Here is a 72,089-nt window from a genome sequence, read left to right on the forward strand (position 1 = left end):
TCACAATATTAAGAAACCAATAACTACTAATATGGAATCTTAAGGTCTATATGGAAACAATCATACCAAAACTGAAATGATCAAGGCTCTTATTTGGGACATATTCGTACACCAGGAGCTTCTCCCCTTCTGCTAAGCAAAATCCCAAAAGCCTCACGAAATTTCTATGCTGAAGTTTAGCTATGAACAAAACCTCATTCTTGAATTCTTGTGCACCTTGGCCAGAACTTCTAGATAACCTCTTTAGTGCTATTTCTTGTCCATTTGACAGTATACCCTAGGAAAAAAAGTTCATCAACAAAGAAACTTTATTACAACAATGGATACATATATATACAATTACAATAGAGAAACTTTTCCGTACAACAATTACTTGATTATTGCTATTTGTCTAACTTTTGAAAAAATATTCACCTTATAGACACTGCCGAATCCACCTTCAGCTATTTTATTCTCCTCTGAAAAACTATTTGTTGCCAAGTGAAGTGTTGCCAGATCAGATTGTAAGGAGTCGAGGGTGGCGAAATCCTCACCTACATAACAACGTAGAGATAAGAATTATGAACAAGGCGATTAATTAAAGAACAATAATTTCGTAAGTTAAATCAATTTTTTAGTAACTTATAAATTATAATATCTTCTTACCACTTCCAACAGGTACAACATTATAGTTTTTAGATCTCTTCTTTACAAAACAGATTGCCAGAGCAACTATGATAGTTGCTACCACCACCACCGGCAAAAGAATAGCAACGATCACCGTTGTCGATACTTTGTTTTTACCTGAATTACAGGAAAAAAAGAAATGGATTAGAGGGTAACTTGTAGGTTGTTGCCATGACATATTTCGATCATAATTAGCAGGCGCTGTTGTCTTTTACAAAACTTCACTATATGGACCATCCACCTTTCTTAAATACTTCCTCGATTCCTAAATATTGCTACATTGATTAAATTGACATTGTTCACCAACTAACAATAAAGCTATTTTCTTGCTATCTATCTATACAAATATATTAAAAGGCGTGCATAAACAAGAAACTGTGCCACGTGGCGCTCTCCCTAGGGAGTTTTAGTTCATATAATTCATGTCAATAAAAAAATTTAGAAATTGTGTAGTATATGATTTGATCCCGAGACCTCAAGTACATATACTAAAGTGTTAACCACTAGACTAAGTTGTATTTAATGTTATTATCATAAAGTATTATATTAATAAATGAAATTTTTTCTTACCCGGGGCATAGCTCGAGCCTAATAACTAGTTATATAAAGAAAAAGATAGTCAAGTGAAATCTCGTTAGAATTATTTCAATGTACACTTTCAAAAACATGATTTGTCATTTTATTGTATCATGCTTACTTATTACATTTCAAAAGAAATTAAGTACCCAATCCATTTATTTTTTAATAGGTAACAAGAAATTCTATGTGATGCCCTCACCGAAGGCCGAAACCCCACCCCCTTGAATTCCTATGTAACTGCTTGGTCTAGGAACTGAACCCTAGCTAGACTTGACTAGACACGATGGAAAACCTCATCACTTGAGCCAACCCCAATTCTTAAATAATCAATCTATATGTTTTAGATGATAGTTATGATGTACATCAATATGTATACTATTTTATGATCCAACCTTCATATATACATTGTATGTGTGAAAGAGATTTAAATTTGTGAGTACCATAGCATAAAATAAGAATATAAAACCAATCTAGGCCCTTAGATCATCATAAATGGATGCTCAAGATCATTCCCATGTCATTGATGACATCTTTATATAAACTAACCTCAATTCATATACTTTTGAAGGAAGAAATTAAACGCCTTGCCAGCTTTTACTAGATGTAAAAGATGCGGGTTTGATTGTGGTGGCTGAAGGAAATGCACAACCACAAAGTGAACGAGCAACAGTCCATCATCAATTGGTGGACAATGATCACTTGGCGGTTAGTGTAGTCTCAATCACTCCTGAATACAAAGACTTTGCTCTCCCATTAACTAACCCGTCGACGGATACAAATGTCTTGACCGACGCTCGTGGTGGTTATGTGCTCCGGCCATCGGCATGGGTGAGGTTTTCAGATAAGGTAAAATGAACCAACTAAAGTATTCAATCGTATTGATCTATTTAATTCAAATCTATTAAGTATTAACTAAGTATGTTGAATTTTTCTCGGTTTCAATCAATAGGATTTGGAGAGAATAAAGAAGCCCAACGAAAGCAAGGCGGACTCACCTCCTCTACAAAAGGCGAAAGAAAAGGAGGGTTCAAGCAAGCCAAAGAAGGCGATTTCGGGGGAAGAAACACAAGTCTCCAAAGGTTCAAGTCCCAAACAAAACCCTCCTAAACCTACTTGGATCGAGTCTTCAACGCTTCAAGGTCTCACTAAGGCATGCTCGTGGCTACATGCAAATATGCGTGATATGCCGGATGATACACCTTTGGAGGTTAAGTTGGGTGCCATGGAATTCAACTACCACGAGGAATCGTTGACATGGGTGTCCAAGGATGATGTGGAAGAGTTCCTCTGCGGAGATATGTTGAATGTTTCGTTAATTCAAGCATTCATGAGGTATAACATCGGTACTTATGAAACGTATGAACTTTCTTTGCAATATCTAATAATACATCGATGTTATGTATATGATTTTGCTTTGAATTGAAGATTACTCCAAGAGTCTCCTTCTGGATGCGGTCAGTTTGGGTGGTTATGTCCAGATTTTGTCCGAGCTGACAACTGTTTGCAAAACCCAGGTGAGGTTAAGGAGTATATTAGCCTATGTATCCAAACAGCTCAACGTTCACAATATAATTTCATATTTTCCCCTTGTTTTGAAGAGTATAGTTCTTAACCTTATCCATTTTTAGCACTTAATAATTATTATACAATACAAGTATGTACTCACAATATAATTTCACTTGATTTTGTGATTTTTAGTGCCTATTGGTCGCTTCTTGTGATTTCTCCTACAAACAACGCAGTATATCATTTTGATTCTGCAGCTCAACATACACCACGATCCTTAATCCTCAAATCATGCATAAATAGGCAACACATTTCACTAATTTCTTCCTTTGTCGGCTTCTCACATGAAATTAAAATAACTACAGCTACTTGAAGAAGGTTGGGAGAACAGGAAGAGTTCCTCAGTGGAAAGCAATGAAGGTAATTCATATTAATTTTTAATATAATTCTATAATTAGTGTGCTCAACAACCCGGGGGAACCGAGTGTGGCTACTATCTGTTGAGGTTCATGTTCGATATAGCCTCATGTTGCAACGACGTCGAGGATATTGACAAGGTATTATATATGACAACCCATTTTCGCCTTTCTCGACCTTTTTTGGCCTTTGAAGTTCAATTTACATATACAATACAATGTTAGGACATATATAGTACTAATAGCAACATATATAACCATTAGAGTAAGGAACCACCATTTCTCATGCTTTAAAACCCAATTTGGGTAAATGAAGGTCATTTCGGGTCGATTTTTTACTTCTTAGCTCAACTTTAATTTCTTTAACCGCCCGCACTTAGTCTCATTATTATATTGACTTCTTATGTGTGTTTCGTTATGGATGTTTTTATAAGGTGTTCATCAAGGGCAAGCCAAGGGAAGATTCTTTCACCGCCTCCGAGATAACGAGGTTCGGCATTTGCTTACACGCTACCCTACCGACAATTGCATGTGAGGATGATGTCGAGGATTTGAGCTTTTTTGTTAGGATTATGTTACTAGCTACACTCATTTCATATGTATATTTTTTTATTTTGGTACTTATTTATAACTTCATTTGTAGTACATTATGAATATTATATTATATATAATAATATCATTTTGAGTACTTTATACGACACGTTCGTGAGATATTTTCTAATTAAGGCAGGTTTAGATATAAGCTTTATATAAATATAATATATATATATATATATTATAAAAACCTGATGCGATTTTGGAGAAATTTGCATCAAATTGTACACCTAGAGGTCCAAAACCTTGGCGCCAAGACCATAATCTGATGCGGTTTTTGGTGAAACCGCATCAGATTTTAGTCTAATCTGATGCGGCTTTCCCTTAAAACCGCATCAGATTATCCATTTCTGATGCGGTTTTGGATCACATCAAATTGATTTACACACCTGCTGCGAGTCCATCTATTACGGACCAAAACCGCATCCGAAAGCCCACATTTGATCGCATCCCCTTGGGTATTTCCACTAGTGAAAACAACCTCCTTACCCTCCTTCCTAGCCTCACAAATCAAGCCTTTCTTTCGAGCTTTGGCAACTCTTTCCTTGGTGACGGGATTGACAGAGTACACACACTCTATAGTTGCCGAGGCAACCTTAATTCACAACAAGGCCATGATTGTGTGAAGGAAGCATCACAGGAGATCATAACCCGATGTCCAACTCAGATAGAATCGATGCAATGGTTCAAAGAATACATGGGTCGTTATGCAAACCGAACTATTTTCTCCTTCGAAGCAGAAATCCCTTTTAATTGGGGTTTTAATGGCGTATTAAAAGACGACTCTAGTCCATATTTAGCTCAAATTGTGGCGAAGAATATAGATGGTTTGTTAGAGGAAGCGGCCTACCACAAAGCTACGGGAGGTTACGCTTTAGGCCAAGTCAATATTGCACCACTTGGCCATGTACATATCCTCGTGCAATGCACTCCTGATATTCTAGGCAGTCGATGTGAGAAATGCTCAAGATCAACATTAAAGCCTATGGCTGAATATGGTAATATGTCAACCTTAATATGCAATGCCACCTCCGCAATGATCGTTCATCGGTTGTGCTCAATGGAGCTAAATATTCCCCAATTTCTCGATCTAATTCATTGTTGCCACCGCCGCCAACACCACCACCAGCTACGGGTAAATTGCTATTTTAATAAATGTTTCTCTCCGTATATTAATAAGTCTAGATAAATAGCTAAGTAGTTCTCCATGTAACAGTATTGGCATTTGGCAACATTATATGTTCTCCATCCTTGTAGAGTTATTCTACAACTCTAGAGGATCCAAACACAGGTCGAAAGTATAAAAATTCCTATATAAAAAATTATTATACAAAAAAAATTCATTTCAAAATCTAACCAAACTAAAAAAATCTTACATAATTATTTGTTTCTTAAATATCTATCATTATTTATTACGCCAAAATAAATACTTGTTGCATTATATATTTTTAAATGAAATCTTGATACTCTTAATCTATGTATTATGATATAAGTTATAAAAATCCTTTAATATATTTGTTTTTATGAAATAAAGATTTGCAGGTGGATCCAATGCTAGATTGATGATAAAATCGTACTGGGACTTGTTCATCAGATTATTGGGCATATGATGGTAAGCTTTTCGATGGAGCCCTTTGTTTCTGGCAAAGGCTACACATACACTCGGTGGATGTGGGCCAAACATACACAGGTAATGTGGCAGCTTTTTATTAGTGTTTGGGTTTAGGCCTCAAATATGTGTTTTAAGAAGTTCCATTTGAATTTAAAATGAAAATTTCATTTCAAATTTCAAATCAGATTTGTATTTTTAAGGCACAATTAATGCTCCTAATTTACCAACTACCCCCATTCTCTCTCTTATTTTTTTTGATAGTAATTTTTTTGGGTTTGTCTTTCTCTCTTCTAATATTTTCATGTTATTCATGTTCTTCATGTTATGGAATTCAATTATTTTTCTACAATGTATATTTATTTCGAATGTTTGAAGAATCTAATTTTGTGATTACTTTTCTCTACACTGTGAATTTTCGTTTTGTATTATATTTATAATTTATTTAAGGATATTGTTTCTTAATGTTTTATTTTAAAAATTGTTTGTTTTTACGTAAATTCATATGAATTATATACTTTTCGAGAGATAATTTTTTGTTTTAAATGATTTGTTCTTAGTCATTTTTTCAAAGACCTGTTTTATTAATTTTTCTTTGTTTATATTTGTAGTAATCCATTGTTCAAAACAAAAAAAAAAAGAATTTTAATTTTTTCTTCACACTATACTTATATTACCTTCATCTTCACCATTTTCTACTATGAATCCTCTGTTTTATTCATATGTTTCGACAACTTCATCTTATTCATAATGTTATTGATTAGAAACAAAATATGGACATTGGATTAATCATAATGATGACACAGTAACAGATTAATGAAAAATTAATGTAATAGCCCTATTTTAAGAGTGTTTATTTAAAAGATAATTATAATTATTAAGTTAATTATGTTTCGGATACTTTTATTTTATTTGAGTTAAGTTGAATTATATTGACGTGTTGGTTATGTATTTATTTATTTAATTGTATGAGATTATAATTATTATTTTATGTTTTTGGTTTGTGCAATTAGTTGAGCGGTTTTTCACAAATTTGAAAAAAAAATCAAAGTCGGTTTCCTCGTTAATTTCTTTTCCCCTTTGTCCGTTTGTTTGAATGAAATAAAACCAAAGAAATTGCATAATCTTCCTTCTCTCTCCCCATGTCTCTCAAAATCCCAAAACCCCAAACACATCCCTCATTCTCTATCCCCGTGTTCCCTCTCAAACCCCAACATGTGGAAACCGAAAACCCAGACCCTCACCAACGTTTCTCCCAGGCTCGCCGGAGTTGCTGTTGGCGCTTCCCCGTTCTTTTCCTATCCTCTTCACAGCTACGCGTGCGGTGCTACTCGCGAGCCACCGCGGTACTATTGTCGGTTTTTGCCATTAGTCTGGCGGTGCTGCTTGTGTTCCGCCATGAGATTGTTGTTGTGTCGTTGTTGGTGATTGTTGTTGTTGGGCTCTAGTGGCTCGACGCCTTTCTTCTCCCTCCTGTGTCATTGTTCTGTTTTCCATCCCCTATTCATTTTCTGTTGTCGCAGTGCTGCTCGCATGCCACCTTGGTGTTGCCGTTGTTGTTCGTTATTGGCGCCGCCATGATATGGTCCTACCAGCCGCCTTGATGCTGTAATTGATGTCCTTTGCCGCTGCTTCCCCGGAGTTTTTCTCCTCCTCTATGCTCGTGGTTGGTGGTGGTAAGTTATACTGATGTTGGATTTCCGATAAGGAGTCGTATCTTGTCATTGGATTCCTGATAAGGAATCATATTTTGGCAATTGGATTCCCGATAAGGAATCATGTCATGGAGTGTTGTCATGTTATTTTAATTCCTGGTAAGCAATTGGTTGTAAAGGTATAAGAAAATGATAAATATGGTGTTTAAGAATCTAAGTTGGATTTCTGATAAGAAATCGATTAAAGGGAACAAGTCATATAACCTATATCAGAGTTGGTTAACTTAGATTTCTCATAAGTAATTATGATGCCTTGAAGCCTAAGTAAATATATATATATATATATATGAAATATGTCTCTTATATGATTACGTGGAAGTTGCTTTCTAATATTTATTGTTATGTGAATGATGGTGTACTATAAATGAAATAAATAGATAAGGATATAATAAGCATGTAGTCAACATGAGTTGATGTGATGCATGTTGTGACAGTGTTACTATGTTGACTATTGAGTCGTTTTCAAGTAAAAGCCACCAAAGCATGTGTTAAACTTATTTATGGGTTAGTACTCAGCTTTGCTAATGTGTATGTTGTTTTATCATTTTTTGTGGCCTGTCACTTGGTGGGTGGCAGTATCTTAAATATTTCAGGTTTAAGTCGTGAGTTAATCTTCTCCAAGTTGAAGTTGATACAAGATGGTGTAGTATTGTATATGTTAATGAAGTGAGGATGCTCCACTTGTAATGGGTAATCGTTTATTTTCTATAGTATTTTTCCCCATTAAAGAATCGTTAGCTAGTGTTCCTTATTAGCTGTTGGTTGTTGCTCCGCGAAAGCGTTGAGGTTGTTGGATTTGAAAATATTTTATAAATTGAATTTGTAATAGGTTCTTATAATTTCTCGCTTTAGAGTTGCCCTATTTTTATAGGAAACTTTGTCGGATTTTCTATAGGAAATTATTGGAACAGAGCTTGAGAATCATGGCATTCTTGTAATAGTTACTTTCAACTGAATAGAATTGGCAATTGAGTCCCACACACTCTGATGTAGTTCGGTGAGTATGATGGTAATAGTCCGGGTTATCTCGACTAGAGTCTTTTTCGCTGTGCTTAATCCACTGTAAGCTTGTCGAGAAAATTCGGGCTTTTACAAGTGGTATCAGAGCTTGAGTAGTTTTTGGATACATTGTGATCTCCATATCATATTGTAAGGGTTGAAAAATAGGTTTAATGGATTGACTAAAGAGTTAGGTATAAATGATCAAGTCGTTTAAGTGTTTGCGCTTATGCATGTGCTATATGGATCCATTTATATGAATATGTGTTACTTGTGTGTATATTTGCTAATGTGTGTAATATTATCTTGTTATGACTTGATTGTCGCTGATATTATTTACTTAAAATTGTGTATTTCGTGAAAAATTATATGATTTGCTTAGGTGAATGGTTTTCAAACAAGATCTCTGCAAATGAGATGATTTAAATTTAATGCAAACAATTTTGCCCCTTTTGTTCTTTGCTCCTTGATATTGCGAATCAACTCGAAGTAGAGATTTCTTTGCTCCTGGATTTCGCAAATCAAGTTGAAGTAGAGAACCAAAAGATGATGGTAAAATGGAGGCTGGACGCCTAATGTCTTGTGAGTTTGAGATTTTGGTTTTATTCAAATAATTGTTTGCAACTTTCGAGGATGAAACTTATGATAAGGGTGGTAGTATGTAATAGCCCTATTTTTAAGAGCATTTATTTAAAAGCTAATTATAATTATTAAGTTAATTATATTTCGGATACTTTTATTTTATTTGAGATAGAGTTGAATTATATTAACGTGTTGGTTATGTATTTATTTATTTAATTGTATGAGATTATTATTATTATTATTTTATATTTTGGGTTTATGCAATTAGATGAGCGGTATTTCACAAATTTGAAAAAAAAAAACCAAAGTCGGTTTCCTCGTTAATTTCTTTTCCCCTTTATCAGTTTGTTCCAATAATCTTCCTTCTCTCTCCCCGTGTCTCTCAAAATCCCAAAACCCCAAACCCATCCCTCATTTTCTCTCCCCATGTTCCCTCTCAAACCCCAACTTGTGGAAATCGAAAACCCAAACCCTCACCAATGTTTCTCTCAGGCTCGCCGGAGTTGCCGTCGGCGCTTCCCTTTTCTTTTCCTTTCCTCTTCGCTGCTATGCGTGCAGTGCTACTCGTGAGCCACCGCTGTTTTCGCCATTAGTGCGGCGGTGCTGCTTGTGTTCTACGTTGTTGTGTCGTTGTTGCTGGGCTACCGTGGCTCGACGCCACTCTTCTCCATCCTCTGCCGCTGTTCTGTTTTCCCTCCCTTTTTCATATTTTGTTGCCGCGATGTTGCCGTTGGTTGTTGGCGCCGCCACGATATGGTGCTACCAGCCACCTTGCTGTTGTTGTTGATGTCCTTTGTCGCTTCTTCGCCGGTATTTTTCTTCCCCTATGTGCTCGTGGTTGGTGGTGGTGCCGCCACTGGACAACCCTGTTGTTGGTACTAATCCTTTTTAACTTCCATTTAAAATCTGATTAATTCTCTTTACACCTAGATTAGTGATTATGAATTTGATGGTTGATTGTGAGATTGAGTATGTTGAATTGTATATACTTGGTGAAATACCTTGTTGATGCTTGTGTTGGTTAGCTTGTGAGTTATGAACTTAATGGTTTTTGGTGGATTGGTTGATTATATGGGTATGCAAATGATGATGTTGAGTCAATTATTGTGAATTGAAGATTCAAATTTGATTGTGTCGTCTTTGTTTATTTGTGTTGTTGAATATGTTAGTTGTAATTGGAATCCCAAATTGAGTAAGTTTTGGAGATAAATGATCATCTTAGGTGTTGTTTCATTGGTTTGGAGAATGATGCCAACTTTAAGTTCTTAACTTTGTTTGACGAAATCTTTAGTTGAATGAGATTAGTGGTTAAAGTATAATCAACTGTATATTGTTCCAATTTAGTTATTAGTAAGTTAATTTATCGAGTTAACGTAGGAGGATAAAAATATACACGAAGTATAGATATTAAAATGGTAGTTAAAGTGGTGTTTGTAATCATATTGTGAGTTTCTTTCTATAACACAATTAGTAAGGTAAATTAGCGATCTTGCAACTTTTAAATAGTTATTATTCATTAAAAAGGGATTTATTATTATGTTATTATTTTAGTGAAGTAAGTAAGAAATAGAATTACTTATGGACTAGAATAATGCTACTCTATGTGGAAAACAGATTCGAGACTATGTGATTATAAAGCATCTTTTGTTATTCTAAATGTGGATTGACGGTTTATATTCATTAAAACAAGTGAGCATGTGGGTCTAAATTAGTATGTTTTACAAAAGTTGCTAATTACTCTAAAGACATCGTCGCAATCGCAATATTGAGTTGTTGATTAGATTAGAATTATGTTATAGAGTTGGTGTGTGAATTTTGATATGATGTATTAGTGTAGTCTTGTGTAGTAATGATACGTCTCTTGTTCTTAAGACAAACATTGATTGATGGAATGATAAATGTTGTTAACCCAAACATGACATATGTAGAGTAAAGTAAGAATCATAGTTATAGTTTATTTGGTGGTTGTGAAGGTCCAGATTATATGTGAATAAAGGTGGCAAGCTTACAATATGTTTTTTTCACAACTAGAATGATCTTTTTTTAGAAGTGGTTGAGTATAACTATGTGAAGATGGGTTTAAAATAGTCTTAGTAGATGGTTTAAATAGTTCAACCTAATTAATAAGCTCAAATGAAAGTTGGAGAAAGGTTTAACTAATTATTAGTATTAATAATATGGAGTAATATGATAAAGTTACATTGTTTATGGATATTCACAAAGCCAAGTTAATACATGAGATTACTTAAGTAAGTGTAAGTTTGTGTATTACTTTAGCGTTTGGTTCACATGATTTTGGTATGAGGTATGGGTTTAGAATGAGCAAAACCCATACCTAGTGTTTCTTTTATTATTTGATAGATTCAAATCCCATACCTCAAACCCATAAGGTATGGGGTTTAGAAACCCAACGGGGGAGGTGGGTTTGGATCATACCAATACCTCTAGGTATTAAATAGAAAAAAAAAAATTCATTCCCAAATAAAAACCAAACACATGGTCTCAGGTATCAAGTTCCAAACCTATACCACCTTAATACATGGAAGAATTATGACATATGATTTATAGTTTTTTAAGGTCAAGTCACCTAGTAAGGTTGGTTAAGAAAAAATTGTTAAGAATTACTAATATTATTGGATGAGTTATATGAATGATGATTGAGTTATAAATGATAATCGAATGGAATCTAAAAGGGTAAAATAGCCTCGTGTGAGTCGACGGATGAGGTAAAACGAATAGTGCCCCATGGACTGTATAATGGAACTGCTCTATGGCGCGATAATCGAGCGATATATATATCAGGTAATGTGAAACTTGTGGATGGCTGATGAAATCGGCAAAAAAAGAATGTACTCCGGACTAGTCCCGGTTATTGGCCAAAAGTAAAGCGAATGGTTGGGTGACGACCCCCACTGTCGGAGTGCAAGTTTTGTCTCCTCTGTTGCGTTCTCTTTCCCCCTTGTTAAAAGAAACTTATCTCAAGTTGTGAAACTTATATCGATATTGAATTTCCGGTAAGGAATTGTATCGTGATAAGTTGTTTCGATATTGGATTCACGATAAGGAATCATATCAGGTAAGCAATGAATGTTTATTCAGTATATGAATATGAATATCGATATTAGTTTCTTGATAAGGAGGCATATCATGGTAAGTTATACTGATGTTGGATTTCCGATAAGGAGTCGTATCTTATCATTAAATTCCTGATAAGGAATCATATTTTGGTAATTGGATTCCCGATAAGGAATCATGTCATGGAGTGTTGTCATGTTATTTTAATTCTGGGTAAGGAATTGGTTGTAAAGGTATAAAAAATGATTAATATGGTGTTTGCGAATCTAAGTTGGATTTCTGATAAGAAATCGATTAAAGGGAACAAGTCATATAACCTATATCAGATTTGGTTAATTTAGATTCCTCATAAGTAATTTGATGCCTTGAAGGCTAAGTAAATATATATATGAAATATGTCTCTTATATGATTGCGTGGAAGTTGCTTTCTAATATTTGTTGTTATGTGAATGATGGTGTAATATAAATGAATTAATCAGAGAAGGATATAATAAGCATGTGGTCAACATGAGTTGATGTGATGCATTTTGTGATAGTTTGACTATGTTGACTGTTTATATAAATATTTTATAAATTAAATTTGTAACAGGTTCATATAATTTCTCGCTTTAGAGTTATCCTACTTTCAGAGGAAATTTTGCCGGATTTTTTATAAGAAATTATTGGAACGGAGCCTGAGAATCAGCGCATTGCTGTAATAGTTAATTTGAATTGAATAAAATTGAGAATTGAGTCCCACACTCTCCGATGTAGTTCGGTGAGTGTGATGGTAATAGTTCGGGTTATATCGACTAGAGTCTCTTTCAATGTGCTTAATCCTTTGTCAGCTAGTCGAGAAAATTCGGGCTTTTACAATTAAACTTCTTGTTTAGTGTCAAAAATCAAACTTTCCAATTCATGAAAGGTTTAGAGTCCATTAAAATTTGAACCATAAATTTTAAACATTTGTACGTTTGTGATTGTTTTAGTAACACGATACATTAAAGTAGTAACATAACCTATATTATAGTTTACAGATAACGGTGGTATTTAATACTAAGTATTTAATTTATCCACTTGTCATCACGGTTGAATATTCCGCCAACTTGGTTGCACCTGCAAACTTGAAAGCGCATTTATGGTTGTCAGGTCTCGAGTTAGAATCTCATACTTAGCTATTACTTCCACATTCCCTTCTGTCCCCCATTTTTTAATTTATTTTTTAATTTTTGAGTAGCACTTTTAGTATTTGTATGTAACAATATTAACAATTGTGGTGCGTTATAATAAATAATAAACAAAATATTTAAACTATTAAGTGTTATTATAAAAATGTCATAAATTTTTTGCTTAACTTCCATTTGTGTTCGTTAATTTTGATAAAATGGTGTACTTACTAGTAAGACTTAAGTGAGAATGTTACTACAAATGTTAAAAAAAAATTATTTTCATGGGGATTAAAATTTGGGATGCATGGGATTCGAGCTCAAGACTTAATAGTCATAAATGTGTTTTCATTATTGTTGTAGTAGCCAAGATTATAGATATTCACCATGTCAAGAAATAGAGACATTAAATAATTATTCTATACACTATCGTTTTTTTGCAAACTACATGATAAGTTTGGATTACTATTAAAATGATTATTGTTACTAAAGAAATTGTAAAATTATAGTCATTTGAAACTGTTTTGTTATTAATATCATTGATTTTTTTTTTAAACAATATGTTATACTTTTAATTTTTATTATCATATAATGAAGTTCAAACATCTCATGGACTCGAAACTTGATGTTTGATTCTAAACTAGTAAAGACTAAAGTGTTACTACAATTTTTTAAAAAACAATCATTATAATGTGGATTAAAATTTGGGATGCATGGGATTCGAACTCAAGACCTAACAACCATAAATGCATTATCATCACCGTTGTAGTAACCAAGGTTGCGGGAAATTCACCATGTCAAGAAGTGGGGACATTAAGTAATTATACTATACACCGTCTTTTTTGCAAATTACGATATAGGTTTGTATTAATATTAAAATGTTTACAGGTACTAAAAAATTGCAAAGTTATAGTCGTTTGAAGCCAGACAGACGCTTTTAGTGTTGTTGTTAAAGAAAAAAAATATTTAAAAAGATCAGTTGAATTAGTAGCAAAATATGTTCAAACGTATTTTAAGTTGATAGATTTATAGTAACATGATGCATTTAATTGGTAAACAAAATCTATATTACAGTTTGCAAATAACGATTGTGTATACTATAATTATTTGATGTATCAACTTGTTAGCATGGTGAATATACTATCCCCTTGGTTATAATAGCAATACTGAAAGCGTCTGCCAGGCTTCTAGGTCTCAAGTTCGAATCCCATGCTGCTTCTCATTAGCTTAATACCCCAATTTTATTTTTTTATTTATTTTGTAGTAGCACTTTAGTCTTTTTATATTTTGTAGTGGCACTTTAGTCTTTTAAAACAGCAAGTTGTAATAACATGTTTGTAGTTTTTACTTAAGAGATAATAATTATTTTTTTTCCTCCACAAGCCCTGCTCCAACATAACTAATCCTGACTATAGCTCCTGACTTTTGTGTATAAGCTTGACTACTCAACGACATTGCACTACAAAATTTAATCACTTTATACAGGACATTTCTAGTTATTATAAAAACTTGCGAGCAATTTCTCTGCAAGCTAAGCAACACATAATTTATAATTTGTTTCCTAACTCCATAGGATCAATCCTTCTACTCATACTCTTATTCTGATTGTCATCATTTTCTCTATGATCATATCGCATATAGCCTTTGCATATGCACCTTTGCAACACATGATAAGATCATTTGCAAAACGCATGTGTGTAAATTTTACCACTTTGCACCTTAGCTTGTATGGAAATGAAATCAATCCAATTCACTCAATTTGTATAGTATCCTTGAATGATATTCCATGAACTCCACAAATAATAAAGGAGACATAGGATCTCCTTGTCTGAGCCCTCTAGAAGATTTAAAGTATCCTTCCATACTTCCATTAAGCAATAAAGACAACATGACAGTGGTCACACATGTAATGACTAATTTAACAAACTGTGCAGGAATCCCAAGCTAAACTACCATTTCTTGTAGACAATTTACTCTATTATAAGCCTTGTGGAGGTCTATCTTTAGCAGACAACTTGGAATAACCTTTTTCCTTCTATACTACTTAGCCATATCCTTAATTACCATAATGTTGTGCACAATAAACCTCCCATGCACAAAACCTCCTTGATTCTCACATATGATATCAGGTAATACTTGACTAAGTCTGCCAAAGAGAACCTTGATAATACACTTGTAAAGCGTATAGCAACAAGAAATAGGCCTGAATTCTGTTACAGTAATAGGACACCTAGTTTTAGTAATCAAAGTAAGGATGTGTTATTCAACACTTTCAGTAAATTCCCACTCTGCAAAGTATCTAACACAACATCAATTATGTCATGTAACACAACATCAAGGCCAAACTCAATATTGGAGATACAAGTGTCTCCCGGGATATGGTTAACCGAGAGTTCGTGCAAATAATTAAAAAGAAAGAAGTCAAGATGGCATTGAAAAAACTGGGATTAAAGAGGGAAGTGTGGCCCGGCCCGATGACAATCCTATTGAGGTCTGAAAATGCTATGGCGAGAAAAAGGGTCAAATGGTTACCAACTCTTTTCAACAAAGATTTAGGAAAGTAATAGGATGCTATGAGAGTGGAGAAAAAGTATTATCATCCCCCTTGTACAAAAACAAGGGTGATGTAAAATTGTGCCAACTATTAAGGGATCAAACTAATGAGAAATAACATGAAACTTTTGGAGTAAGTTATTGAGCAAAGATTAAGGAGAAGTGTGAAGATTTCAGCTAATTGTTTAGATTTATGCTCGAGAGATCGACCATGGAGGTCATTATTCTTATAATACCACCAATGGATAAATATCAAGATAAGAAGAAGGATTTACATATGTTTAGCGTATGATAAGGTACCGAAGGACATTCTTTAGTGATCTTTAAGAAGGAAAGGAATTCCGCTGAAATATAATGAATATATATCATTAAGTACATGTATGTAGGAGTTAGCACGAGTATGCGAACTAGTGTTTAGAGGACCAAAGAGATCCCTATGATGATTAGAGTAAATCAAGATTCCTGCAGTTAGCCCGATTCTTATTTCCTATAGTTATGGCCGAATTGACGAGTTTAATTCAATACTATATACCTTGGTTCATGATGTTTACATATGATATTGTGGTGATTGATGAAACAAAAGAATGAGCTGAAAGTAAGTTGAAATGATGGAGACAAACTTTGGAATATCGCGGCTTTAGGTTGAGTAGAAACAAGACAGAATATTTGGAGTATGTAAGTGATAAGTATCTATTTATACACATTTTTACCCTATGATATAATACTTTTAGTGTCGTTTGTTGAGTTATATGAGTTAAATATTATACTTTTAAAATATTTCGGTTTAATCACTTGATAATTATTCTTAGTGTTTAAAAGATGAATTTATGTGTTTATTAATTATTTAGTGATAACCTATTTGAATAGAGTTTGAAAAGATGCACTCAATTCGAGTATTAATAATTCTGCAGTGCTGATATAGTATTTTAGTCATATCTCCCTCATACAGAGTCAAAACGAGAAGATTCAAGTGGCTACGAAAATCTGAGATCGAAACCTACGACTTATTAGAAGAAAGCAAGAGCTAATTTAGCTGTTTACTGGGTTGAAATTATGTTACACACCTGCAACCCATATATCTTAAGTATATTTATAAGTTGAAACATAAATGGGGTAGGCACACTTGCTTCCAACCACAAAAACAAGAATTCACGCAGCAAAGTTAAAAAGAAAAGGATACAAAAGGCAAAAAAAAAAAGGGATTTAGGGGCACCCTAAGCCGGGGAGAGAAGGAGTAAGAAGAAAATGGGAGCAGCACGAGAGAGACCCGAAGTCTGTGGAAGAAATACAATGAAGAAAGTAGTGGAAGACGAGAGAAATTCATCCCTAGTTGGTTTTCTTTACTCTGATCTGTCTATTTTCTTTGTTTCCATGTCTAATTTAGAGTAGTTTTACACTAGTAGGAACATGTAATTGACTATTTGATATATGGGTTTATGAGATTACTTTTTTGTTTGTGCGATTAGTTTCTTCTTTTGGGTATTTATAAAAGGATTATTATCTGGCTTTTGATACATGTTTATTGATTTAGTTTGATCACCTAAACTGTTTCATGTTTCCATTGCTAGATTAATTGTAGTTTTAATTAGGTTGTAGCTTTCTGGTCTAAATATAATTGCTAGAATCTTGTGTAATAATTGAATTCAATTGGTTGCAGCTTATTGGCATGTTTGAGTTCAGTTGGTTGTGGTTTCCAATGCTGTCAAGTTAGATAATTTGATACATGCTTTCATGGTTGGATTAATTTAGCTTGATAAGGATTAAATTTTGGTGCTTTCACGAGATTTAGCGAGTCAAAAAGATAAAGCTAGTAATCTACTTGCTTTCAAGGGATTATATAGTTAACCAATCTATCCTAGGCTAGTCGAATGAGTTAATGATTATACCCAATATTTGTAGAGAGTTACATGTCTCCTATTAGTTTCTTAGTTATATTTTAAAACCGAATTTATTTCCTCCAATTTATATATTCATATTTTAGTTCAACACTTTTAGTATAGAAGTGATATCCAAACCCCCACCCCATATTTATATACTAATAGTGATTTATATAAGTATACTATTAGTTTAAGATAATAACGCAATCTCTGTGGGTTCGACCCTTACTTTCCCTATCTATTTGTTAGATAAGTGAGTGATTGATAAATTTAATTTTGTTGGGAAAACGACACGCATCCAATTTTGGCGCCGTTACTGGGGACTGTATAATTTATTATTTTAGACTATTGTTTTAGTATTATTTTATCTAGTTAGTTGTTTAGTTCTAGATTTTTGTTGCTTGATCTAATATTTATTTTTATATATTCTGTGCGACTATTAGCTAGTGAAATGGCAGGATAAGGTGAAAAGAGCTTGAAAGAACATATGTTTAATGCATATCAGACACCCATGAGTGTTACCCCCCCCCTAGAGAAACCATTCAAACTTGATCCAGGTTTTATTGAAATTCTCCCTAAATTTATGGTCATCATAAGGAAGATCCTCATAGACATTTACAAGAATTTTCTCTTGCTTGCTCTACTTTGTCGTTAAATGGCAAAGATGATGATGGTATTAAACTTCGTATTCTCCTTTTTGCTTTACATGATTTAGCTAAAGATTGGTTACTTTATCTTTCTGTTGGATCTATTACCTCTTTGGATAGCCTTCAGAGAGTTTTTCTTAAAAAATACCGACCTGCTAATATAACTAGATTAATAAGGAGACAAATATGTAGTATTGAGCAAGATAAAAATAAGCAATTACATGAGTATTAGAAAAGATTTAATAAACTTTGCATTTCATGTCCACAACATCAACTCAGTGAGAAAGTCCTAATTGAATGTTTTTACGATGGTTTGTTAGATGGTTAGAAGCGTTTAATAGATATCGCTAATGGTGAAACATTGGTGAATAAAACTCGCGGTGAAGCGAGAGAGTTATAACTACTATGGCCCTTAACAATGAACAATATGGGACGAAAAAATGATTCTGAAGTGAAAATCCAAAGGCAACTAAAGGAGCAAACTGAACAAATTGCTGAATTTAAAATTGTAGTTACTAATATTAGTAATAAAGTTTCTAGTTTTAGTACTCAACATGAATCTTTGTAAAATTTAGTAAAACAACTAGCTCTCCAAATAGGAAAAGTTCACTCTCATTAATTTAATAGACAACAACAAACTGAAAATCACCTTCACCATCTCGATAACCAAATAAAACAAATATGTACTACTCTTAGCAATATAGAAAGTAATTTGGATGGACAAGTTCTTGAAAAGCCTATACCTCACTTGATAGTTCAAAACTAAAGCCATAACTTTGAGAAGTGGTAAATAACTTGAAAATCGAGGTAAGGCGGAAAAATAAATCGAGGTGAATCATGACACCATAGAAAAGCCTAGTGAAAAATTAAAAGGTGACAAAGTTGGGCAGATTAGTGATATTAGTAATGACATTGAAGTTCGAAATGTGGACAATGAAGTAGTAAAGATGAGAAAAGAAAAAAGAAAAACCTACCATGGTTCTTTTTCAAATAAACCTGATCCTAGGGAGATAGTGCCATTTCCCTCACATTTTGCTAACTCTAGGAAAGAAGAATTAGACAATGACGTCTTAAGGACACTTAGGAAGGTTTAATAAACATATCTCTCTTAGATGCAATCAATAAAATGCCTAAATACGCTAAATTATTAAAAGACTTATGCACTAACAAAAGGAAAATTCAGAGTGGTGAAAAAGTATATATGGGGGGGGGGGAGAACGTGTATGTCGTTATTCAAAAGAAAATACCTCCTAATTAAGTGTAACGATCCTGGGATGTTTTCTATACCTTGCAAGATAGGAAACCATGCTTATGAGGTGTATGCTTGACTTAGGAGCCTCTATTAGCGTAATGCCTAAATCAATAAATAAATCTTTCAACTTGGGGCCCATCTCTTAAACGAACGTAGTGATTCAGTTAGTCGATAGATCACAGGCATATCCCTTAGGATTCTTAGAGGACGTTTTAGGTCAAGTAAATGAGTCAGTTTTTTCTGTTGAATTCTATATTCTTGATATGGGTGATACGCTTGAATCTATTGATGTGCCATTGTTGATTCTTAGAGGACGTTCCTTTTTTTGTTTTCTCGATGGATATTCAGGATACATTCAAGTTCCCATTGCCCTTAAGGACTAATAAAAGACTACCTTTCCTTGCCCTTTTGGCACATTTGCATTTAGAAAAATGCCTTCTGGACTTTGTGATGCACCAGGTACATTTAAACGTTGTATGATGAGCATATTTTCTGATTTGCTTGATAATTCTATAGAAGTCTTTATGGATGATTTTCCAGTTTTTGGTGATGATTTTGACTTGTGCCTTCACAATTTATCTCTTGCTTTGAAAAGATGTGTCGAGACTAATCTTATGTTAAATTTTGAAAAATTGCCATTTTATGGTGGAAAAAGGAGTAATATTAGGCCATATTGCTAGTTTAAAGGACTCGAAGTCGATGAAGGTAAAATTGATGTCATAAGTTCACTTCCTTACCCCACTCGTGTGTGGGAAATTAGATCATTTTTAGGGTATGCTGGTTTTTATAGGCGTTTCATTGGTCACTTTTCAACTATTGCATCTCCATTATGTGCTTTACTTGCTAAAGATGCACCTTTTGTTTTTACTGATAAGTGCAAAATTGCTTTTGATACTTTGAAAGAGAAGCTCACTTGTGCTCCTGTTATTAGACCACCTAAGTGGTCTTTACCTTTTGAAATAATGTGTGATGCTAGTGATAAGGCGGTAGGTGCAATACTCGGACAACAGGTGGATAAGGAACCATATGTCATTTATTATGCTTCTAAATCTCTTGATCCTGCCTAATGTAATTACACCGTTACTGAAAAAGAAATGTACGCAGTTATTTTTGCTCTTGAAAAGTTTAGACCTTATTTGTTGGGGACTCACTTGATTGTGTATACTGATCATTCTACTTTGAAATATCTTCTAACAGAGAAAGAGTTTAAACCGAGATTAATGAGATGGATGATTTTATTACAATAATTCGACTTAAAAATTAGTGATAAAAAAGGAGCAGAAAATCATGTTGATGATAATTTATGTAGGATCACGCATGATAAGGGAGTAGTAATTTCTCCATCTGATTCATTCCTTGACGAGTGTTTATATGCATTACATGATACAATGCCTTGGTATGCTGATATTGTTAATTATTTAGTGTTAAAGGAGTTGCCTAATGATTTGTCTAAAGCCCAGAAAAATAAAATTAAACATGATTCACGATTCTATATTTGGGATGAGCCTTATTTATATAAAGTATGTGCTGACGACATCGTTCGAAAATGCGTACCTGATCATGAAATTAAAACTATTCCTGAATTTTGTCATACATTTGAATGTGGTGGGCATTTTGGTCTCAAAAGAACTGCTTATAAGTTTTCACGATGTGGATTCTTTTGGCCTTCTTTACATAAAGATGCTTATTTATTTGTGAAATCTTGTGATCGATGTCAAAGAACTGGAAGTATTTATAAGAGAGACCAAATGCCTCTTAAATCTGTTTTTTGTGTTTGATATCTTTGAAGTGTGGGGCATTGATTTTATGGGACCATTTCCCGCTTTTTCCGATAAACTTTATATTCTCTTAACAGTTGACCATGTTTCTAAATGGGTAGAGGCAAAAGCTACTAAAACTAATGATTCAAAAGTGGTGACTGAGTTTGTTAGAGATCAGATTTTTAATAGATTCGGCGTCCCAAGGGCTTTTATTAGTGATAGAGGGACCCACTTTTGTAATCGTATAGTTGAGGCTTTGCTTAAGAAATACCATGTTATTACTCACAAGATTTCAATTACTTATCATCCCCAAATTAGTGGACAAGTTGAAGTTTCTAATACAGAACTAAAATCTATCTTAGAGAAAGTTGTGAATCCTAATAGAAAAGATTGGAGTAGTCGCTTAGGTGTCGCTTTATGGGCTTATCAATCTGCTTACAAAACTGCAATAAGAATGTCACTTTATCGCTTAAGTGTATGGAAAAGCTTGTCATTTACCAGTAGAGTTGGAACATAGAGCATTTTGGCCTATTCAAAAGTGTTATTTAGACTATGACAAGGAGACTACCCATAGGAAATTGGAAATTCAAGAGTTAGAAGAAATAAGAAACGATGCTTATGAAAATTCTTGAATATATAAGGAGAAAACAAAGAAATATCATGATAAAATGTTATCTAAGAAATTTTTTTCTGTTGACTCAAGGTTAAGAATTTAACCTGGTAAATTGAAGTCCAAAGGGACCGGACCTTTTAAGGTTATTAAGGTTTTTGAGAGGTAACCCATGGATTTATTGTTTTCTATTTTATTTTATTTTATTTTATTAGTACAATAAACTACTCTAACTGCTATCTGTATGATCCAAGATGTTATGCTTTCTGCCATATACTGATGTTGCTGAATCTCTTAGTTAATACACATTGCTGCTGCAAACCACTCCTCATCTCCTTCCCCATTCAGTTGAAATTTTCACGACACCAATTACTATATGGAGCATATTTCAGCAGTCTATATACACCAGGTTGCAACCTTCCTTGTTTCCCCTGTTCTGGTTTTTCTCTTCTTCTCCTTCCTTTTATTTTTAGTTTGATTTTATAACATTGAGGATAATGTTAATTTCAAGTGTGGGGAATTTTGGAGTGATTTTGAGCTGGATGATGAAGTTGTGCTGGATTGACATTTGCTGGATTACAAGTGTTGTGATTGAAATACAAAAAAATATGGATTGTTACATTTTAGGGGAGGTGCTGCCGAAATTTTTCTTGAGCCTGATTATATATTTGCATCTGTATAGTAGTTCTATTCACATGCATTCATAAGAACAAAATAAAGCAAAAAAATATATAATGTGCTTTTGTTTGCATTGGTTTAGGATCTGTCTGCATTATTGTGGATTTCACCTATTAATTTCCTAAGGAATTTCTATTAGTAAGTTTGATAAGAAACTCTAATCTAACTTATTTTTGGAACTAATATGTTTTTGAAATAATTCTTTTTGGTAATGTTTGTATAAGTGGAAAAGATTGGTTGAACTTGAGAGATTCATAATATAATTGGAAAAACTATCTTGTTTCTCTTAAATAAGTTGGCTAGATAGATAGATCAAAACATGTCAGTTTCTTAGCCTATTAGACTTTCGTGACAAATGTTATGAAGAAATTATTTAGGCGTTCTTTTCATTTTTGTTTTCTTGGCCACAAATATTTTATTTCATATAATATTTTCCTTTCTTTTGCCCTTTTGAGCCTTAAAATTCCGTGTTTATTTGCTAACCTTACATTAAAAACTTGTGGCCTCCTACATATTATACCCAAGGTTGACTAAGGGGAGTTATTATATTGAGTTTGTATTGTAAGTTTGCTTTATAGTGGAGACATATTAAAAGACAAAAAAAAAGAGCAAGGGTTATGAAATTGAGAAAATTATTGTTGAAACATATATATATATATATATATATATTTATATATAATATATATATATATATATATATATATATATATATATATATATATATATATATATATATTTTTTTTTGCTAGTTAAGTAAAGTATATTGATCACCAAAACAATTTACAAGACACCACAAACCAAGGGAGAGACAAACCAACTAGGTTGGACCCTCACCCCCAAGGCTTGACAAAAACTAATTACAAATCATCATTGAGTTAGCTCTATCTCTTAACCAACTTTTATCTCTATTTGTAGTCTTATATGGGATGACACTATAGATTCTATCTATACAAACATTCTGAATTCTATGAACATGATGCCTGATGATATCAATTTTACTGTTCCAAACTGCATCATTCCTTGCAAGCCATATGAAATAGGTTGCTGCCCCCAGCACTGCTAGTAGACATTGCTTCTGGAACCTTGACCTTCTGCTAGTAAGCACTTTCCTACAGCTGCTATCAATACTGTCTCCAAATAACTCAAACTGCATCCACTTAGAGATTGACTTGCACACCTCTAGACTGAAAGGGCAGTTAAAGAAGAGGTGTAAGTGAGTTTCATCCTCAATGCCACATAGTCTGCATAAGGGATCATCTGTTATGCCCATGTTTCTTAATCTCAGGGCTATATTTAGCCTTTCCTTCATAACAAGCCAGCATATAAACCTATGTTTGGGAAGAGTTAGTCTATTCCAAACAAATTTACTCCAGTTCACCTTTTCATTTTCACCAGTAAGCTTCTTGTAGCACTCTTGAATTGAGAACTTCTGCATATTAGTCATTTGCTGAGTTGTATATAACAATTTCATCTGTTCCTTTACTTCACAAATTCTCTTCCAGTACCAACTACTATCTTGGGTGGGCACATATGACCACCACTCAGCACCCTTGATATAGACTGCATTGATCCATCTTAGCCATAAGCTATCTTTCTTTGCTTCAATTGCCCATACATATCTACCTAGTGCAGCTACATTCCACTGAGTTATCCTTCTCAACCCAAGACAACCTTCACCTTTAGGAGTACACACATGTTCCCAGCTAACATTTCCAGGCCTATGACTGAAATAGTCTCCACTCCAGAGGAAAGCCCTACAAATGTTATTTATCTCCTGCATAACTCTTTTTGGAATTATCATCACTGTGCCCAGTATGTATGAAGGCTCATTAATACTGAGTTTATAAGCAAAGCTCTTGCCTGATAAGCTAAGTTCCTTGAACTCCAGCTTCTTATTCTTGCTGTGATTTTCTCCACAAGCACACTACACTCACCAGCTGAAATTCTTTTAAACAGATGGGCACTCCTAAGTATTTGAAGGGAAGTGTGCCATGAGTGAACCTGACATGTCAAGCACTCTTCTTGTCTCCTCTTGACTCATACCAGCAGTGTAGATTTCAGATTTTTGTTGTTTACTTCAAGCCCTGTAACTTCTGAAAAGTGCTGAAAACCTTGAAGCAAACTTAGCACTGAAGCATAATCACCTTTACTGCACATTATGATATCATCAGCAAAACACAAATGGTTAAGCCTAACACCATAGCATCTTGGAGATACTTAAACATTGTTCTCTGCTACTTTCTCATAGTTCTTGAAAAATACTCCATGCAAATGACAAAAAGCAGGGGTGATAAGGGTCCCCCTGCCTAAGCCCCTTCTTGCCTTTGAAATATCCCACCAAAGAACCATTAATCATCAAGATAGCTAGGAGTTTTGACACACTCCATATAAGCTTATAAAGTCCACTGGAAATCTCAAAGCTCCATAACATCTTCCAGAAAATTCCAGTCAATGGAATCATATGCCTTCTTCAGATCCATCTTTATAATACAGCTTGGCTTTGCAGTTTCCTGCCATATTGTCTCACAATATCTTGGCAGATTGATGTTATGAGCAATAATCTACCTTGTATAAAAGCTCCTTGATTAGGAGCAATTATATCAGGCAATAGCATATTTAATCTATTACATAGAAGTTTAGTTATGCATTTATAAAGAACATTACAGCATGCAATTGGCCTAAACTCTGTAACACTTTTAGGACATTTCACTTTAGGAATAAGAGCTAAGATTGTATGGTTTAGCTGTTTAAGAAGTTTTTTTGAATTAAAAAAATCTAACACAGCTTCTATGCAATCATTACCAATAATATCCCAGGCATCTTTAAAAAGTGTGAACCATACCCATCAGGGCCTGGTGATTTGTCACCAGGAATAGAGAAAAGTGCAACTTTTATTTCTTCTGGAGAAACTCTTCTCATCAATGCTCTTCCTTGCTCTTCTGTAACCACAGGACCACCCTGAATCACAGCTTCTTGAACTCTCACCCTACTGGTTCTCTCAGTACCTAACAACTTAATGTAGTACTGCAGAAAAGCATCATTGACCTGCTCCTGAGAGTCAACCCAATTTCCATTACTATCAGTTATACCATACACTGTTTCTGTAATCTTCTTGCCTTTATAGCTTGATGAAACACTCTTGTGTTCTCATCTCCACTTCTCATCCAATCTAATCTGGCTTTTTGTTTCAGAAAAGATTGATGCCTTTCAGCTAACTTCCTGTAATTACAAACAGCTCTTTTTTCTTCAATTATAAGAGTGTTATTTCTAGGATCTTGATGTAAGGCAGCTTGAATCTCATTGAGCTCCTTCAAAGCTTTCAGCTCCTGAGCTTGAATCTGGTTAAACCCATCTCTATTCAACTGCTTCAAACTATCTTTCACCAACTTCATCTTCTTTACAACTCTATACATTGCACAACCTGTAATTGAGCAGACCAAGCTTCACTTACTCTTCTCCCAAAATCTTCAGCAGTACTCCACATATGGAAGTACTTGAAAGGCTTCTTTCCACATCCTATCTGATTGTATACTTTAATCAGCATAGGTGAATGGTCAAATATTCCTTCTGGCATGAAATGAACTTCTGAATTTTGGAACTCCTCCATCCACTTCACATTGCCTAATACTCTATCCAATTTTGAGTATACTCTATCTTGTCCTTCTTGCTTATTATTTCAGGTGTAAAAACATCCAGAACTCTTGATATCATCTAGATGACAATGATTCAAGCAGCATCTAAAAGGGGCAATTTCACTTTCCCTTACTAGACTTCCTATTCTTTCATCTCTACTCAACACACAATTGAAGTCACCAGCAACAATCCATGGCTTATTCTCAACCTTAACCTGCTTCAATTCTTTCCATAATGACTCCCTTTCCATAGCACTATTAAAAGCATATACAATAGTGCAATAGAATCCTGAGGTATTACCTTGAGGACTAATCCAGCAGTGCACCATTTGTGCATATCCATTCTATCTGAACTTGGAACTAAGAGGATTCCAAGCTAAAACTATTCTTCCTCCTTTATGATAAGAAGAATTTGATGTAAAACACCAACCTAAGAACATGTTACTATACATTCTACCCATATTCTTTGCTTTCACCTTTGTCTCAATGAGACTTATCAATCCAAGGGATCTGTTAGCAATAATCTTTTTCACTTCAGATTGCTTTGATAAGCAATTGATCCCTCGGACATTCCACACCATAATGCTATCCATGCTGGTCAGGGAAGTCCCCTCCCCTGATGTCTTCTAACTCTCCTTTAGCACAAGCTACTGAGCCCACCATAACTTGTTCCTCCATGACTTCCAAAGCTGAGAATGTGTTCTGCACAGGAATAGGGCTGGCCATACTCCGTCCTGTCCTAGCCTTCTGGGTTACAATTTTGAAAACTTGATCATCTTCCTTCTGTTGCTCAGCCATTGGCTGATCAACCTTCTTCACTCTCCACTCCTGCTGAGGTTCCTTCTTATTGCATTCAATTTCTGAATGACCTAATTTCCTACAAACAACACACTCAATAGGTTTCCATTCATACACAACTCCTAATACCATCTCCAAGCTTCTCTCATTCACTATAGTAATCTGATCAGGAAGATCTTGACCAATTTTCATCTCTACTAAAATTCTCGCATATTGAAGCTTCTCTCTCTTAGCTGTAGCACCATCCACTTTCAAAAATTTTCCTATAGAGCTTACAATTTTCGAAAGACATCGCTCACTCCAGTATTTGAAGTCCAGTCTGAGCTGAATCCAAACAGGCACACATTCAATCTGCTCCTTAGTGATATCCATATCCGGAATCCAATTCTTCACAATTACAGGTTTATTATCAAAAAACGGATTCGATTCCTTTAGAGCAAGGTCCTTCTTCTCCATTGATGAAAATCTAACAATGTAGATTCCAGATTTTACCACAGCAACCTTATCCACTCCATAGTTCCTCCATATCCTTCTTATAAATCCTTCCATCACATATGGAGGAGGATTTGCTCCCAAAACATAACAGATAACAGAGGAAGACCAATAATCAACCTCCGATTGGACATCCTCCATTTCAATTTTGATTCTAGACTCAACATTACTGGAATTAGCATTGATTTCTGAGGAATTAGATAATACCTCATTATCCGACATCTGAAGGATCGGAATCGGATCAATTTGGCGCGCATTTTCAGTCCTGCTCTGTTTTCCATTTTTCATCTTCTCAGCTGAAGTGTGAATCGAAGTCAACCACTCCGAGAAAAATCTATGTGTATTCATGCTATTCTGAATATCACGCACATCATCTTCCTCAGATTGCTGCTCAGATTGAAACTCCATAGCCGTCACTCCTAGAATTTCATCCATTGTTCTTGATTTCTTAGCTTGCGAATCAGAACTCGGGCCTTTTTGCTTTGGATTGCTAGAAATCACTGTCTTCTTCACTTTTGAATTTCTCGCCATTGCAGAGAGAATTCTAGAGTGAGAAACTCTCTAGCTTATATTTTGGTCACTAGTAAGTAATACTGTCAAGAAAGGTTTAAGGCAAGGTATATATATATATATATATATATATATATATATATATATATATATATATATATATATATTTGAAAATCATAGAAAGGTGAAAATCCTATGAAATACCCATATAAGTGTTGAAATTGCATTACTTGTGCTGGATATGGTGAATAATATAAAATAAAAAAAGAGTTGGAGTTTCATGTTTATTGTATAAATGGAGTTTGTTATGACTGAAACATAACAAGTCATGTATATTTTTTTTGCTCCCTTTAGCTTGGCTTCTTTTAACTCAACATTACTTAATATTATCCCTACCTTTTAACCTTAGCCACATTACAACCCTTTACAAGCCCTTTTGATCTTTATGCATCTTGTCGCTCTTAAAGTGGAGAATCGAGACAATAGTCAAGTTTAAAGAAAAATACTTCATTTAGAGTTAACTTGGTTACATGTTTGAGTGAATACTAATTAACCCTAAATACATGAGAGTAGAGTGTTTAAATTATATCTGTGAGGGTCTATCTATTGAACTTGATGTATCCACAAGGGTAAACTCATGCTAGTTATCTTTAAGTTGCAAAGAAAATCATTTGTCCATGAAGTATTATGAGTTTTGATTGTATGACATTTTTAATGCCAAAAGTATAGACGTTTTCTGAATGTTTTTTTTGACTAACTTAACATGTTTTAGTCTCTTGTTTTCTACCTATCTAATTTAGTTATTTCCAATAAAGAAAGTTGAGGTGGTGAATTAGTTCTTACATTTATTTGGTAAATTGCATTTAGTTTACTTTTAGTGGTATTTGATCGAGGACAATCACCAGCTAAGTGTGGGGGAATTTGATAATATTTCTACACATTTTTAGCCTCTGATGTAATGCTTTTAGTGTTGTCTATTGAGTTATATGGGCTAAATATACTTTTCGAATATTTTAGTTTGATCACTTTTTGATAATTATTCTTAGTGTTTAAAAGATGAATTTGTGTCTTTACTAATTATTTAGTGATAACCTATTTGAATAGAGTTCGGAAACATGCACTAACCTCGAGTATTACAAATTCTGCACGGCTGATATTGTACTTTGGTCATATCTCTCTCAGACGGTGTCAAACCGAGACGATTCAAGTGGCTACGGAAACCTGAGATTGAAACCTACAACTTCTTAGAAGAAAGCAAGAGTTAATTCAGCTGTTTATTGGGTCAAAATTATGTTACACACCTGAAGCCCATATATCTTAAGTGTATTTATAAGTTGAAACATAAATGGGGTAGGCCCACTTGCTTCTAACCACAAAAACAATAATTCACGAAGTTAAGAAGAAAAGGATACAAAAGGCAAAAAAAAGGGAGGGGGGGGGGGGACCCTAAGTCAAAGAGAGAAGGAGTAAGAAGAAAATGGAAGCCGCATGAGAGAGACCCGTAGTCTGTGGAAGAAATACAATTAACAAGGCAGTGGAAGACGAGAGAAATTCACCCCTTATAAGTTTTCTTTACTCTCTTCTGTCTATTTTCTTTGTTTTCATGTCTAATTTAGAGTAGTTTTACACTAGTAGGAACATGTAATTGTCTATTTGATATATGGGTTTATGAGATTACGTTTTTGTATGTGTTATAAACGATTAGTTTCTTTTGGATATTTATACTAGGTTTATTATCTAGCTTTTGATTGATGTTTATTGATTTACTTTGATCACCTAAATTATTTCATGTTTTCATTGCTAGATTAATTATAGTTTTAATTAGGTTGCAGCTTTCTGGTGTAAATATAATTGCTAGAATCTTGTGTAATAATTGAATTCAATTGGTTGCAGCTTACTGGCAAGTTTGAGTTCAGTTGGTTGGTGTTTCTAATGCTGTCAAGTTTGATAATTTGATACATGCTTTCATGGTTGGATTAATTTAGCTTGATTAGGATTGAATTTTCGTGCTTTCATGGGATTAAGTGAGTCAGGAAGATAAAGCAAGTAAGCTACTTGCTTTCAAGGAATTATATAGTTAACCAATCTATCCTAGGCTAGTCAAATGAGTCAATGATTATACCCAATATCTGTAGAGTTACATGTCTCCTTTTAGTTTCTTAGTTATATTTTAAAACTGAATTTATTTCCTCCAATTTATATATTCATATTTTAGTTCAACAATTTTAGTATAGAAGTGATATCCAAAACACCCCCTGCCATATTTATATAATAATAGTCATTTATATAAGTAAATAATTAGTTTAAGATAATAACGTAGTCTCTGTGGGTTCGACTCTTAGTTTCCCTATCTATTTGTTAGAGTTAGTGAGTGATTTGTAAATTTGATTTTGTTTCAGAATCGACGCGCATTAGTAAGTCTAGTGGGGTTTAAAATAGAGAGGCAGAGGCGATTACTTTAGATATACACTCCTCTAGCTCAGCTATCCAGCTCAGCATCGAAATAACTAATTCTGTTAGTTTGTTTGTTAGTTTGTTATACAAACAATTTGAGTAAACCTCTGTTACAAAACATTATATATATACTTCTCCTCCCTCATTCATGTAATTATTCATTCATACTGAAATAATATGCCGAAATTCTCTGAGTTCTTTCTCTCTTTATTCTCTCTCTACATTTTAGTCATATCTGATCTGAAGGTCACAAATCATCAACTATTGACTCCAAGATCATAAAATGAAACATTATCATATCTGAGCTGACACCAGGCCCGGTCCTGATTTTTTTGGGGCCCTAGGCAAAATAGTAAATTCGGGCCCTTTAAAAACAATATGCAATTTATAATAAAGCAAAATATTAACATATGATAATTTTTTTTTTTGAAGGGAATGACAGTAGTTTTACTAAATTAATTAATCCATTTTTTCGAATACAATTTTATTAATAAATTTACCAAAAAAAATTTCAAACAACTCATATGTAATCATTTAATACATGATACTAAAAAATCGGTTTTAGTGCACACTCAAATCAACTCATTTACAAAAAAAGAAATTGTTTAAGCAACTCATTTGGGTGTTCTAAATTTTCATGAACTACATTTCTAACAACAAATCTGTCAATAACACCTTGTTGTCATATTAGTAACTCTTCAAGAAGTTCTCTTTGTTCTTTTTCCCCATCAAGATAAATGTTTTTTAAGCAACATTACATTTGCACATGAAAAAATCAAACACTCAAATCATATTACAAAAAGAATTAAAGAATGAATTAAATAATTATAAGAGTATGAGAAAATATCTTAAGTACTATATTGACAGCAAGCATTACAATATAAATAGCTGATTACAAGTGACTATAATAACAGACTAAAGCAGGATAAGTTTATCTAGAATTAGTAATAGCAAGATACGGAGTATAGTTACAAGAAGTCAAACAACTAGATAACAATGAGCATGATAAGAGTTAAGGATGGTTAACCTTTGCCGCAATATAACACCTTCACTAACGTGCTAAGAAGTTCGTCGGCAGGCAGCAACCAATTGGAAGATTGAAGACTTCCGGGGCTCCAAGAAGGCGACAACCAATAAACCCCGGTCGACAGAGGCGGAGGAACTCCAACCTCGACACCCGACAACAAAATTTCCCAGAAAGAAAACACTTAAATTCTTAATTTCGTAATCTCTTAATAACTATTGAAACCCAAACTTATGAGTTTATCCCAATTCAAATTGTAAAAGAAAATCCTCGTTGCCATAATGAAGAGAAGTCGAAAATCAAGGTGGTTTACAGTAATAGCTTAATTTTTAGGAAATATGAAAATTTAAACGAGTTTAATGGTGGTTAGAGAAAATTTTGGGAATTAGAATAAGATTTAATTTGGATCTTGGAAGCAGAGTGAGAGAGAGAAAGGAGAAGGCGAGAAGTTGCGTGTGAAAGCGTGAAGTTCAACAGCTCAACCGTAATTACAGGCTTCACTTCCCAAAGTGAAATTAAAGTTTTTTCTTCCCTTACTACTATTTTAAAATATAGAGGATTGGGCCCCTTTTATCCTTGGGCCCTAGGCCCTTTCCCCTCTAAACACACCTCAGGGCCGGGCCTGGCTGACACATAGCCATGATAGCAATTGCACCTGGGAAGTCGTTATCGTATGTTTGAAGATTAGAGAGCCCAGATCGTAACTATCGACTGCACTTTAGTCCCACTATATCAGGTGTGCACTGAGCCAGGCTATAAATTGTCACGGAAAAAGGTGGGGGGAGGGGGGGGGGTGTTGACGGTGGTGGGGAAAAAGGGTGGGGAGGGATTTTGGGTGTAAAAGAAGTCAACAGGTAACCAATACGTTACATGTAATTAAATATATTTAGTGTTAGAACATGTGTAAAGTTGACTTAATTAGAGATAATCCAAAATTGACTCATTTTGGAAAGATTGGCAAAGATTGGCTTATTTAAAACATTTTTTCGAAAAAAAATTGCAAAGTTGTTTACTGCTTCAGATGCAGAGGCAATGTTTGTTTGATTTTGTGTTTACTAGTTGACTTATTATTCCCATGAACCAATATTCTTCAATTCTGTGCTTACAATTGCATTCTACCTTTATACTACTTTTTGTAAATACATGCATCATTTGTTTTGAAACTAAAGCTAAGGGTGAGGACAGAGTATTATATATAATTGTTTTTCTTACCCATGTGACTATGTAGCTAAAGGAGGGGGCTAGTAGTACTTATTAGCACTATTATATTATGTAACTTATTAAACAGAAAAATTATTGCATACATTATAAAACATCACAAAGAAGAAAATAAAAGTTGCATGTGAAATGGAGGTAATATTTTTATAGGAACGTTGAAGAATTAGGATGAAAATAGCCATATGACTGCAGACTTGTACACTCAATGCAAACTGATAAGGTTGTCGCTAATCTATCAAAAATAAAACTTAAAGTATCCTCTAAACAAGGTAATAGGGAAAGTTTGGTCGAATTCACGAAGAGAAGGAATTGATTTATAACTAGATTTCAATCATGATGAAACTTTATTGTTATTAAATATTTGCTGCATAATTAAACGAATTAGTGTATGCATGGGGCCATAGAATAAGTTTTTCGGAGCATCAATCTAAATGACATAACAATCGTATATTAATACTAATTTGCTCTATGCACCCATGATGTTATCTGGGTTCCATCTCGGTGATAGAAACATCATTTACAGACCCAAGAATTGACTTGTTGTTTGATTGATCTGATTCCACGTGCTTAGAAAAGATTGAGCTCTTCCCGCACAAAGTAGGTTCTTTAGGTGCCGTCAATGTGAGAGACTGACCTTCTAGCATGAGGACTATTGTTGCCATTGTAGGCCTGTCGTCTACGGACTCTTGAACACATAAAAAACCAAGGTTCATGCATCTTACGACTTCATCAAGCGAGCACGAACCTCTTATTGTTGCATCCACAAACTCCAAGGGTGTCCCAGCTATCCATTGCTTCCATGCCTGCATGCCCACCTATTTATTCAGTTCTATCTATTTCTTCATTTCATAGGTATACAAATTAAGTGAAATAAAACAGGTACTCACATAGCTGAGAAGGTCCTCGGCATAGCATGATTCGTAGAAACTATTAATCCTCTTGCCACTAATAGTCTCAAAGACTAGAACTCCAAAGCTGTATACATCAGATTTTGGAGAAAACTTTCCGTGCATTGCATATTCTGGAGACATGTACCCACTGCAAGATGATGTTGTATAGTGACGATTAACTCTAGAGAATTTACATAACTTTGTATCTGATCATAAATTTAAAATTATACTCACTAAGTCCCTACAACCCTGTTTGTATTTGCTTCAGTTTGATCCATTTCAAATATTCTCGCTAACCCAAAATCTGAAATTTTAGGGTTCATATCCACGTCAAGTAACACATTGCTAGCTTTAAGATCACGGTGTACGATTGTCAAACGAGAATCATGATGGAGATAAAGCATTCCTCGAGCAACCCCTAATATGACATTGTAGCGCCTTTCCCAGTTCAATTGTCCTTGTTTTTGTTTATCTATATATAACGATGGTATCAGGTTAGTCGGTATGGTATAACGTCCAACATTTTCATTAAAGGAGAGAAAGTATTGGTGTTGGCTTGTATTATCATACCGAAAAGGAAATAATCAAGGCTTTTGTTGAAAACATATTCATACACAAGCAACTTTTCTTCTCCTGCTAAGCAAAATCCCGATACTCTGACCAAATTTCGGTGTTGAAGCTTGGCTACCAGCATAACCTCATTCTTGAATTGTTGAATCCCTTGGCTAGAGCTTAAAGAGAGCCTTTTTACAGCTATGTTTTGTCCAGTTGAAAGAATACCCTAGAACCCATAAGTCATTACCATGAGAAAACTCAACAAAATCTCGATGTTGATCAAAATCTATCATTTCTCTCGGGATCCGTTTGATAAGGTGTAAAACATCAATCGTTTGGTTTGCAAAGGAGTGTAAACCATTTTTTCTATGAATAAAATGTTTCTCCCAATGATGGAAAATTATTATTTTTTTTCAAATGAAGGGAAAATTATTTTCCAACCATTTTTTTATCTCTCTTGCACTCTCTTCTCATTAATTGATAACTTTCCCCTGTATTTTCTTTTTGTTTCATCATTTTTCATACATGGAACCAACCAAAAAATATTGTGTTTCTTGTGGCAAATTGTTTTCCATGAAAACCATTTTACACTGAAAATTTTTTACCCCCAATCAAACGGATATTCATTGTAAGATAGATAATTTTTTTTTTACCTTATAAACACTTCCAAATCCCCCTTCACCTAATTTATTCTCATCCGAAAAATTATTCGTCGCAACTTGCAACGTACTAAGCCCATATTGTAAAGACTCAACTGTTATCAGTTCTTCACCTACAATACACATACAGAGAAGAGTCATTGACTGATTAAAAAAATGAATATCAAGAATTTTTTTTTTTCGGTAACGGAACTGATCAATGTGATGTTGTAAGATATAATCATGTTCTCGTGTAATGCTTTTATTATTTTCTTACCATTTTCAATAGGTTCAAATTTGGACTTAGATTTTCGCTTACGGTAACAAATCCATATGCACAGCATAAACAATGACGTAGCAGCTAGAGGAACGACAATGGCAAGTATCCCCTTTGTTGACACTTTCTTCTTTCCTGAAAAATTTGTTTACCATGAACAATAATTGAGTGACCTATGTTGGCCAGAGAAATAACAAGATCAATAATAACTCATTTCTCTCACAAAGGAAAACAAAAAATATATAAAAAAGGATCAACTCCAAAAATAGAAGAAGTGAAAAGCTCATTACTTTGGTCCTTGAGTAACTAGAATTTCCTCTCTCGATTATTGCTATCCTCTATTGGGTCTATTTAGGAATACTAGTTCAAAAATAGTTGAAACTGAAAAGTAGCTAGAACTGATAAGGTATAGTAGCCTGACTCTAACAAAGTGCTAAATCTGATAACGTAGCTAATTAGCTTAAGTGTTTGGCAAATTAGTTGCTTAAATTGATAAATTATTTTGGCAAAATTTGTTGTTCTCAAAATTTTAGAAAGGTTTTCAAAAACTTTAGTCACGGAATTTTGATAAACTAAGATTTTGGGAAACTATCTCAGATTACCACAACATTTTCACTCCTATCGCGAATAATCATAAACTTGTACTTCCTCTATTTCAAAATACTCGCTACACTTTTCATTATGGGAAGTTTCACATTACTTGCTACACTTTTTTTTGGTCAATAAACTCTCTCTATCTCTCTCCTCCCACATGAGTTTTTTTTACTCTCTACCTCTATCTTCTCCAAAAATTGTCTAGGAGTCTGTTAATTGAGAAGTGTAGTGAGTAATATGAAACGGAGGAAGTAATTTGTTATTAAATTTGATGAAATGGCTAACGGTGTTAATTTTAAATTAAAAATAATGAGTGTTTTTACAAAGATAAAATAAAACGCAAATTATTTTTTTCTTATTCTTGATCACTTTCTCTCTCTTCTTCTCATCTCGACACCAAGTCAACGACTTCACCACCACGGCCACTGCCATAACAATACCTACATTCTTTCTCCTCACTTGATCTTTGGCCTGAAAATTCTTTAGTTCTTGATTGTGATGTACAATTCTAGAAATCATACAAATTTTCTCTTTGCTGGAATCAATCACCCTCTTAACTCCTTCAACGAAGGTGAGCCAAGAGAATCCCATGTCACAAACATCACACCTGAAATCCAAAGATGGCGAAGGTGATGTTGAAGGCGGCGAAGGCATACCATTATCTCCAGTGCAATTGCTCGTCTGGAAATTTCGACAGCAATTACAGTTCTTCTCGTCACCACCACCACCCCCTCTCTTTCTTTTGTGATGGGAAAAGCTTTTTGGTATGGAGGAGTTATGTCTACAACACAAGGATTGCTGAAATATGATGGTTTAGGGTTGTTAAATCATATTCAAAGTTGTTCGCAGTCATCTGTTGACTACTTATAGTATTACATCTGAAAGCTCTTCCCTTTATTTTGTATATATAAGAGAATGAGGCGTCCAAAGAACCCTATTTTTGTCGCCCCAATTACATCACCTAACAACATGAATATTGTCTTTTTTTTCTAATTAAGTAATATATTGATTCCAAACAGCCATTACAACCAACCAACCCAAAGGGAGGCAAACTAACTAGATTATGTTAAAAATCACCGTCCACTCTCTTCTCTTTGGTAAAAGATTTGGTGCTACCATTTAATGGTCGGTAATTTTTTCAAGCCACCTATTACCTCCATCCTACAAGCTATAGTTGGAAAATTTGACATTTAGCAATTTTGGTGTGAAAGTTGTATGATGAATAGTATAGTGTAGTAGTATAAATAGATGTAGTGCATTGGTTGGAAAGTGTGCAGCATACCAATGTGAGTTGTGCCAAGTTCTAAAAGAGAGAGCAAAATAAAAAAGTTTGAAAGAGTGTGTAAGAGTTTCATGTAATAGCTTAAGTAAGATGCTTCCTTATTATATGTGAGGTGTTATTTTTTATAATCTCTTATATTATTTAATCTTTCCACATAAATTACCCCAAGATATCCTACAATTGGTATTAGAGCCATTCGTTCCGTTAAATTTTTCGGGACCATTTTTTGGGAAATATCGGTCGGGGACCAATATTATCGCAACAATGTAGTCAAATATATTTTTGGCTAACTTAACAGTTGAGGACCGTATTGCGAGGTCATTCTCCGTTAGTGGACAGTCTGGGACTGTAAAACTTGTTGGTCGGGGACCAAGCTTACTTGTGTATTGCCGGGCAACAGCAAGTCACAAATGGCGGATATTGGTAGTTCATCTAGTAATATTGAGAAACTCAACAGTGGAAATTACAGTACATGGAGTACACATATGCAACTCTATTTGTTGGGACAAGATCTTTGGGGTATACTCGGTGGTAGTGAAGTTACAATACCAACCGATCCAGAAGAACTAAAGAAGTGGAAGATTAGGGCCGGAAGAGCCATGTACGTGCTACCAACAACCGTCGAGGATGAGTTCCTATACCGCATCAAGGAAGCGAAGACACCCAAGGAGGCGTGGGACACCCTTGCAGCTTTGTTCTCTAAGAAGAGCGATGCTCAACTTTAGCTTCTCGAGAATGAGTTATTGTCGATCCAGCAGAACAACATGACGGTGAACCAGTATTTCACCAAAGTTAAAACTTTGTGTGAGCCCATCACAAAGACAAGGATGCGCAGGATTATTGTTCGTGGCTTAAAGCCTAGATATAGTAGTCTTGTCACGACAATCCGAGGTTGGGCTACACAACCATCTCTAATTGAGTTTGAGAATGTGTTAGCCAACCAGGAGGCTGTAGAAAATCAGATGTTTCCGTCAAGGATGAAGATAAAGCTCTTTTTGGCAACAAGAAGTCAAATAAAGGAGGTGATAAGACAGGCAACTCAAGTAATCAACATGGTAAGTCAAACAGACAGTAATGGGAATTCAGAAAAGGACAAGGTAGAGGAGGCTTCCATCGAGGGGGAGCTCGAGAAGATCGACAACAGGATGAGAAGGAAGGGAAAAATCAAACACGACGACATGTCGTGTGTTGTAATTGCAAGAAGAAGGGACACTATGCTTAAGACTGTTGGTCCAAACCCGCATAAGGGAATGCTACAACTTCGGTGGAGCATGAAATCCGAAGTGAAGTCGAGTGGGATGCACAAGCATCTTAAGCTGTTGAAGTGGAACAAATCTTCGACATGGAGGTAGTGTCACCCAGCAGCACAGAGCTAGAGGAAGTTGCACTTGTCGTAGTCAACAAAAAGATGATCAATTACAAAGATGATTGGATCATCGATTCCGGTTGCTCCAATCACAAAACTGGAGACAAAGAGAAATTTCAGAGCATGTCCGAGTACAAGCGTGGTCGAGTTATGATAACAACAAACAACTCAGAATTGCCGATAACCCGTATTAACAAGGCAGTGGTAATTTCACGATTTAGCAACAAGCAAGTTCAGCTCGATAATGTGTACCATGTTCCCGGTATGACGAAGAACTTGCTGTCAGTTTCACAACTGACATCATCGAGAAACCATGTTGTTTTCAGTCCTCGTTATGTAAAGGTGTACAAGACAATGGAAGGAAATTCTTCTCCTATATTAGAGGAAGGACGTCTTGAATCAGTCTATGTGATGTCTGCTCAAACGGCATATGTAGACAACGCGAGGAAAAATGAGACGGGTGATTTATGGCATGCATGCTTGGGTCACGCGAGCTACAACAAGCTCAAGATGATGATGAAGAAGTCGATGCTCAAGGGTCTTCCTCAACTAGAGGTCAAGGAAGATATAATTTGTGCTGGATGTCAATTTGGTAAAGCACGTCAACTTCCAAATGAAGATTCAAAGTTCAAATCGAAGAACCGTTTGGAGTTGTTCACTCAGATGTGTTTGGCCAGTAAAGCAAATTCATAGTGGATTACGTTACATGATAACTTTCATTGATGATTTTTTAAGATTTGTGTGGGTCGATTTCATGAAAGAGAAATCTGAAGTATTAGGCACGTTTAAGCTGTTTAAAGAAACAGTAGAAAAAGAAGTTGGCGGCAAAATTCGGTGCCTACGTACTGACAACGGAGGAGAGTATACATCTAGAGAATTCTCCGAATACTTGCAAGATTGCAAGGTCCAATGCCAGCTAACTTGTCTAAATACTCCACAACAAAATGGAGTAGCTGAAAGAAAAAATTGTCACCTTGCAGAGACATGCAGAAGCATGTTACATGCCAAGAACGTGCCACCACGTTTTTAGGTTCAGTGTATAAGGACAGTGACAAATGTGACAAATGGATTACCTCGGGCGAGACAAGATTTTGTCTCACCATGTGAGAAGCTAACAAAGATGAAGCCAACAACGAGCCATTTTCGAGTTTCCGGATGTGTATGCTATGTCTTTGTTCCTGATCATATGCGTAGCAAGTTTGATAACAAGGCTATTCATTGTATCTTTGTCGGATACGATGATAAGAGGAATGGATGGAGGTGTTGCGATCCAGCAACAGAAAAATGTCAGCTGTCACGAAATGTGGTGTTTGATGAAGCATCATCTTGGTGGTCACCACAAGCTGTATTATTTCCAAACTCGAAGGAGATCAAGGAAAAGCTTCAAGAAAAGATGGACGAGAAAGACAAACGTCAGTCTGGTCAAGATGGTGGTAGTCTTGAGATTGAGATATCTCAACCTACACCAACACCAACAGAAATAGAGAAAAGTCCATGGTAAACAGGAGCACATCATAGAAATACTGAAGAAGAAAGGCCAAGTCAAATTGAAGATTTTGAAGAAGAAGAACCTCACACAACACTATGCAGGTCCACAAGGCAGAAAAAGCCAAATCCAAGATATGCAAATGATGCAATGGTTGAGGATGTAAAAGAGCCAAATACCTATGATGAGGCAGCTCAAAGCAGAGATTGGAAGCTCTGTCAGATGGATGTTAAAAATGCATTTCTACATGGTGAGTTGGATAGAGACATCTACATGGATCAACCTAAGGGGTTAGAGAATCAGTCTTATCCAGAACATGTATGCAAGCTGAAGGCGTTATATGGTTTAAAGCAAGCCCCACGCGCCTGGTATGGAAAGATAGCGAAGTTTCTGTTACAGAGTGGTTATTCTATAGCACCAGCTGATTCGACCTTATCTGTGAAAGCTCAAGATGGAAAGTTGGCAATAGTTCTTGTATATGTGGATGATCTTATCATCATAAGATATTTTGAAGAGGAAATTAACTAAACAAGAGCTAATATGGAGCAGTTGAAGGATGGGATATTTCTATGCCAACATAAGTATGCTCGTGATCTTCTAGAAAAATATGGGATGGTCAATTGCAAGCCTATGTCAACTCTAGTGGAGGTTAATGCAAGGTTATGTTCAATCGAAGGCAAAGATCTAGAAGATGTAACCATGTACACACAATTGGTGGGAAGTCTTATCTATCTCACGTTAACCAGACCAGACATTGCATATGTAGTGAGTGTGATTAGTCGGTTTATGCAAAAACCGATGAAACGTCACTTGGAGGCAGTACGTCGGATATTAAGGTATGTGAAAGGAACCATTGACAATGGAATCTTGTACCACAATGATAAAGTGATTAAAGTTGTCGGATACTATGATGCTGACTATACTGGTGATCTCGACGCATGTCGGTCAACTACTGGTTATTTGTTCAATCTGGGTTCTGGAGCAGGCTCTTGGTGTTGTAAGAGACAACCAACAATGTCACTGTCAAGTACAGAAGCAGAATATCGAGCAGCGGCTATGGCAACACAAGAGTGTGTGTGGTTTGCGCAATTACTCAGGATTTGCATCAACCAATTGATCGGGGAATCAAGTGAGCCTGTAATAATGAGTATGCAATACGTTTAGTGGAGAATCTTGTTTTTCACGCAAGGACAAAACATGTTGAGGTACATTATCATTTTGTCCGAGATAAAGGTTCTACGGGGTGAGATTGAACTTGAGCAAGTGAACACGGAGGACCAAGTTGCAGATATATTCACAAAAGGTCTTGGAGGACCAAAGTTTGAAAAGTTTCGTAAACAACTTGGCATGACCCTAGACTAATTTTGAGAGAGAGTAGTCGTTGAGGGGGAGTGTTAAAAATCACCTTCCACTCTCTTGTCTTTGGTGCTACCATTTAATGCTTGGTAAGTTTTTCAAGCCACCTATTACCCCCACCCTAAAAGCTATAGTTGGAAAGTTTGACATTTAGCAATTTTAGTGTGATAGTTGTATGATGAATAGTATAACATAGTAGTATAAATAAGTGTAGTGCATTTGTTGCAAAGTGTGCAGCATACCAATGTGAGTTGTGCCAAGCTCCAAAAGAGAGAGCAAAATAAAAGAGTTTGAAAGAGTGTGTAAGAGTTTCATGTAATAGTTTAAGTAAGATGCTTCCTTATCATAATTGAGGTATTATTTTTTATAATCTCTTATATTATTTAATCTTTCCATATAAATTACCCCTAAAATATCCTACAAATTAGACCCCCTCACCTTAAGGTTAGTTTTTAAGTACAAAACCTATTACAATTCAGAAAGCTAGCTGATGAATCGATGTTTAGGAAGACTCATCCTATTCCACACCATTTTATCCCAGTGCACAACCTCTTTGTCACCTTTAATTTTGTCATATCTTGCTTGAATAAAGTATTCTTGGATACTCACAAATTTGGTTTCACTATAGTATAACTTCAATGTCTCTTTGACTTGACAGGCTTTCCTCCAATACCAACTAGTAGTAGCACTGGGCTTATAATCCCACCATTGTGCACCTTTAACATAAACTTAATTCACCCACTTAAGCCACACATTATCTTTCTTAGTTGCTACAACCCATATATACTTGCCTAGGCAAGCAATATTCCAAGCAATTACATTGCTAAAACCAAGACCACCTTGCACCTTGCTCCAGCAAAACTGATCCCAAGCTACAAGTCCAGCCTTACTTTGAAGTAAATGCCTTACCACTCCACAAGAAGTCCTACGGATCTGAGTCACTTCTTTCAATAAGCTCCTAGGTAAGATAAATACCTGGGCCTAGTATCTATGTATACTCACCAGGATTGAAGTGATAAGTTAAGTTCTAGCTGCATATGACAGCTTCCTTGTGCTCCACACCCTAATTTTTGTTGCGATTTTCTCAATGAGCAACTCACATTGAGCCTTAGTGATTTTCTTGGAGAAAATGGAAACTCCAAGATATCTAAAAGGCATGCTACACTTCATAAAATCGAGAATCTGCTACAACCTTATTCTTCCTCAGCCATGCCACATGAATAGAAGGCAGATTTATTTGCATTAGCCTTCATCACTAATGAATCACAAAAGAGCTTAAAACCTCTTAATAGAACATAAATGGATGAGAACTCCCCTTTACAACACATGATGAGATCATCTACAAAGCACATGTGAGTCATCTTCAATTCTTTGCATATTGGATGGAATTTAATTTGATCTAAGGAGTTCGATTTAGAGAGTACTCTAGATAAGTATTCCATACACACTACAAATAGTAAAGATGAGACGGGATCACCCTGTCTCAATCCTTTCTCAATTTTGAAATACCCTTCCATATACTACCATTCAGCATGAATGATAACTTAGGTATAGTGACACAATTCATTACCAATGAAATGAATCGTGGGGGGAAACCCAAATGTGTGAGCATTTCATGAAAAAGTGCCCAATTGACCATATCATAAGCCTTCTGCAAGTCAATCTTCAACATACAACTAGGTTGAACCTTTTTCTTCCCATAATGTTTCACCATATCCTGCACAGCCATAATGTTATGCACAGTGAACCTCCCATGTACAAAACCACCCTGGTTTTCTAAGATAATATCAGGCAATACATGTCAAAGCCTTCCACAAAACACCTTAGTAACACATGTTTAAAATGTGTTACAACATGATATAGGCCTAAACTTAGTTACATTCTTAGGATAAGCTGTTTCAGGAATCAAGGTTATTATTTTGTTGTTTAGTTCCTTAAGAATTTTACCGATGTTCAAACTATCAAGTACATCGGCCACAACTTCATCACCTACTATACTCCAACTATCCTTATAAAAGTGAGAACTAAATTCATCTAGACCAAGAGCTTTGCAGCCTGGAACGGAAAGAGCTTGATTCACCTCCACACTAGTATAAGGAGCCTCCAAGATAGCTTTGTGAGCATCATTACGAACTGGGCCTTCCTGAATGATCTCTGGCATCACCTTAGTCCTCTAAGCAATATTACTACCCAAAACCTTCAGATAATACTCCAACAAAGCACCAGTATCACTCTCAGTTGTATCATGCTAATGTCCCTCCTCATCCTAAATGATATATACTTGATTCTGGAGTTTTCTAGCCTTTATGCTTTGATGCAGCAAACTAGTATTCTCATCGCCATGTTTAAGCCAATCTAATTTTGTTTTATGTCTTTAGAACTTCACATATATATTATGGTTATTCTTGTATTCTTGCTCAACCTGTAATTCTGCTTCTTTCAAGCTACTATCCCCTGGATTCTGGTGTATTTCTGGATGGCTTTCAATTATTCTCTGATGCGCTTGTACCTCGGTAGCTTGTAGATCACTAAACCCATTCTTATTCAGCTCCTTTAAAGTATCCTGAACCCTTTTCAGTTTTCTTAAAACAACAAACATCTTAGTTCCTTAAACTGGCACACTCCAAGCCTCTCTTACTATATCATGAAATTGAGGAGAACTCTTCCACATGGTATAGCATTTGAAAGGCCTTTTTCCATTACTATCAAATGGGTATATAGTAATGAGTGCAGGGGAATGATCAAACTCCGACTCACTTTGGAAACACACTTCAGCAGATTCATAGCAAGCCATCAAAGCTTGATTAGCAAGGACTTTGTCAAGCTTGGAGAATACTCTTGCATTTCCATGTTGCTTGTTATTCAAGGTAAAAAAATTCCCTGAACATTTAATATATTCCATTCCACAGAGACCAGACAATCTACAACATCTGGCTAGAACCTTTGATTATATTCACAGAGAAACTACCAGGTTTTCAAGCTAAGATTATCCTACCTCAATCATTATAGGAAGCAATAGATGTGAAAAACCATCCATTGAAAATTCTTTGGTAAAGACGACTACCCAAAGTGGAAGCCTTCACCTTAGTTTCCAAGAGGTTAATCATGCCAACTGAAAATCTTTGGATATAATTCCTCACGTCATTCGGATTTTTGGCACAATTAAACCCTCAGATATTCCTACAATGTATTCTATTCATGTAGAAGAGGAAGGTCCTCCCTGCCCATTTCCTTTTCATACACAGAGACATTCATATCTCTCACAGTTACATCAGGATTTTCACCAGAATTATCCTTATCTAGGAGTTAAAAAGCATTACCAGTTACTGTAGGATTTAACTGAGATACTATAACCTTAATTGGCTTGAGAGCTCTTTGAAATCCATCAGGATCCAAGTCCCCATGTGCTGATTGAATAAGTATTTGTTTCTCTGCAACCACTTCCTTACTTTGTTGTACTTGTGGCTGCTGCTTCTAAACCTACACCTTCTTTGTCTTCTATACTCTACAGTCATGTGGCTTACGCCTAATGCAATGATAAACATTACATTTAGTTGGCCTCCATTCATACTAAAAAGGAACTGTAAATTTTTCATCGTTAGTGACAGAAATAGACTCAAGGAGGTCCTTATTTAAGTTCACTTCCACTAAGGCAAATTGCAGTTATCTCTATTTGATTAGATCTCCCATCTGAGAAGCAATCTTATGTAAGGACTTATCACCAGTATTTGATATTGAACTTCAACTGCACCCATATTGGTAAGGTTTTGGTATCCTCTTTTCCAAATCCATATCTGTACTACATTGCTTCATTATCAATCTATGGTTTCTTGTCAAAGAAGAAATGACCATTTAGCATCGTATCACGTGAGTCCATTACATTGAACCTCACAAGATAAATACCCTTTTTGATATTGCAACTTTATCCACATTACATTTCTTCCAGATTCTACGAATAAAACCCTTCATCACCTGAATTGGAGGATCCCCCCCCCCAATACACAGCAAATTTAGGAAGAGTTCCGGTAATCAATTTCATCCCGGATATCCTCTAACTCAATTTTAACACCTTCAGCTGCCTTAATCGATCCATTATCAACAATATTCTCAGTTTAAATTTTATCTCTTGTTTTCTCAGTTTCAATTTCATCAACATGAAGAACTGGATTTGGAGATATACCTTGCTTCTCAATCAATGGTCATTTGTGCGATTCAACACTACGATGAATCGATTCTAACCACTCATGAAACGTATATCTAATCTCTGAATAAGCTTGTAATTGCCTTAACGAATATTGTGCAATTGAAGAGAGAGAAAGTACTAGTGGAGTACCATTGATCTGTGCTTAAGAAGAGTAAGAATTGGACAACAAGAGAAAGTAAGGAAAAAAAATAAAGTCATTAACCATTTCTTTTAAGATAATTAACGTTGTTAAGAATTTCATCATATTTAATGACAAAATAAAGTTTAGAGTTATTCGAGATAGTAGTGAAAATGTCAGGGTTATTTAAGAAAATGGCCTAAATGTGAGGGTCACATAAGATAATATTCCTAAACTTTTTATATTATCAATTTCAATTACTTTAACCACTTATAATGTTTATTTTAGGTGCTTCTCAAACACTACAATTATCATAGCACCAAAAACATTCTACACCTCATCATTTCAGGGACCTAAAATGGTTACCCAATTATAACAAATCTCTCTATACTAATATATTATAAATCGTTCCTAAACCAAAAATAGTGCAACGTGGCGCTCTCCATTATGATTTTGATCCATGCAATTCACATACAATAAAAAATTACAAAATGCATATTATAAGATTGGATCCCGTGACTTCAAGATCATATATTAAAATGTTAACCATTAAATTAAATCATATTTAGTAGTATTAGAGCTTAGCACGGACATAAACATCTAGTTGATTATGAAATTTCAATCCTTTAAAAATTTATTGTATATTTTTTTTTCACTTGACGACCTATATTATTTCAGATTTTTAATAGATTATGTATATCTTTATTTAAATATCTTTTGTTAACCCGTAATTGATTATAATTAGAACGGTGGCCGGTGTATGATTTTTTTCAAAATACATCACTTGCTTTCCATCTCAACAAGTAACCCTTGTTTTAAAATATTATTATATCTTTTTTTTTTTTTTGACAGCGAGAAGATTAGATCTATTATAATTTATATAGTTACAACTCAGTCCAACGCTTTATGGTATGGAATAAGTCAGATCTTTACTCTTTTACTTTGGCTCCATATGTTTATTGCACATCGTCTACAAAAAATCAAATCATATTGTTGAGTATATGTCTTTTCTTGGTCACCTCATGCTTCCTATCAACACATTGCTCTTTCTCTATTGTAACAACTTGCAATCAATATTATATCATTCTGTTGAAAAACTTATATACTACAACAATGAATTGAACGCATTGATACTGAAAGATGATGAATGATCGGTAGTAAACATTACTATTACCATTATATCTCCAAATTCTTATTACTAATGAATTGCAATCAATAATTCCAACTTCTATAAGTCGCTTTAAAATAATCCTAACTTTAAATTATTATAGAATAATTTCAATTCTATTAGCTACTTTTTCAAATGGAGTGTACTTTGACTCTATTCTAATGAAAACCCTCTTTACATATTTAAAATGATCCGACATGACTATATATTTAATCACAGACAATGATAATGTGAGCTATATAAATAGAGTCAAAGTACATGTGTCGGTTATAAATAAATGGAGCTCATCAAATTACTTGCATTAAATGACCTTTTACGCTATAGATACACTCCATGTTTAGCATCTAGTAGATTAACATATAAGGTCAAACATAATCATCTGAAATCTTTTATATTTTTCACTTACAGATAATATAAAATATCAATGATTAAAATTGTGTATTAGGAGGCGAAAGTCTCAACATTACATATAAATTAAAACAGGATGAACTGTAAACTTCACGTGTATATACTTATATTAGTCGAACTTTTTAATCAAGACATGAGGACTAGTCAATATTACACCAAATTTTATTTGGGTAGGTAACATGAAAGACTGAACTGAATCGACACCTCTCGCAGTTATGTCGAGTCAATGTTGTATGTCATCAAACTCTTTGGGAGTGAAGAGGAATCATAACGGGAAACTCCCTCCTAAAGAGCCCATAACTAATAGGTTTGATTTTAGGACTTTTAAGTCACGAGGTCAAACTTTTGCCAATAGGCCAAGCTTTAGTTGTTATTGCACCTTCAAAACAAAGAGAGATAGATATATAGACATACCATCGGGGGAACTCATCGGCGGCGGCGATGGTAATGAAGATGACGGTGGCAATGAAATATCAGTAGCACCTTCAAAGAAGGGGTCGATCTCATATCTTACGTTACAACTGGGCATGACAGCCCTCGCACCAATACTAGTGGCGAGCATTCCGATTGCAATACTCAAGCATTTATTACATTGAGAAGCACTTATATCCGGAGTACACTGCGCCAACCCATACTGCGTCACCAAGCTCGAATATTTTGAAGCGTCGGCAGCGTACTTTTTTTGAGGACCGCCGTTTGATGTTCGGACCCTCAAATCATTCATCATATTGCCAACGGCATCCATAAATTGTGTAATATTTCCTGTTATGTTCTTCTCGTTCGTTAAGGGGAACCATGGGTCTGCATCCATTCTCCTGAAAAACGACTCGTTAGAGTATCTTACCATACACTCATCATACCATATTATTGCCACCTTCCTGTTGGGACATCTAATCCGGGGTAGATCATTGGTGGTGGCGGTAACCAAACAGTCGCGGCACGAGGCAGCGGGCTGATCTAAACGGCAGAGGAAGTGGCCATAGACAGCTTCATTTGAACCGTTTCTAGCAACTGCTTGGGCATAACCGCTGGGGTTGGTGGCGTTGGAGGAGAGAGAATGGAAGACAGCATTGAGATTGGTTTCGTATTGGCTGTTGTTGGCAAACATGGTGGTATTTGGACAATGATATCCCCAAAGATGTTGGGCTGATGTTGATCTAGGAATCAACAGCACCACGAAGGCAAGCAGGAGAGGAACTAAGACAAATATTGATGACCGACTAGTTTGAGCCATTTATTAGTTTATGTTGATGATGAATTGTTCGAACTATAGAAAAACTCCAATTTACAATGTAGGCGTATAGAGATTCCCCTACTATATTGTCTGTGACGGAATTATAAAATGATGTATGGACGTAACATGAAAACAACTATTTTTATTGGTTATTAAACTATTCAAGTGAGTTCTTTAGTCATAATCAAAAGATTATCTACGACCAAAAAGAACTCTTAGCATGATAATCAATGGAGTAATAGTGGTCAAACCAAATACGATTGCATCATTACTAATAAATCAATCCTGTACTCTCTAATTTCACTTCTATTGATGGTGAAATTTTGTAACTTTGACTTTGTTGATGTAAAATCAGTTGGTTAACTTTACAAATAAGTCAATGCACACCCAATATAGTTAGATATTGAGCGCTACATGAGACTTACTCCCTGGGGGTTACTGGTTTTCATTAGTTAAAACCTTGCTAACGTACTTTGTTGTAATCTAAATTAATTAAACTACAACGATAGGTATTGAATAGAACAAAGACACAATAATTAATCTATTAATTAGAGCTGAATATTCACACTAATATCACAAACCTCTAGAAAGACTCTTTATAACACACGTGAAGCTAAACCAGGCTGGACAATTAGAGGAAAAACACGAAGATGAATACCTCCATGAGTTTCGGTTAAAATTGGAGATGAACAAACTTGTGACTTAGTACATGCTCTAAGTCTAGGCTAGAAACTAAACTATAACCCCAGAAGGGGGCTAATCCTAGAAAGGAAGTAAATTGTACGTTCTTGAGTGTTGTGTTTGTTGTCTTTCAATTTATCCTTCTTCTTGTATTTATACTTCGTTACTATGCATAACTTCCTTGCCTACTTGGAAGGGAATAATTTGAATCATTTATGATTCAAATCATAACTGCTTCCTTCTGGCACCTGATGTTATGACTTTATATAGAGTTTTCCCCTTTCTTATATGCTAAAAGTGATGCTTATGGTGCTCTTAGGAGTCATTCTGTACTAACTTTCTCCATATAGTTGTGGTTTGTTGTTTTGCATCGAATGACATGTTTTACGGAACTATTCCCTAATTTCTATCTGTTATATGACCGCTACACTGGATTGGGGATGTTTGACGCTGAATCGCAAGGTCCCGAGGACGCTTTCCGGGACCCTTGAACAAAAGAAGAGCCAAAGATTTGGCACTTGAGCCAAGAAACGAGTAAAGGATGCGGGCTTGATCTGGCGTTGAAACCAAGTCGTAATTCATTGTTGACGCCCGATCGGGCGGTTTGGCCCGACTACATCGGACGCCCATGAGAGCACATGTTGCGCCTCTGATGAGTTTTTTAGGCGGCCCGATGACATCGGGCACCTGTGATTTTAGGATACTTTCTATGCGTTGGAGCCCGATTGGGTCGGGCGTTATTGGCCCGTTCGGGCGACGACACGCCACACACTTTTTAATGAATCTCGGGATCATTTTGATACTTTTTCCTATTGGTTTTAGGACTTGTATAAATAGTAAGTTTAGATTTCCTAGAAGGCATCTTGGGTTTTAATATTAGTTTTCATAATTTTCTCTAGAGAATGATTGAAGAACCATAATCTAGTGCTTTTTGCTTTCAATTCAAGATCGAACGTTTGTCATCTACACAAGTTCAATACAATTCTTCAATTTGGTAATTTTTCTTTATTACTTCATCTATTGTTAATTAAGATTATTTTCTTAGTTATTTGCAACGTTTAGAGTTTTTATATTAATTTTGTTATTGTTTTCATAATTATGAGTGAGTAGTTTTATTTCTAAGATTGTGGGGATCTATGTATGCAATGAGGGATTGATAGATTAGTCTGATTGCCTTATATTTCAATTGTTTCCTGTGGTTGAATCTTCATGCTAGATTTATAAGTTAGGCCTGATTTATATATCTATTATTACAATACTGAATCTACTTCGAGAGGAGAGATATCGTATAGGCTTTCAATCATTAGGCAAAGTGACCCTTAACCATGCGAGAACGAGATCAGGGTGATCTTTGAGGGAGGTAATGTCTGATAGAAATTATATGTCGCCTAGAAAGTTTGACTTATTAGGGGTTGTTTTTCGTCCTTGATTTCTTGAATTGTATGCATAGTGATCCATTATTATAGTGCTTTATTAATTGATTTTTACCGTCTTTTTTAGGTCTGGTATTTGCTTAGTTTAGTAACACAACCATCTTCATCTGATTTTATTAGTATAATATTAGAGGTCATATATAATAATATAACTTTTTCCCTGTGGATTCGATCCTGACTTCCCTGACTACTAGTTAGTGGACGTTAGGTTATTTTTGATTAGGTAATACGACTTTAGCCTGTCAAATTTTGGCGTCGTTGCCGGGAAGATGGTTTATTTTTATTTTGTCTGAATTATAGTATTAAACTAACCTCTACTCTGAAGAACACTTGTTTTTTGGAGCAATAACGCCCATGAGACATGTGCCATAGTTACAACCCTGGATTGTAGGTGTTTGAGGTTCAAGGATCTGTAGGGTCTGTGTCCTCATCATGGTTTGGACCAGTGGTATTTGTGTTAGATTTTCTACACTAGAGTTGATGTAGATACAAGGCGGGTAATTGATGGAGCATCCGGTGGGTTCTTCATGGATAAAGCCATTGAGGAAGGGTATAAACTTCTGGAGAAACTAGCATCTAATCAAGCATTTATTATTTGTTCCTCTATGAAAAAGGGAGGTAAACATGATGTTGAAGCCATTTCCGTACTGTCTGGGCAACTAGCTGCTCTAACTCAAAACATTGATTCCTTAAAGTTAGGTAATGACTCCTCCCACATGAGTGTTAAAGCGATGGCCGATGCCTAGTTCTTCTAACTACAATGTTCACATTTGTGATGCTTATGGGATACTTGGGCACAACACTCAAGAGTGTCCTCCTCTCCTATCCTCTAATGTAGGGGGAAACAATGAGGCAGTTAATGTTGTTCAGTCACAACCTAGGAATTAGTTTAACCCATATTCTAACACCTACAATCCAGGGTTGAGACACCATCAAACCTTTCATATTTGAGTAGTAATATGTTGAATCCTCAGCCTCAACAACCATATGTGCCTCAATAACAGAGACAACAATATCAACCTCCACAACAAGTTCCTTCTGGCTTCCAGAGAAATCAAGCACCTCAACAACCTGCTCCTACCGCCGACCTAGCCATGACAAAGTTGAAGAACATGATGTCCCGGTTGCAGAAAGGGTTCAATGCTTTCCAAGCCGACATAAAAACTCAACTGGAAAATTTGGGTATGCATAACAAGATGTTGGAGACTCAACTAGCTCAGTTGGCTAGTTCTTCTACTAGTAGGCCACTATAACAGCCCGTTTTCCCGAGCTGCTAGGTAAGCACACTTAAGATTCACTAATCACAATCAATATTTAGTAAGCCTCGAATTAAACATTTACTCGCAGTGGAAACATAACCTAGAAAACGATCTTGGACCTGTGGGTCATTGGCCCACAAAACAAAATCCTTTATATAAGACTTCAATTACACCGATATCTCGACTAATATTCCCAAATATTGTATACAACGAAATATATCAGAAACTATTCCTTAATTGACTATCTAAAATACAAACTCAATTCATAAGCTACGACGACATCTTTATCTTGCTTCACTTCAGAATCCTGAGCTCACAACACCAAACCTGCAACAATGTTTGACTCTGCCACCCACCAAGTGACAGGCCACAGAAATGACAACACCATCAGCAAAGCTGAGTACACACTGTGTAATAGAAAATACAAGTTTAGGTGTATTTTGAAAACTAACACATAGTTATAGTAAAGATAATCACACTCAACTTAGTTGATATATTTTCACAAAATCAGATCGTTTGGCATGAACGCGAGTGGAGAGGGGTACCACGCAGTACCAGCTGTCTCCAAACTATGAGGGTCGTCACCCAGCCTTTTATTGTTATGCTTGCAAGACTTACCCGGACATGTCCTATAACGCCAGGAATTGCCCCTCCTGGAAGGCAACAGCTAGGGACTCTACCCGCCCTAACTCGGGGTGCCTATTCATGCCTCACTTTCATATTTATAAAATAAGATATTTAATGATTCATACTTGAATCCTCAATACTCATAACATAACACCATATTCGACCTTATCTGGTCTTAACTCATATTGAATCATTTCCTCATTATCATACCAAATCATATTTTGAGAAATATAGTATTTTCGAACGATTTCGATAATTGAACAAAATGATACTTTTATAACAATCCAATAGCAATTCACAACTAACTCACAGAGATGTATCTATAATCATGGCCATTACCACAAACGATATATGATATCCAAAATTCAATATAACGCCCACAGGAGGATTTAAATATTTTGCTGAACCCAAAGGTTACCTCAACTCTATAACAATTATACGAAACCTCCAAGCATCATAACTTGATTTCCCATATCATCTTGAATTATATACGTCTACATAGCCATTCTCCAACAACCATCTACGATAACATCAATAATCAATAACCAAACTTAAACTAATTCCCAATTCACAAATTATCAACCTTTAACATTCTAATTTCCTTAATCCTTAATTAATATCTATAACTTCGATGATATTAGCTACATCGACTTGCATCCCAATTCATAATCATAATTCCAAATTATATAACTAAACAAACTAAACATAACTCACAACTGTACCTAAATCAAGCACCTAATTGTGCTACCAACAATTATATTGAGAATATAAAGCTAGCTCGACTCGTAAATAAACCTCAATAAACTGATTTCTATGTTGCACTCAAATCCTTAACCAATATATCAATTCCAACATTATAATCTCCTTCATAATTCGAATGATACTCCATTCCAAAATCATCCTCCAATAATCACCTCATAACAATAACAATAATCAACAACCAATCTTAACTATTCTAATTATCTTCTTCTAACGCAACCATTATGCTAATAAAACTGAACCCCAAATAGAAATTAATGAAGTCATTCCCATAACTCATAACTCGACTTCATACATATCAACTCCAACTACAATAATTATAACAGTTTCCCAATTCTAAGATTAGGACTTCCCTCGCATCATCAACAACGACTATCCAATAAGAACGATACAACAACAACAATAGGCAACAGCTTCACAGCAACTCCACCACAACCACAATGACAGAACAACAATAACCCAACAACACTACTACAACAGAGCAACAACAACAATAGCAACTCCACAACAACTTCACCACAACCACCACAACAACTCCACAACAACAATAACATAACAACTCCACCTTAATCATCATAATTACTCCACAAGTCCATGTACTAAACACATTCCATTAAGAATCATAATCGTAATACTTAGTGTATAAGTGTTGTTTAGGTCAAATGAAACATCTCTAATGAACCTTAGCATGTTATACTCATGTAATATACTCAATATACACATAATAAAATACACATCATAAGTAAATTCATTTCATAGACATGCTTTACACTAGAAAGAAACAATCACCTAACTATAGGTATGGAAATCTCTAGGGTAAAACCAAACTAAGTGTGTACCTTAACTAAGGATGCTTAAAGCCACGAAATTCCTTAATCCACTTGGTTAACTACTCCTACAGCTTCCCCTGAATGTATAAAATGCTAAAGATTAGTTTCAACAAGCTTATAGATATGAAAAACTAAGCTTAAATACAAGAGGTGTAAACTGTTGAACTTACAGCAACTTATGTGATCTTTCAGCAAGGTTTTCTATATGAGTTTAAGGTCTAAAGATTGGAACCAAAGCTTGAACTACTTTGTATGGATGTTTAGAAGAGTTCTATGTAAAGAAAAGTGGGTGTCCAAGAGGAAAAATAAGAGAAAAGAGACGAAAACCAGAACAGTCTTTTATAGCTGTTCTGGCGGTACCCAAGGAGGAGGGAAACCTCTTCTGGGCAAGGTCGGTTTCTTGGAGTTTTTGGGTGATTCTTGCTTGAGGTGTTAGCCTAAGGTGTTGGCTTTCATGCATAAAAAGTTCTTTGAGAGATCGACACTTAAGTAGCTGTTAGCAGCTTTCTTTGAGGATAGGTCTAGCTGTAATTTCAGCTGGCCAGGTTTTACTATGTAAGCAATTTACCTATTGAGCCACGTAATTCTTGGGGATAAATGACCATTTTAACCTTAAGACATCCCAAGCATATCATATATCAAGTTTGGTTAGGTTCTGAGCTCGGATTCAATCCCGAAAGGCTCTTTAACTAGAAGTTCGTCGTTACCCGATAAAACAATCTCCAAACGATTTTCATAATCTTAATGTTTAAGGCTCTCAAGGACTTTCTAACTTATCTATTGGTTTCCAAAGCCTTCTTATCCAATAAGAATGATGTTCTTATCCTCTTTGACCTTTCTTAACCATTAAGAAAGATAATACTTATCCACAAGCTTTCTTAACCCTTAAGAATGATGATGCTTATCCACAAGCTTTCTTAACCATTAAGAATGATGATGCTTATCCACAAGTTTTCTTAACCATTAAGAATGATGATGCTTATCCACAAGCTTTCTTAACCATTAAGAATGATGATGCTTATCCACAAGTTTTCTTAACCATTAAGAATGATAATGCTTATCCACAAGCTTTCTTAACCATTAAGAATGGTAATGCTTATCCACAAGCTTTCTTAACCATTAAGAATGATGGTCTTATCCACTTTTAGCTTTTAAATAAAGGTTCTTAAAAACAGGGCTATTACAGCCACCTAGGTCACTAGCTTCACAATCAATGCAACCATGGGATACTGCCAATGCCATCACTCTTACGAGTGGAACACATTATGATAGTCCAATAATGCTTAAGGATGGTCTGATTGAGCCATAAAAAATTGCAAATGTCACTGAAACTTCCACAACTTCTGAGGAGACCACCAATGCAAATGTAGAGAAGCAGATAGTACCTGAAAAAGTTTCATATACCATTCATGTGATAAAGGTACTATTCCCCAATTGTCTATTGAAAAATAAGCTTGATCACTAAGTCGGTAAGTTTATGAAGGTAGTGAAGAATCTTCATGCAACTGTCCCATTTACTGAACTTATTACTCAAGTTCATGCATATGCTAAATTTATGAAGGAAATTCTGACTAGGAAGAGAGCCTTTAATGTAGTTGAAACTGCTGCCTTTATTGAAGAATGTAGTGCTCTTTGGCAAAATCAATCCCCTCCTAAATTGAAAGATCTAGGGAGTTTCTCTATCAATTGTAATAGTGGCACCATTTTTATTGACGAAGCCTTATGTGATTTAGGTGCTAGTGTTAGTGTCATGCCCCTTAGTGTTTGCAAAAAACTTGACATGTAAGATTTAAAATGTACCAACATTACTCTTCAAATGGCCAACCGTTCTGTTAAAAACCCCCTAGTATCTTAGAGGACGTCCGTGTGAGGTTAGGTAAATTTTTTATTCCTATGGATTTTTTTGTACTTGGCATGGAAGAGGATAGTCACATCCTAATCATTTTAGGGAGACCATTCCTTCATACTGCTGGAGCTGTCATAGATGTTAAAAATGGGAAATTGACTTTTGACTATGGGATATGATAAGGTGACTTTTAGTTTGACCAATGCATTGAAAAGTCCCATGCTAGAGGAAGCCTATTATAGAATAGATGTCATTTATGTGCTAGTTAATGATGACATGCCTCAATCCCTTCTACGGGATCCTTTGGAGGCTTTGCTTTGTGTTACATCTTCCACATGTGATGGTAGTCCCTTGAGTACTGAAGTGGATGACTAGGAAGCACCTCTTACCTGTGTAGAGCTTGATGGTATTACCACTCACGAGGAGGAACGACTAGTATGTGCTACTCAACCGGTAGAGGTAAAGAAACCTAAACTGAAACCCCTTCCCCCTTCTCTTAGATATGCTTTTCTGGATGAATCTGAAAATTGCCCTATGATTGTTAGTGCTTCACTGAATGATGGTCAAATGTCCCAACTTTTGTCTGTTTTGAGAAAACATAAAAAGGCCATTGGATATAGTATTGATGACTTGAAAGGCATAAGCCTTCTTTTGCATGCATAAAATTCATCTCGAGGATGATCATCGTCCTAGTATACAAGCCCAGCGTTGTTTGAACCCCTATATGCAGGAAGTGGTCAAGAAAGAGGTTATGAAATTGCTTATGCTGGGATCATCTATCCCATTTTCGATTCTAAGTGGGTGAGTCCAGTTGAAGTGGTTCTTAAAAAGAAAGGTAGTTAAAAATGTAAAAAAATGAACTAATTGCTACAAGAGTAGTCACTGGGTGCGTATGTGCATTGACTATAGGAAATTAAATGTTGCCACCAAGAAAGATCACTTTCCCATCCCCTTCATTGATCAGATGTTGCAACGGTTAGCTTGTCACTCTTGTATTTGTTATCTAGATGGCTATTCCGGTTTCTTCTAAATCCCTATCCATCCAGACGACCAGGAGAAGACCACATTTACATGTCCTTATGGTACCTTTACTTATCGAAGGATGCCCTTTGGACTATGCAATGCCCCCGCTACTTTCCAACGTTGTATGATGGTCATATTTTATGGTTTATTGAGTCCATTATGGAAGTGTTTATGGATGACTTTAGCGTTTATGGAATTGATTTTGATGCATGTTTCATAAATCTAGCTAAATTTTCGAAAAGATGTGAGGATGTCAATCTTGTATTGAACTGGGAGAAGTGCCACTTCATAATCTCTGAACGAGGCAACCAGGTGCATAAAGCAAAATTTCAAGTGATTGAGCAATTACCCCCTCCTGTGAATGTCAAAAGAGTTAGATGCTTTCTCGATCATGCGGGGTTTTATCGCCGCTTTATCAAGGACTTCTCTAAAATTGCTAAACCAATTTCTTAGTCGTTACTCCTCAAGGATGCCCCGTTCGTGTTTACTGATGAGTGTCTTGTGTCTTTCAACTGGATCAAGCAAGCTCTGATTACTACTCCTATCATTCGATCTCCAGATTGGATCTTTCTATTTGAGATTATGTGTCATGCTTGCGACTATGCTGTGGGAGTTGTACTTGTTCAGAGGAAAGACAACATCCTTATGCAATATACTATGCTAGCAAGACACTAGATGAAGCTCAAGTTAACTATGCAACCACGGAGAAAGAGCTTCTAGTTGCAGTCTACGCACTGGACAAGTTCAGGACCTATTTGCTGGGGTCTAAGTTCATTAGGTATACCAATCATGCTGCTTTTAATTACCTCCTAGCCAAAAAGGAAGTAAAGCCTAGACTCATTCGGTGGATTTTGCTACTCCGAGAATTTGACATAGATAAAGAGGGAGCAGAAAATGTAGTGGCTGATCACTTGTCCAGATTGCAGTACGCGGATATGGAAGAAGGCCTCCCCATCGATGAGTCCTTTCCTGATGATAAGCTTCTGGAAGTCACCCCTTGGTATGCGGACTTCGCCAATTTCTGTGTGAGTGGACAAACTCCCTTAGAGCTTAGTTTCCAGCAGAGGAAGAAATTCCTCAATGATGCCAACAAGTACTTTTGGGATGATCCTCTTCTTTATAAGCTTTGTGCCGACACCATTTACAGGCGATGTATCCCAGAGTGGGAGGTGCATGAAATTCTGAAGCACACTCACTCCCTTCCATATGGAGGCCAACTCTATTTCATGACGCTAGTACTTTTTTTAAGTCTTGTGATGCATGCCAACGAACAGGAAATATTTCTCGTAGACATGACATGCCCCAAACCCCCATTTTGGAAGTTGAACTATTTGATGTATGGGGTATTGATTTTATGGGCCCTTTTCCCTCTTCCTCAGGCAAATATTTCATACTTGTTGCTATTGACTATGTGTCTAAGCGAGTAGAAGCCATTGCATCACCAACTAATGACTCTAAGGTTGTTATGAAAATGTTCAATGAGATTATCTTTCCAAAGTTTGGAGTACAAAGGGTTGTCATTAGTGATGGTGGATTTCATTTTCGCAAAATAACTTTTGAAGCCTTACTCAAGAAATATGGTGTCTACCATAGGACTAGTCTAGCATATCATCCTCATACAAGTGGGCAGGTAGAAGTGTCTAATCGTGAAATAAAGACTATCTTAGAGAAGGTGGTAGCCAAATCTAGAAAGCATTGGCGTGATAAGTTAGATAGCACATTATGGGCTTATAGAACTGCTTTTAAGACCCCTATTGGTACACCACTTATAGACTAGTCTATGTTAAAGCATGTCACCTACCTGTCGAACTAGAGTATAAGGCTTTTTGGGCTGTTAAGAAGTTAAACCTTGATGTTAAATTAGCAGGAGAAAAACGCCTATTGCAGATTAATGATCTTGATAAACTCATATTGAATGCTTATGATAGTTCGCGTCTCTATAAAGAGCGCACTAAGAGATGGCATACTAAGAAAATTTTGAGCAGGGAGTTCTCTATTAGTGACAAGGTTTTATTCTACAACTCTAGACTAAAACTTTTCCCTGGTAAGTTGGAGTCTAGGTGGTCTGGTCCGTTCTCTGTTACTAATACTAACAAGTTTGGTTCTATTGAGGTGATGAATGCAACAGGTGAGAAGTTCAAAGTCAATGGACAACGCTTGAAGTTGTACCATGCAGGAATCCATGTTGGATATATGGAGGAGTTATACCTTCAGCCCCCATCTCCTTCTGCTTGAGGGATGAAGCATTATGGTCGTGCGATACCTTTATAAACCAGCACTGATCGGGAGGCAACCCGATTTTTTTCTTTCCTTTTCTTTTCTTTTTTTTATTTTTTAGTTTTGCTAATTTTATTAGTTTGGTGAGAGAGTGAAAGGGTACTAATTAATCATCACTTTAAAGCTACATGCGTGCAAGATTGGTGATCAATTAGAAAAACCCACGAAAATCCAGGCCATCACTTACTTGGTAACAACACGAAGCCATCGGGCAGCTGCGCACGATTGGGCCCGCAACAAAAAAAGCAAATCAGCTGAGAACAAATAACGCCCCATGGCATCGGGCGTTACCACCGTCAGATTTGAGAACGACAAAACAGAAAAATGAAGCACGCCCGATCGAGCTCGCAACTACATCAAGAATTGCAGAAAAAAAGTTCGTCCGATTTTATCGGGCTCGAGGAGCGGACTGCTTTCATTAAGGAGAGTTGTCTCCTTTCTTTCACCCACTTTCTCTCACACACTCTCTTTCCTTCAAACCCTAACCTCCAAATTCTCTCATCTTCTTCCCAAAAAATCACCCTCCACCATTGAAGAACTCCACTCAAATCCTCAAATTTTCACCAAATTGCTTCCCTCATCACTTCCTACCAATTTCTTACTCCACCCTCTTCACTTTCTTTCACTCTATATCTCACCTCCATCTTCTTCTTCCTCCCTTCCACCATTAAAGTGAGATTGAGTGAGTAAAAGCTTTCCTTCCTCTTCCACCATTAAAATGAGTAGAAATTTCTCAATTTTTGGGCATTCAAGCAACATGTTTACAAGGCAGCGGAAATTTGGCACCGTGTCACAACCACCACTGGTCATCCCAGGACGACACTTTCCCAGATGTTATCTTCACCACCGAAGAACAGCATGACCGGTTTCAGCACCTAAAAGGGTGCGACGTGAGTCCTACTTTCCTTGACATTGAGTCCTTAAGTAAATTAGGCATTTCCTCTGAATTTAAGGACTTTATAAAATAATTGGGATGGAAACCTTTTTTCCTCTGCATGTTAACACATATCTTGTGATTGTCTACGAGTTTTATAGCAGTCTAACAGTCACCAAATCCCGAAATAGAGTGATATCACATGTTATTTATAGGCTACGTAACCAGGATTTCACACTAACCCTCCCGGAGTTTGCTAGAATACTATGCGTCCTAAATTGGGGGGGGGGGAATAAGACATCCCCCCGATTACCATCACCGCGATGTATACTACGCCATTACGGGTGACGATAATGATTTCACCCTCCAACATTGTTATGCAAAATATATCCACCAACCCATCTTCAAAATTTGGGTCAGATGCATGTCAAAAACATTATTTGGGTGGGTAGAAGGCCAACTAATTCGGGGGGATGAACTTTACTTGATAGGCTGTTATATGTATCGAGGGACCCCGCGCCGCTTTCACTATACCATACCCCATCATGTTGCGCTGCAAATGGAGCGTATCGCAACCACCTTCCCTAAGCGGTGAGCCAAAGGCACATTGACCTCTCGTACCACCTTCACTAATGGACTATGCCTACCTAGCTCGCCTCCACTAGTTAGATCGGGGTGGGGATGCCTACTAGTGGCGCATAAACGGGATGCTCTCCATCAAATTGCCCAATCCTTTTGGGAAAATCAAACCAGACCAGCCTCATTACCACCTTCCTATTGTCAGTTCTGATTTTCTTACCCCTATCCCACCGATACCCGGTCGTACCTACCACCGTCGCCCAACCCATATCAAGGATATCCCCTCTACTTCTGATGCTCCCCCTTCCCCATATTTTGCTGCTCCCCCCTCTTTTGATTTTCAGGAGATGATGAGCATGCTCTAGTGGATGGAGACTGGCATTACTGCCAACACGGCGGCCATCCAGGGCATTAGCCAGCAGGTTGATGCCAATGTTGCAATTCTACAGAGCCTCAATCAGTGTGTCAATACATTGGCTAATGGTCACCCCCTGACTCTGTATTCGATGTATGACGAGAACAGTCGCATGATGCACACCCATCTTGGTACACTTGGATCCTGAGTTACAGCCAGCGGGGATCCTGTAGTAGAGGCGACAGAGATGAGGATGACCATGGTGATGATACTCTCATGGATGACTGATCTCCATGTCACTCCTTCCCCTTGTTGCAATACGGTCATTTCCAAGTTCATCTTGGGGGAGGAATTTTGTAAGTACTAATCTCACTATTACTGCTTTTTAGATAGATTAGTTCTAATTCAAGATTTGCGAGTTATGTAGGGCAGCTATGACTAACGATTTGCTTAGGTAATTGGTGGTCAAGGTGATATGAGCAACTGAACTTGAATTTTGCTTGCTTGAAGGGTTTTGAGTTGAAAATATTTGAGTTTGAATTTCATATTTTGAGGGTGAAGCAATTCTATTCATATTCATGTTGTGCTTTGCTTAGGGACAAGCAAAGGTTTAGCTTGGGGGAGTTTGATGTAATGATTTTAATATGGAATTTTTCCGCCTACTTATATGCTAAAAGTGATGCTTATGGTGCTGTTATGAGTCATTTTGTACTAACTCTCTCCATCTAGTTGTGACTTACTGTTTTGTGTCGAATTGCAGGTTTTAGGGAACTATTCCCTACTTTCTATCTGTTATATGACCACTACACTGGATTGGCGACGTTAGACGCTGAGTCCCGAGGTCCCGAGGACGCTTTTCCGAGAGCGTTGAGCAAAAGATGAGCCAAAGATTTGGAACTTGAGCCAAGAAACGAGTAAAGGATGTGGGCCCAATCGGGCAATGAAGCCTGGTCGTAATTCACTATTGACGCCCGAGTTGGGCAGTTTGGCCCGACTACATCGGGAGCCCATGAGAAAATCTGCTGCCTCTCCTAAGTTTTTAGGCGGCCCGATGACATCGGCGGGTCAGCCCAATCACATTGGGCGCTGGTGATTTTAGGCTACTTTATATGCTATGGAGCCCGATTGGGTCGGGCGTTATTGGCTCGATCGGGCGACGACACCCAATGCGCTTTTTAGTGGATCCTGGGCTGATTTTTTGAGACTTTTTCCTATTGGTTTTAGGACTTGTATAAATAGCAAATTTAGATTTTCTACAAGGCATCTTGGTTTTTAATATTAGTTTTCATAATTTTCTCTAGAGAGTGATTAAAGAACCCTAATTTAGCGCGTTTTGCTTTCAATTCAAGATCAAACCTTTGTCTTATTCACAAGTTCAATACAATTCTTCTATTTTGGTAATTTTTCTTTATTACTTCCTCTATTGTTAATTAGATTATTTTCTTTGTTATTTGCAATGCTTCAGAGTATGAGTTTTTATATTTATTTTGTTATTTTTTTCATAATTATGAGTGAGTAATTTTATTTCCAGGATTGTGGGGATCGATGTATGCAATGAGGGATTGATAGACTAGTCTGATTGCCTTGTATATCAGTTGTTTCCTGTGGTTGAATCTTCATGCTAGATTTATAAGTTAGTCCAGATTTATATTTCTATTATTGTAATACTGAATCTTTTTCGAGAAGAGAGATATCGTATAGGTTTTGAATCATTAGGCAAAGTGACCCCTTGGCCATGCGAGAGCGGCTGGGTGATCTTTAAGGGAGGTAATGTTCGAGAGAAATTACATGTGCCCTAGACAGTTTGACTTATTAGGTGGTTGTTATTAGTCCCTGATTTTCCGAATTATATGCATAGTGATCCCTAATTCTAGTGCTTTATTAATTGATTTATACCTTCTCGTTTAGTTCCGTTATTTGCTTAGTTTAGTAACACAACCATCTTTATCTGATTTTACTAGTATAATATTAGAGTTCAGATATAATAATATAACTTTCTCCCTGTTGATTCGATCCTGAGTTTCCTGACTACTCGTTAGTGGACCTTAGATTATTTTTGATTTGGTGATACGATTTTAGCCTGTCAGCATCATAGTAGCCACGTCTCACTACCCACATAACTTGCTTGCCTCATAATCAAATTGACAGTTACCCACGTTGTTGTCCACGTCTTGATGTTGTTTGGCTTCCATCTCCTGAACATTTTTTACTTCTATTGGCTCTCTGTTATGGGCTTTTGGCTGCTGACTTTCGTTAACTCTTTATTGTGGGATTCTTATTATGATTGGGCCTCCATTCTACATAAACATTAAACCCTTTGGCTTTTAATACAATGTATCGTAATAAATGTTAGCTATCATATAAAAATGGTAGTAACAAATTGCCCCCCTGATCTTTGAGGTGATGTGCTCAGAACCCACAAATTATTAGCAGAGAATTACGCTCAACGGCTATAACCAATATTTTTTAATAATATTCTTAAGGTAGCTTCTTCAATTATTCTAAGGTGATCAACAAACCTCTCTCTAGGATGAGTGAATTTAGTTGAGAAGAATAATCTATCATGTATTCCTTCTCTTTTTCTTCTAGCCATTGTGTAATCCATTAAATAAATTTGCTTTGGGCGTGGTCGCATGGGATAATTTTGTAACATCCAATAAGGATCCACGTCAAGGATCATGAGATTATGTCATATTTGACATGCACATATATATTGCACTAAATCTCTTGAAGATGATCCACTCACCATTCGAAACAATTTTATGGTTTTACCCCATGATATGCATACCAATAAGGAACTGACGATCATTCTTAGCAAGTTTTGGAAATATCCATTCTTGCATTAAGTCTAAATCTGACCTTATTTGAATGGCGATAGATCTGTTTATATATTTTGAATCCTTTTGTATAATAGGATTATTGCCAAAATATTTATTGATTGTAGCATTCCATTTATCAAATTATTTTTTCATGAACTCATCCTTATCTCCAGATATAATATCCAATGTCTTATGGTGATTTTGGCATTTTGAGGGATACGTCATATATGTTGGAGCCATTTGGCGAAACATGGATAAAGGAGTAAAATCCATCCTAAACCTTCAAATCTTTTTAAAGACTAAGCATATACGTTGTATTTGTACACATATATTTATAGATAAGGATCTAAACTTTGCGTCCACTTATTTTCTTAATTGCTTAATTATAAGAGCAATTTTAAAGAGGAAAATAAGCATCCATAGACACGTAATAACTTATTTTATTTACATAAAATTCAGTCATTCAAAGTCCCATAATACATTCAAGAAATTACTTTTAGAAGTAATTCTATAAGCATTATAATTTATCTATCTGTAGACAAATATTACATCTTAATTGAATGCGTTTTTGGGTATCATATGGAGATGCTCCCTACAGACAAGCCCTACCATGGCATGATAGTCTTCATCTTCAATTTCGTAACCTGCTACATACTTATGATAGCAAAATAATAGCCATCTCCAGGAATGTAGTTAAACCTGCCCTTGAAGATCATCCTATGATAAGTGTTATCCCAAGGTCATCATCTATTTAGTAGGGCCAGATACATCCATGGGAAGAAACCTTCTGAGGCCCATAATTCCCAAAGTTGACATATACATTTGAAGTTTATAGCCTTCCTTCTATTTCATCCTAGCTTGGTTCCTCCCTCACCACCTTAACAAAGTTTGGGTGCAGGTGAGAACTAGGCATTTTGCGTATGCCCAATACAGAGTCTTGGGTCTTGGAAAGGTGAAGGTATTTGTTACCTCTTTCCCCCATCTTTTACAAACTGTCAGCAGTTGATCTTGTGAACTAGGTGCCAATTTTGGCCAAATATATGTGGCTAGAATGTCCATGATGGCGCCAACTTTGATGTTGCTTGATTCCGCTAGCTTTGGATCTTATGGCTCCACTATAGGATCATTACCAAAGATGTTCAGCGCTTGGTGATGATTAAAACAATCCTCATCAAAATCACCCGCTAGATCTCCATGGGCATCAAAATCCATCTTTTTTGAGAATTTTGTAAGATGAAAATAAAATGATAGGGAACACTCCTTAAAACAAATTCCTTAAATAACCGATTTATTTTCTTTGACGATCATTTTTATAGTAACTTCCAGGGTCAGCCAACAAGTAAGCCTTTGGATCCTTTTTAGAGAAGTTCAGAAGACTTTTTTACCAATTTGTTGGTAAGTCTCATGTTATAGACCTTAGGGCCTAGATTTTTAATTCTTTAATTCATTATGCAGTGTAAACATTTATGTTTATAATTGGACATTATGAATTCACATACATAATTTGGTACGTAGGAAATAAAATCTTAGTATATTCATTTCATGAACATTAACTTAAACATGATATTAAAATGCATTTTTATTAATAATCAACAGTGATTACATAGTTTCCTAGAGAGATACTACGCACATTAAACATGACAGTTGATAAACTAGATTGGACAAACATCTCATCATAATATTTTAACTTTCCCTAAGATGGGCAAAGCTGATGATGATTTGTGGTTCTTCGTTCTCATCCACATTAGGGTCATCATCATCCGAGTAGTCTTCATCCAAGGGCATGGGAAATCTCATCTCTAGCATGTGTTATTGCCATAGGCGACACATACACTTGTACTATAATAGCTTTTTAAAGCTAGCATTGTTGTCCAACTGAACAACCCGGTATAACCTTATGAAGACCCCTAGGCTAGTTTCACAGATAATTGATATTCTCACTCGATGCCCTACAAACCACTAGGAGATTGAGCAAGTCATCTTTTCCTAGTTTTGGCCAAAGATTAGTCGCTAGGAAATCTATATCACTCCTTATATTTGTAGCGCTTGAATCTTTCTTCTCAATTTCTTTTGGTTGTATTTTTGAACCTTTTCCAAAACAATTGAGGATTTTATCCTGCCACTTCTTGATTTCATCCTCCTTAAACTGTTCCTAATCTTCCTTAACAATGTCAATATTGAACCTATGTCTCCAACATTCTCTGGGGAAATTAGGAGTAGTTTTAATTTGATGATTGGTCATTGTTTAGGAGCATAGGACTTCTTTATGGAAAGTGGATATTTTTATAAGTGAGATTACTTAATAATCTTGTGGCGTATTTATAATACGTTTTGGTTAATCAGTTATTCCTATTTTTTTAGGGATAACTAAACATCACTTGTTATTATCACGTTTTTATAAATATTTAATTGCGGGCCTTATTAATCTTAACTCCCAATGAATAATCCTATATCCCAAATTTTTAGCCCTTAGTGGGTAAACACTGATTATAAACAGTTTGCCCCTTAATTCTTAAATTGAATTTGTACTTTGTTAGAGTTCAACCATTAATATTAATGGCGTGTAAAAGTGAGAAAATATCATCATTTCTATTGGAAGTAATTATGTCGCAAGTTAAATGATTTATCAGTTTTAGTATCCCAAGGGACACCTTATGTAACTTTTAAATCAAAACAATCTTTAATATACATTATTTGATGTGATGGTCATTTTAAACCATTCATTTTTGAATGTCTGATTTTTTTGACAAATAAACAATAAATAATGTAAATAAAATTGTGAAATTGCAAGTAAGCAAAAATGAGAACAAAATGTTTAAATTTTTATATATTTCATAATAAAAATAAAAACATACAACCTAGAAAATTTGTAGATTATAGGAATATTCAATCTAATTTAGAGATTAATTCTAAATTTTTTTAGGCCTATACTACTCTAATTCTTTGGAGATGGGGATTTGTAAGCGTCTGAGTCTGCCTCAGAGTCGCTGCCCCTTGCATCTCCATAGGCAGGGCCATACTCATCGCGAGAGTGGCCCCCACGAACCCTCCTCCTCTTTGCAGGAGGTTCATCATTTTCTTCCTACTACTCCCATTGGTGGGTAGGAGGGATGTCTTCTTCTTCTTCCTCCTCTTCCTCGTCATCTTCATTGTTACTCTCATCTCTATCAGAGTCGTCTGATGGAGAAGATGAGTGTTCTGGAGAAGGGGTCTTCTCTTTCATCCTCTGACTCCTCCTCTTCTTCTTCCTCCTCTGACTCCTCTAGTATAATAGGAGGAGGGAGAGGAATGCGCCTCTGAGGCTGAGGTTGATCAACCTCCTGGGGATTAACCTCAACAATGAGGCGGAATTCAGAAGATGGTTGGGGGTCTATTGGTGGTGAGTTTTTTGAGAGAGAGAAAAAAAGTTTTAGTGATGAGAAGCTTTTTTTTTATATAATGGACTGGTTAAGAGATGGGTATGAATTATTTATCATGACATCATCCCTTTTTATAAGAAAATTTACCATATCTTGAAAACCTGGTGACTCAAAAGTTGCGTCTCTTTTATTAAAAGTGGGCCTTAACTAGATAATTTCATAAAATTGGGCTTCCTAGTCACTACCCAGATAAATGGATTTGTTTATGACTTCAAGCCTCTATATTAGAACTTGGCGTTAACTTGGCCATCCCTAATTTGGTGGGATAACTTCCAAACCCATGTGTTAAATCATAAAACTCCATCATCAATACTCTCCTTAAATTTTCAGCAATATATAACATACTTAAACTCTTTTTAAACATACATAAACATATTTAAAATCATAGGAATAATCAATTTCACAAACTATAATAGTCCACTGTGATTTTCCAACCTTTAAACTCTTAAAATTCATGCTTTGATGATTAAAAATCCAATTCAAACTTAATATGCAAATCTGAATTTTTATTTCTTCAATACATAGTTATCTAAACTTAGATTCATAAATAAATAATCAAACTATAGTCTTCAAACATAATCATATTAAAACAAATCTTAAAAACGTAAACTTTACAAAATATACAACTTGAGGAGGAAGAAATTAACCAAAACAAAGGAAGGAGGAAGGAATCACGCGACAGCCAAGGAGGCAGCGTCGAACGCGTGAAGGGAGAGGAAGGCTGGACGAAGAGGAAAATAAAAAGAGATAGAAAGAATAGGACATAAATTTATGGGGGAAAAGGAGGATAGATAAAATAACTTGTGTGGGAAAAATTGGGTGCTTATGGGGTTTTTGTAGGTTCCCCTTATGGGATTAGGAAAAGGTAATTGAGCTCAAACTAGAAATCCTTTTCTAAACTTAAAAGTGTTTGGGTTCCTTAAACCCAATTAAGAATCCTCTTCCAAATCCAAAAAGTGTTTCAAACATTCCACATATCTTTTAAAGCAGGACTTAATAAAATATTAAACTTCTTTAAATCATTAAAATACTAAAATATACATTAATATAACTATACATTATAATATATTTATAAATTTTATAAATTTATGGGGGATTGCTGTCTACCCCTCCTAAAAGAAGTTTCGTCCCAATCTTGCACGCATGTAGCTTTAAAGTGATGATTAATTAGTACCCTTTCACTCTCTCACCAATCTTGCACGCATGTAGCTTTAAAGTGATGATTAAAGTGATAATCTTTCTCACCTTTATTATTTCATTGATTTTCTGTTCCGCATTAATCAAACTACAACACCCTATTTCCTAACACATTCTTATACAACTACAGCAAGATATGGTCTAGCATGTGATGTCACCACTGACGCATTATAAGAAACTAGTCTCAATCATTATGTTAGTCTTACAAAATAATCCTCTTTATCATATGCATATGTGGTTCTTTTAAAATAACCTGTTTCTCATCAAGTAAAAGTATTTGATAGAAAAATGCGACCCACTGTATCATCTACCCTTTAATGTTTCTTATATTCTTTCATGGATTCCCTATATTTTTTGTTATCTTTCAAACTAATATAGTGACTAGTCTACTTGTCACTGTATTGGCGTGGGTGTCTGGTGGGCTCGGGGGGCACAAGACTAGTAGATAATCAGGGAATGAGAAATAATTCCTATCCCAAATGTTGGTACTCCACCCCAAAAAGTAGCCAATGAAAGAAAAGTTACTCCCTCTGTCTTTTTTTATTTGCTACAAGCACTTTTTCACAAAGACCAAGGAAAAGGGTGGGGACCACTGTACAGTGGGTGTACAGTGGGTGTGCAGTGGGTGTTTTGAAGAAAAGTAATTGTGGTTAATTAAGTTGTGAAAAAGCAGATTAGAAGGCAAAAAAAAGAGTTGGCCCACATTTTTTTTAAGGTAGGCGCCACTTTTATAGAAAGAGGGATTTCATTTCCCTCCAAAATTTTTATACAAGCAATACAACTAATTAAAATATTCTGTTACAATTATACAACCAAAGGGAACAAAAATTTTCCCTCCAAAATTTTAAAGGTAGATTACATAACAGGTATTGAAATTTTACCCGAAAATTCGAACTTAAGGGGGAATTGAATTTTCCCCCTAAAAACATGAAAAAAATCCTAACAAATTGTGGACTATATATACACAACCACTTTTACACTTGCATTTATTATTTTCACCACTTCCATCAACATAACCAAACAGACCAACCAGCAGCCAGCCACCACCACCATCAAAGACACCAACCAGCAGCTTAAACCACCATAAAAAGCACCCCAGTAGCCATTTCCTTGGGGGGGGGGTTTGGGTAGATTAACTCTCAGAGCAAAATCATCATAGAGTTTTATACAAGCCATTTCTGATTTCATAGCTTCACTTGAGGAAAGTGTGGAAGCTTTCTCAGCTTGAACATGTCTAATTTGGTGCATGTGGATGAGAAATGGTTTTGCATGAGCAAAATTTCTCAAAGGTACTACCTAGCTCCTGGTGAAGCAGAGCCATATAGAAGATGCAAAAGCAAGAGGTTCATTGTCAAAGTGATGTTCATAGCTGCACTAGCAAGGCCACACATAGCACCAAGTGGAGAGGTCAGTTTTGATGGGAAGATAGGAATCTTCCCATTCATAGAAGAGGTGGCAGCAAAGAGGTCAAGTTGTAACAGAGATGCTGGGGTGATTGAAACCAAAGCTCAATTAAGCATCACAAAAGATGTCATAAGGGAGAAACTCATAAAGCACATACTGCCATCTATAAGAAACAAGTGGCCAGATAATGGATGCAAGCAAATATGGATTGTCCAAGACAATGCAAGGCCACACATAGCAAGTACTGATGAGCAGTTCATGTTGGAAGCACAAAAAGATGGTTTTGATATCCGATTAATCAATCAGCCAGCACAGTCACCAGATATGAATGTGTTAGATCTTGGTTTTTTTAATGCAATTCAAACCTTAAAAGATCAAATAGCACCTAGGAGTGTGAAACAGTTGGTGAAGGCAGTGAACAAGGCATTTGACAACTATGATCCTAAGCTATGCAATCACATTTGGTTAACTCTACAACAAGTGATGAAGGAGACTCTAATAGTTAAGGGTAACAACAATTACCACATACCACATATGGGGAAGAAATCACTTGAGAGGAGGGGTGAGTTACCAACAAGTATTGTCATTAGCCCACAATTAGTAGAAGAGAGCAGAAAATGGGCAGAAGAAGGTCATCTTGAAGATGATCAAGAAGAAGCAAACTATGGGGATGAAGATTCAGATAATGGTATTGGGATAATATAAAGCAAAAACAGCAAGCAATGGGCATTTGAAGGCCAATTTTTTGGGCATTAGAGTGCAAGAACATTTTGTAAGTAAAATACAACATATATAGGTTGTTAAACATTTTGTATATGTAGTTAAAAACATTTTGTACTAAATCTTACATTTATAATATGTAAACATCTTGGGTTATGTTAAGTTAAAAAAATAAAACACTTGATATAACATCCATAAAAAAACAGTTAGTAAAAATAAAAGTTCAAGTTTAGTTAGGTTTACAAAAACTGTAGTGCAAAAAACAGTTAGTAAAAAAATAAGTTCATGTGAGGTTAAGAACAAAAAACAGGGTATCATTGTATCAAACAAATGATCGAGAAAAAAAGAAAATCAAATTGAACATTGTTTCACAAAAACTTCAATTAGATTTCATTTTTTTCTCAATCATATTTAAGACAAAATGATAATGAAGGCCAATTTCAATAAAACACAGATCAAGGCATGATTTAAGTTCCTCTCAAGGAGTCCCCACTCATCCATATTACTCAACACATGCTATTAAAAGAGGAAAAGTTGAAAAGAAGAGCACAAAAAATTGGTGGCAACATGAGTATACTGGTCTTAAAAGGCATAATGTCCTTAGTTAAATCATCTGACCTCATTCATCATTGAGGAACATAGTGCACCTCTCATGTAAACTTTTATATGTCATTAAAACTAAATTGGACAGCCAAACAAAAACCAAAATATAACACAAATGCCTCATCAATTCTTTATACTACAATTCTATTCATTTTACCACTGATTAAATGCAAAATGGAGTAACAATTTGGATGTAACATCCTATTTCATCATAGAGGATCACACCAACACACACACAAATAAAGGCAAATGAACATATATATAACAAAATATCATATAAACAGAACTAATCAAGGGTAAAATGCACAAGTTTTAACAAATCAAGGCAAACTATCATATAAACAGAACAAGTCAAGGCTTAAATGAACATGTTTTAACAAATCAAGGCAAATATCATATAAACAGAACAATAAGGCTAAATGAACATTTTTAACAGATCAAGGCAAAATATCATATAAACAGAACTAATGAAGGCTAAAATCAACATGTTTTAATAAATCAAGGCAAAATATCATATAAACAGAACAATTCAAGGATTAAATGAACATGTTTTAACAAATCAAGGCAAAAAATCATATACACAGACAATGAAGGCTAAATAATAACATGTTTTAACAATCAAGGCAAAATATCATATAAACAGAACAATGAAGGCTAAAAATAACATGTTTTAACAAATCAAGGCAAAATATCATATAAACAGAACAATCAAGGATAAATGAACATGTTTTAACAAATCAAGGAAACATATATCATATAAACAGAACAATAAGGCTAAAATAACATTTTTAACAGATCAAGGCAAAATATCATATAAACAGAACAATAAGGCTAAAATAACATGTTTTAACAAATCAAGGCAAATATCATATAAACAGAACAATTCAAGGATAAATGAACATGTTTTAACAATCAAGGCAAAATATCATATAAACAGAACCTAATGAAGGCTAAAATAACATGTTTTAACAGATCAAGGCAAAATATCATATAAACAGAACAATGAAGGCTAAAATAACATGTTTTAACAATCAAGGCAAAATATCATATAAACAGAACAATCAAGGCTAAAATGAACATGTTTAACAGATCAAGCAAAATATCATATAAACAGACCTAATGAAGGCTAAAATCAACATATATATACAGATCAAGGCAAAATATCATATAAACAGAACTAATGAAGGCTAAAATCAACATGTTTTAACAAATCAAGGCAACATATCATATAAAGAGAACAACTCAAGGCTAAAATGAACATGTTCTAACAGATCAAGTGAAAATATCATATAAACAGACCTAATGAAGGCTAAAATCAACATATATATACAGATCAAGGCAAAATATCATATAAACAGAACAACTCAAGGCTTAAATGAACATGTTTTAACAGATCAAGTGAAAATATCATATAAAC

The 72,089-nt window shown here is 35.6% G+C and overlaps 3 protein-coding genes, 1 long non-coding RNA gene and 1 pseudogene across 4 annotated transcripts; 1 reads left to right on the top strand and 4 right to left on the bottom strand.

Moving 5' to 3' along the window:
- Window positions 1–844, bottom strand: part of LOC125492887 (cysteine-rich receptor-like protein kinase 10) — a 1,906-nt pseudogene extending 1,062 nt beyond the window's left edge.
- A 25,636-nt stretch (window positions 845–26,480) lies between these two features.
- On the bottom strand, window positions 26,481–27,716 carry LOC104896381 (uncharacterized). The gene has a single exon (XM_010683127.2). The coding sequence runs from the start codon at window positions 27,714–27,716 to the stop codon at window positions 26,481–26,483; it is 1,236 nt and encodes a 411-aa protein (XP_010681429.2).
- A 4,984-nt stretch (window positions 27,717–32,700) lies between these two features.
- LOC104901108 (cysteine-rich receptor-like protein kinase 10) lies at window positions 32,701–48,067 on the bottom strand. Its single transcript, XM_019251183.3, has 7 exons — window positions 47,148–48,067; window positions 34,752–34,886; window positions 34,490–34,608; window positions 33,852–34,062; window positions 33,516–33,753; window positions 33,279–33,429; window positions 32,701–33,194 (listed from the first exon to the last, which is right to left on the bottom strand). The coding sequence occupies exons 1-7, from the start codon at window positions 47,965–47,967 to the stop codon at window positions 32,874–32,876; spliced, it is 1,995 nt and encodes a 664-aa protein (XP_019106728.2). The 5' UTR covers window positions 47,968–48,067; the 3' UTR covers window positions 32,701–32,873.
- Window positions 48,068–51,453: 3,386 nt separating this feature from the next.
- Window positions 51,454–53,848, bottom strand: LOC130589628 (uncharacterized). The gene is made up of 2 exons (XR_008967187.1): window positions 53,566–53,848; window positions 51,454–51,685 (listed from the first exon to the last, which is right to left on the bottom strand). It is a non-coding gene; the product is annotated as an uncharacterized LOC130589628 (long non-coding RNA).
- Window positions 53,849–69,175: 15,327 nt separating this feature from the next.
- Window positions 69,176–70,054, top strand: LOC125492888 (uncharacterized). Its single transcript, XM_048635628.1, has one exon. The coding sequence runs from the start codon at window positions 69,176–69,178 to the stop codon at window positions 70,052–70,054; it is 879 nt and encodes a 292-aa protein (XP_048491585.1).
- Window positions 70,055–72,089: the final 2,035 nt, after the last annotated feature.

Source organism: Beta vulgaris, chromosome 8 (assembly GCF_026745355.1).
Source record: "Beta vulgaris subsp. vulgaris cultivar EL10 chromosome 8, EL10.2, whole genome shotgun sequence".
Taxonomy (NCBI): Eukaryota; Viridiplantae; Streptophyta; class Magnoliopsida; order Caryophyllales; family Amaranthaceae; genus Beta; species Beta vulgaris.

Excerpts from the sequence above, each read along its gene's own strand:
- LOC104901108 (XM_019251183.3), bottom strand. The coding sequence starts at position 47,967 with ATGGCTCAAACTAGTCGGTCATCAATATTTGTCTTAGTTCCTCTCCTG. Across the intron at positions 34,063-34,489 it reads GATTTGGAAGTGTTTATAAG|GGTATTCTTTCAACTGGACA; the intron begins GTAAAAAAAAAA and ends TATGGGTTCTAG. Across the intron at positions 33,754-33,851 it reads CCTTGATTATTTCCTTTTCG|ATAAACAAAAACAAGGACAA; the intron begins GTATGATAATAC and ends CGTTATATATAG.
- LOC125492888 (XM_048635628.1), top strand. The coding sequence starts at position 69,176 with ATGTCTAATTTGGTGCATGTGGATGAGAAATGGTTTTGCATGAGCAAA.
- LOC104896381 (XM_010683127.2), bottom strand. The coding sequence starts at position 27,716 with ATGGCGAGAAATTCAAAAGTGAAGAAGACAGTGATTTCTAGCAATCCA.